General features: G+C 36.1%; 7 protein-coding genes across 7 annotated transcripts in view; 2 read left to right on the forward strand and 5 right to left on the reverse strand.

Moving 5' to 3' along the window:
- The window catches only part of LOC123782713 (olfactory receptor 52N2-like), a 962-nt gene extending 793 nt beyond the window's left edge, over nt 1–169 (reverse strand). The window contains 1 exon segment of the mRNA XM_045782985.2: nt 1–169. This exon segment is cut by the window's left edge and continues 756 nt beyond it. Coding sequence (XP_045638941.2) covers nt 1–169 — 169 coding nt within the window.
- An 8884-nt stretch (nt 170–9053) lies between these two features.
- On the forward strand, nt 9054–10019 carry OR52N1 (olfactory receptor family 52 subfamily N member 1). The gene has a single exon (XM_045782948.2). The coding sequence runs from the start codon at nt 9057–9059 to the stop codon at nt 10017–10019; it is 963 nt and encodes a 320-aa protein (XP_045638904.2). The 5' UTR covers nt 9054–9056.
- An 11195-nt stretch (nt 10020–21214) lies between these two features.
- On the forward strand, nt 21215–22201 carry OR52N5 (olfactory receptor family 52 subfamily N member 5). The gene has a single exon (XM_045782984.1). It carries the CDS (start codon nt 21236–21238, stop codon nt 22199–22201), a length of 966 nt encoding a protein of 321 aa, XP_045638940.1. The 5' UTR covers nt 21215–21235.
- A 7767-nt stretch (nt 22202–29968) lies between these two features.
- Nucleotides 29969–30928, reverse strand: LOC123782698 (olfactory receptor 56B2-like). Its single transcript, XM_045782971.2, has one exon. It carries the CDS (start codon nt 30926–30928, stop codon nt 29969–29971), a length of 960 nt encoding a protein of 319 aa, XP_045638927.2.
- Nucleotides 30929–38467: 7539 nt separating this feature from the next.
- Nucleotides 38468–39427, reverse strand: LOC123782696 (olfactory receptor 56B2-like). The gene has a single exon (XM_045782968.2). It carries the CDS (start codon nt 39425–39427, stop codon nt 38468–38470), a length of 960 nt encoding a protein of 319 aa, XP_045638924.2.
- An 11430-nt stretch (nt 39428–50857) lies between these two features.
- Nucleotides 50858–51817, reverse strand: LOC123782699 (olfactory receptor 56B2-like). Its single transcript, XM_045782972.2, has one exon. It carries the CDS (start codon nt 51815–51817, stop codon nt 50858–50860), a length of 960 nt encoding a protein of 319 aa, XP_045638928.2.
- Nucleotides 51818–64081: 12264 nt separating this feature from the next.
- On the reverse strand, nt 64082–65047 carry LOC123782710 (olfactory receptor 52N4-like). The gene has a single exon (XM_045782983.2). The coding sequence runs from the start codon at nt 65045–65047 to the stop codon at nt 64082–64084; it is 966 nt and encodes a 321-aa protein (XP_045638939.1).
- Between the last annotated feature and the right edge of the window lie 7042 nt (nt 65048–72089).

The following is a 72089-nucleotide window of genomic DNA, read 5'->3' on the forward strand; positions in this document are numbered from 1 at the left end:
GGGCCTCCTCGTGGCCGATGAGGTAGATGAGCCCACAGTTCCCCAGGACAGCGGTGACGTACATGAAGCAGAACGGCAGGGAGATCCAGATGTGTAAGGCTTCTAGCTCAGGAATCCCATTAAGGATGAAGTGTCTTGGTGTCAGGCCGGAGCTGTTGGCTCCGTGCATGATGGTCAATTGCAAAGCATGTTACTTCTGTACCAGTAAAGACGACCTACGCAAGAAGATAGTAGTGAGACTGATTTCGCTCAGAGACAAAAGATGAACAGGTATTTTGCATGCTATAAATAATAAATTTAGGAGAAAAATAATCTTTTTGTACCCACACTGTGTTATTTGATCCTACTGAGTAGTCCTGGGCCTCTTAATGAAGGAATAGAATGCTAACATAGTGCAAACATTATAACAGAGACCTGATCTCCTTTGGCTTTATACTGTAAACTCTGCCTGTGTGTATGTGTTGATATTCTCAGGCCATGGTTTGATGGGCCAAAAATTACATAATAAGTTATAACTTATAAATCATGGCCATCCACGTTCATTTTGCACTATATATCTAATTGTTTCTTGCTGGTAAACATGAAAGATTTTAGTATTTACATTTAACCAATGACATTGTTAAGCTCTATGCAGTGCTCACAGTTTCTCTTGGTTCTTTCAAATTTCTGTGTAGATAAGCATAGTATATCAATAATCACAATTATCTTAGTTTCTTTTGGTATATTTTTTGCCCCAAATAACCATGAAAATTATATTGGATAGGGTGAAAGCTTTCTTAATCAATTTGTTTGTTTTTTGAAAGAGTTGGCTTTCTAACTTTCTTCTGTGTTCTGGGACATGGATTTAACCTGAGAGGTTTTTGATTAAAATCATGACCCCAGGATATCTTTCTCTGTTTTATTTTTGAGAAATTAATCTTTATCTTCTATTTTTAAAAGTCCTTCCTTTGTTATTGTTTGCAACTTGAGTTATTCATTTTCCCACAGCATTATGTTGTATATTTTACTGCATTTTCAAAAATTATTTTATATATACTTTTGTTATATTTTAATCTCCCCCATATAAGTATTTTCCAATGTTCCAGTTTTGATTGCTTCTATTTTCTCTCTCCATTGTGTGTACATGTGTATTGTGTGTGTGAGAGAGAAAGAGAGAAAGAAAGAGCTTAGCCTAAAGTTTTTCTATATAAGTGGTTAGTTGGTTTATTTTTACCCATTACTTTTTAAAAATTTTTTTTATTATGTTATGTTAGTCACCATACAGTACATCCTTAGCTTTTGATGTAGAGTTCCATGATTCATTGTTTGCATATAACACCCGTTGTTTTTAACATGTGGAAGACTTTTCAACTGATGCCATATAAACAATTTTAACATATAAAAAAGATAAAAGCAAATTTTTTTCTAGGAAATAGGAAAAGATTAGAAGTGACAATTTGTTAAAGCAATTTGCTCAACTGTAATTTGAGCAAACTATGGAAATATTATGTAAACCATGGAAATTTTCACCACAACTTGGATCATAATAAGCAAAATATATAGCACTATCATAATTATCGTTAGTATTATTACATTATTTTTGCTTTATAAAATAAATGAAACGAAACAATGTCTAGCCATCCCTTAAACCTCTAGTAGCCTTACCTCGCACTCAGAGCAAAGTCAGCGTCTCTATATTTGTTCACAACATCCTGTACAATTAGAACTCTTTTGAATCTCTGGTTGGTCTCCCACTGCTCTAACTCTGATCCTCTCAGTCTATCCATACCTGCTGGAGGTTTCCCAACCTCAGCAAGCATGAACACAGTTCTCCACTTGCCACTTTTACTGCCTGCTTCGTTGTTCGGCAGATAATACCATGGTACATGCACTCAACACTTTCAGGTCTGCACTCAGTGTCAGACCCAAAGTAAGGCTTTTCCTTATCTTAACTCAAAATTGCAAGCCGCAGACCTTTGCCAATCTTGGCAAGGCTGTGCCCTTTGCATAGCATCCTGCTTTCCAGATTTTCTTTACTTCACGGCAATTAGCATTGTCCTTCGTCCCTCACTAGAATGTAAAATCTGTATGTGCAGGGATTGCTGTCTATTTTGTTCACTGCTGCGTCTCTCGCACTTAATGTATTAACTGGCAGGAGAAAAGAGTCTTAGAATGAATGAATGAACGAATGAATGAATGAATTTCAAAATTTCCTTTTTGATTGGTCTTCTTGCTTGTATATAAATACCTTAACAAATTGTGGGCATATTGAAAAATCAGAGTATCTGGAGGATAGGTAAAATGGTTTCAAGCTATCTAGAATCCTAAAAGGTTTTTTGTTTGTTTGTTTGTTGGTGAAATTCGTGATAATTAAAACTCGCATGTGTACATGGAGTACAGGCAAGTAATTGCCTTTTGTGTTATTTTGCACAATTTAATCACACATATGATGAATAAGAAAAGTTTAGGAAAGTAGGTTTGGGATCAAGTATTATTCATTTATGCAGACAGAGATCTCTAGTAAGGTAACGAGATTACTGTCATCAGATGTATTCAAGCAAAGGAGGAATAACGTGTATCATGAATGTTGTTATCAGGAAGTTGGGGTACATGGTCACTAGAATTCCTTTCAACTCTTGCCCTAATGCATTTTCATTCATAGAGGTCTTACCACTTCCTAACGAAGACTTTTCCATTTACAGAGAGAATTTTTCTGTTCTTGTGCAGACATTTGCTTGCCTGTAGCATTATCTCTTTGGTCCTTAGCATATCAGCAATATGGTGCTATTAACTACACTTAAATTTTTTCCCAACTTCTCCTCCCTCTTCCAGGCAGTTTGTGAGTCCCTTCAGAAGTCGAAAGAGTGAGATAATTTAGTCCTTCACATTCAGCCACCCTCTGACTCAAATCCCTGCTATTTAGTTGCAGATTTTCTGTGCATCTTATATATTTTTTCTTCTGAATTGCCCAAACTCACCCTGATGCTTGATGTTTTTAAATCTCCATTCATGACTGGTATTGCTTAGGAAATTGTACGGCATTGGTTGGGAACCCTCTATATCAACACTTAATGGCTTCTCTGGGGATTTTCCAAACCAAAGAAAACTTTTTTTTTTTTTTTATCCTTCACAAGTAGATGTCCCATAGGTCTCTGGTGGGACAGGAGGTAGATTTAGCTTTGTTGAAACGATATACAGATTTCCCCTGTTACCTGAAAACAGAGTGTTCCTATGAAATGGCATAAAGCAAAGAGGCAATTACCATTAATTTATATAGAAAATTTTGTGAACATTTCCAGACCCCAAAATAACCTCTCTTGGGCTTTTCTGATACTTTAACGTACATCTTGTTAATGGATGCACAACATATATGGAGATAAAGCACAGATGTTCACAGACACAGTTCAAAGCCATGAGGGCTTGATGCTGAGATGCTGAGATGCTGGGTGTGGTTCCTGGGGAAGGAGCCTGGCTGCGTGCTCTGGCTGCTCAGCTGTGCCCCGACTCTGTAATGCCCCATTATACAACAAACACTGACCACTGGTTTCACTTTTAGCTTTTTTTTTTTTTTTTTGTACAAGGGAAAATCTTTTTCAATTTCTTTCATTTAGCAAAAACAGTACTAATGTAAGTCTTTTGTAAAAGTGAAGGGACATAAGAATTCAAAAAGTGGGGGACACTTGGTATTTAGACTATATTTGAGCCAGGGGAAAAATCCTCAATAGTTACCCTCAAATTTTAACAACTTTTCTCTGATGGAACATATGAGCTCTCTGGTATCCATTGCACTATAAGTCTAGAGCTATTTTTAACTTCCAGAGTGCCTCAATTCTAGCTTCAAAGCTTAAACATGCACCTATTATAGGACTCAACAATTCCACTCCTGGATATTTCCATAAGAAATATCTGAAATATATATGTCTATAAATCTGAAAATATATGTCTATACAAAGACTTGCCCATGAATTTCTAGAGTGGGTTTACTCATAATTGCCCCAAACAGGAAACAAATAAATGTCCAATAATGCATGTGAGTGAATAAATGACTTGTAATAAATCCATACAGTGATAAACAAGAAACGAATTAAAAAGAATAAACCACCAATACTCACAAAGCTGGAAGCATCACACTCCCTGATTTCAAATTATGTCACAAAACATAGTACTCAAAACAGTATGATATTGACATAAAAACAGAATAGACCAATGGGACAGAATCAAGAGCCCTAGGTCCTATCTTACACCACTTGCAAAACTTAACTCAAAGTTAATTAAAGATTTAAATGGAAGATGTGAAACCATAAAACTTCTAGAAGAAAACCTGGGGAACAATCTCCTTGGCTTCAATCTTGACAGTGATGTTTTGGATATGACAACAAAGGCACTAGAACAAAAGCAAAAATCAAGTGCGATTGCATCAAACTAAAAAATTCTGCACAGTGGAAGAAACAATCAACAAATTGAAAAGGCAGCCTGAAGACTGGAAGAAGATATTTGCAAACCATATATCTGGTAAAGGATTAATATCCAAAATAAATAAGCAATTTATATAACTCAGTAGCAAAACAAAACAAAACATAGCAAAACCCTGAAGATTTTATTAAAAATGTGCAGAGGATTTAAATAGATATTTTTTTAAGAGAAGACATACAAATGGCCAACAAGAACACAAAAAGGTGCTTAACATCACCAATCATCAAGGAAATGTAAGTCAAAACCACAAGGAGATCACCTTAAATCTGTTAGCATGGCCATATATATATATATATATATATATATATATATATATATATATATAGCACAAACAGTAGATAACAAATGTTGGAGAGGATGTGGAGAAAAGGGAACTATGGTGCACTGTGGTGAGAATGCTATTTGGTGCAGCCAGTGATGGGTATTAAGGAGGGCACGTATTGCATGGTGCACTGGGTGTTATACGCAAGTAATGAATCATGGAACTTTACATCAAAAACTAGGGATGCACTGTATGGTGACTAATATAATAAACAATTATTATAAAAAAATAAATAATCTATCAAAAAAAAGAAAACAGCATGAAGTTTCTTCAAAAAATTACAAATAGAAATACCATATGATCCAGAAATCTCACTTCCAGGTATATATATCTGAAGAGATAAAATCATTATCTCAAAGAAATGCGATTACATGTTCATTGCAGCATTATCACAACAGGCCAGGACATGGAAACAACTAAAGTATCTATAGATGGATGACTGGATAAAGAAAATGTGGTATATATATTCGACAGAATATTATTCACCCACATGAAAGAGAGAAATCTTTCCATTTAGGACAAGATGGATGGACCTTGAAGGCATTATGCTGAATAAAGTAAATCAGGCAGAGAAACACATACCGTATGATCTCACTAATGTGTGGAATCTCAAAACATCAAACTCACTGAAACAGTAGAATGGCGGATGCCAGGGGTAGATGGGTAGGGAAGATTGGGAGATGTTGACCAAAGGGTACAAACTTGCAGTTATAAAATGAATAAGTTTCAGAGAGTCTAATGTACAATATGGTGACTACATTTAACAATATTGTATACGTGAAAGTTACTATGAGAGTAGAGCTCTGATGTTCTCACCATACTAATAGAATGGTAACTATGTAAGGTGAAGAACGTTACAGTATTGTGGCAAATATTCTGTTTCATCTCATCACATTGTACACTTTACACTTACCCAATGTTATATGTCATTTATATCTCAATAGAGCTGGAAAAAAGGTCCCTATAAAAATCTATAGCAAATATCATACATGTTGGTGAGTTATTTGATGTTAATCCAGAATTATTTTCTCAGCAATGGATTACACTTTCCTGAACCTCCGAAATGTTTGCTTCAAGGTATGGGTGTGTGTCAGGGCGGGGGGCACACTGAAAGTCCAAGTAAATGTTATCAACCAGCAAGCACAGGCATATTATTATAAATTACTATATGTGACTATAAGCAGTTAGCCGAATAAGATTTATTTCAAGCAAGTGACCACTTTTTATTTTATAACTTTTATCATTGCACTGCTGTGCTTTTAAAAAAAAATTCAATTAGCCAGCATATAAGTACATCATTAGTTTCAGAGGTAGAGTTTTCACGTGATTGTTTAGTCTCTGTCCCTAGTAGGCTTCACTATGGCCAATCATCAGTAATGAAACAAAGATGTCCCTGTTCACTCCTCCTGTTACACATTGCACAAGAAGGGTGTTGTAGCTAGTGAAGAAGGCACACACACACACACACACACACACACACACACACGCCAAAAAGTACAGGAAAGGGAGAACAAAACGTTCTTCATTCACAAAGGGTTGCTATATATCTAGATAATCCAAAGTAATCTATATGAAAATGTTAAAATTAATGAGTAGATTTATCAAGAATGCTAACTACAATATCGCATATAAAGCTCAACTTTTTAGACCAAGATTATTTAATTTTTCCTGCAAAATATTTTTTTTCAGTACCAATTTTGTGCATGACACTGTTCTAAGTTTTGAAAAAGGTAGTAGACAGGTCTGTCTCCCCAAAGGATTTAATTCCAAAAGTCTAAATCATTTCAGATCTACATAGTCTCTGTTGTACTTATAAAAAATATGCCTTCAAAAGTCCTAGACTATGATTTGGGACAAAGTAATTCCTAAGACAATTCCCAGTGGCTGAGCCAGTGTCTTTAGGACCCAGATAGATCTGATTCCTAAGTCTGTTTTTTCTTATAAACACACACAGGAAATCAATTCTCCTTTGAGACTATAGAAGAAAGAGATAGGCGCAATTAAGTTTTCCCAGCTCCCAACTTTAGGATATATCACCCCCCCACACACACAATACACACATACACACACATGCACGTGAGCGCACACACACACACACACACACACACAGAATAGAAAAGTGTCCTCCTCCACCTGTCCTCGTGGTCTCAAAATAGGTATCAGATCTCGCCTGCAGGACCAAAAACATCACGTAGAGATGAATAAGACTTAATCTGTGGATATGTCTTCAGTTACTCGAGGAACTACAGTAGCTTTCAGGGTGAGCAGATTTCTGAATTGGGGGTGCATTCTTCTTATTACCGGAGTGGGTGCAAATGATGATAGCTGAACTGGGAGGAGGCATAAGAGAGTTGTCAGATAGGGTTATTCTCCCCACCTTTGAAAAGACACAGTGTACTCTGCAAGGAGCTGCTTTTACATACTGGCTTATGTGCTCCATTTTCGCTTTGGATAGAAATGTTAATGTTTCAGCTACTGAAATATAATCCTTGTGGGGAGTATTCTAAAGAGAGGTAATCAGTCCCACTGGTTGTGGAAACTAAAAGGAGCATTTCCAATATGCAGTGGAAGAAAACAGAAGAGTGAGGACAGCCTTATTCCATAGTTTTCTGTTTCTCATCCACATTTCCTTTCAGGAAATTGCTTCCATTTCATTTCATAGTTATGATAGTTGAATTATTTCTCAATTCAAAGGAAGGGCTTCTGGATTTTATATACTCAGCCTTTATCTTTTAATAAATAAAGATATAAAATTTTGTAAAAGACGTATGAGGAGAGCAGAGCCAAGTTTATACAGTCTTAGATTTCCAACAGAAACGCCTCTGGGGGCGCCTGGGTGGCACAGCGGTTAAGCGTCTGCCTTCGGCTCAGGGCGTGATCCTGGCGTTCTGGGATCGAGCCCCACATCAGGCTCCTCCGCTGTGAGCCTGCTTCTTCCTCTCCCACTCCCCCTGCTTGTGTTCCCTCTCTCGCTGGCTGTCTCTGTCTCTGTCAAATAAATAAATAAAATCTTAAAAAAAAAAAAAAAAAGAAACACCTCTGAAGTGGCAGGGAGGTCACCTCTCACACGTCCAGGAGGTACTATTAATTTCGGCTTTGATATTTTTTATTCAAAGAGACCATTTTCCTTTCAACAGCCCTCTATAAGACTATCCCCCTTATTTCAGTACTCGTACATTTTTTTCTAAGTTAGCATACTCCAGCCCAGCATATGTCGCACACTCAGACTTTCGTGTCCCATTGGCATCCATCAGATGCTTATAACTTTGTTCCTATCTCCTCATATATATTATCACACCAAATAAATATTCTCCTCCTTACTATTCATAGATGTTTTGCCAGTCATTTTCTATGTGCTTTAAAAATATATTGAATATCTTCTTTATCCTAGAAAAACTTGGTTTTGGGGCTTATGTAGGCTTGGAAATATTTAATTCTATGGCTCCCTGAAATTGTGATATTGGGAGAAAATGAAGTGCACTGTTCTAAAGGAAATGTTAGTTGTTTCAGTTTTAGATAATGAGTATCTCCATTCACATTGGCTTAGACTCTGGGGTCTGTTGAAAGAGACTCTAACCTTAGAAACAACATTAATGTCTCCCAAGTTACTGCATTCCCAGTGATTCTTCACCCGCTATTTACAACGGTAGTGATCCAAGAGCAGTAATAGGTGACCATTTGATATTAATAAGGAGATTATTATGTTTTTACCTTTAAGATCATTCTATGATTCATAGTTTTCTGAATTTAAGTTTCTTCCAAACCAAAAGGGGGAAATTTGTGCTAAAATTAACCCCTTTAAATCATTGTCAGGGTAGTCCTCTAGTAAGACTGATTACCTTAGAAAGGTGAGCCCACAAGAACCGTTGAAAATTGTTAACATTTTAGAATGGAATAGGTATCCCGACTAAGATGATGAGCCCTTAGCACATGGTAAATATTTCATCGATCCTTGATCACCCGGTTGGTCAGTTTGTGACCACGTTCAGCCTGAAGGATGGACTGCAAATTATGATAATAAAACCATGACAATCAAAAACCCTAGACACATCCAGATCCAGCACATGCACTAAACTCAGCTTATCTTGTCAGTATCTAACGCTTAAGGCATGGACCCAAACAGTGTATATGTCACATAATCAACATTAAAGACCTTATCTAGTGATTGATCTACCACGAGGAAGAAAAATCCTGCTGGTCAGTTACTCTCTTAACCTTTTTTTTCCTTCCTGCTTACAGAGCAATTCTGTAACTGCTGTACCATGAACTTCCAGCAGGTGCTATGTCATTCCTAAATGGCACCAGCCTAACTCCAGCTTCATTCATCTTAAATGGCATCCCTGGGCTGGAAGAAGCACATTTGTGGATCTCCTCCCCCCTGTGTACCATGTACAGCATTGCCATCACAGGGAACTTTGGCCTTATGTACCTCATTTACTCTGAAGAAGCCTTACACAGACCTATGTACATCTTCCTAGCGCTCCTTTCCTTCACAGATGTGCTCATGTGCACCAGCACTCTTCCCAACACCCTCTGCATATTGTGGTTCAACCTCAAGGAGATTGACTTTAAGGCCTGCCTGGCCCAGATGTTCTTCGTCCACACCTTCACAGGCATGGAGTCTGGGGTGCTCATGCTCATGGCCCTGGACCGCTATGTGGCCATCTGCTACCCCCTGCGCTATGCCACTATCCTCACTAACGCAGTCATTGCCAGGGCTGGACTCCTCACTTTTCTTAGAGGTGTGATTCTTGTCATCCCTTTCCCTCTCCTCACCAAGCGCCTGCCATACTGCAGGGGCAATGTCATACCTCACACTTACTGTGACCACATGTCTGTGGCCAAGATATCCTGTGGCAATGTTAGGATCAATGCCATCTATGGTTTAATGGTTGCCCTCCTGATTGGGGGCTTTGATATCTTGTGCATCACAATCTCCTACACCATGATCCTTCGAGCAGTTGTGAGTCTCTCATCAGCAGATGCCCAGCAGAAGGCCTTCAGCACATGCACTGCCCACATCTGTGCCATTGTCATCACATATGTCCCAGCCTTCTTCACCTTCTTTACTCACCGGTTTGGGGGACACACTATTCCTCCACACATACACATTATTATGGCTAATCTGTATCTGCTCATGCCTCCCACAATGAACCCTATTGTGTATGGGGTGAAAATCAAACAGATACGAGAAAGTGTCATTAGATTCTTGCTTAAGGGAAAAGACAGTTCTCATAACATTTAAGTAGTCTTCTGAGAGGTTAGACTTCTCTTAGCCAGGTTGAGATCACCAAGTCTGTAGGGAACTCTCCAAACGAAAGCAGGTATCTGGCCACAGGAAATATTCCCATGGGACTTTAATTCTTCTACCTCTTTTTAAAGGGTACCACTATGCCCATTAGTAAAGACTTTCTCTCCTGAAATTCCATGGTCTTCAAAGACTCTTTTTTTTTTTTTTTTTTGAGCGAGCACACAAGCAGGGGGAGCAACAGACAGAAAGAGAGAAGCAGGGAGCCCAATGCCAGGCTTGATCCCAGAACCCTGAGATCATGACCTGAGCTGAAGGCAGATGTTTTATTGACTGAGCCACCCAGGTGCCCCCTCTTCAAAGACTCTTACTCATTGGTGACAGTTGTTGGATCAGTAGGACTAGAGTTGAACTTTTTAAAAATTTTAAATTCCTGACAAACATGAGCCATGTTCATCAATGTCTGTGCTAATTTATTTACCTCAGCATTCTCCTGCCAAACCATTTGGAGTTCATTCTTCTTTTCCAGGCTCTTCTCTCCAGCTTTATTCCCCAAGTTTATCAACTCTATATCCAGCAGTGCACACCTATTTTCATCAGAAAACTTCCAAAAGATGTTAAGTTGCAGCATATTCATAATACCCAGAACGTATATCCTTCAATATTCAAACTGAATAAATAAATAATTGTGGTCTATTTCAAATATAATGTTGAGTGAAAGAGACCAAATAATATGTATTGTGTGATTTCATTTAGATACAGTTCACAAGCAGGCAGAACTAATTTTTGGTGTTAGAAATGAGGATGATGTTTAACTTTGAGAATGAAAGCGTGGGTAGTGATCGAACAGGATATGACGAGTGCTTCTGAGGTGCAGCCGATGATTTAGTTCTTGACCTGAAAGGTAATTACAAGGTGTGTCCACTTAGTGATATTTCATGAAGCTGTACACTTATGATGTGTGCTCTTTTTGGCATGCATATTATAGTTCAATAAAATATTTATTTAAAATATGTCTTGGGCACATTCTCTGATCTCTCTAAACTCTGAAACGTTTTCTTTCTTGTCTCCTGTGCTGTCTGTCCATGGCTTACAAAGTATATATACTCAATTTCTTTCCATAGTTAGCTAAATTTAGTATCAATAATATGTATATTTGTACAAATTATGATCAAACAACACAGACAAGATAATCATTAAAAAAAAATTAAAACCTCCGTCTTGAAAATCTCTTCTATCTAGTTCCTTTCCAGAGATTTCCTCTTAGAAATATTGTGTGTGTATGTATCTGGCTCTTTTTCTTCTTTTTGGTGATTTCTTCTTTTATTGCAAGCTATGTTTGAACTTTGACTACAAACTACCCTGTTATACAGAATGAGGGTTGTAACTCAATTACAGTATCCGTCACCTGTGTGATTTATAGATATTTATGTGTGTGTGTCTGCATATAGTGTGTACATGTATGTACATTGTATGTGTGTGTGTATATATATATATATATACACACAAAATGTGTGAGTCTGTAGTTTCCTTCTTTCCCTGCTACTTCCAACCTCAATGTTAATCAGATATATTTTTAATTTCCTGTTCTTTTTATAAAAATTTATTTATTTATTTATTTGAGAGAGAGTGAGAGAGCACAAGCAGGGGTAGCAGCAGAGAGGGAAAAGTAGGCTCCTTGATGAGCAGGGAGCCCAAAGTGGGGCTCGATCCCAGGACCCTGGAATCATGACCTGAGCCGAAGGCAGACACTTAACCTACTGAGCCACCCAGGTGCCTCCTTAATTTCCTGTTCTTAAGATCATTACCACTAGTTACAATTCTAGAAATATTCATAGATTTATCATTTGGTTGCAATACTGAAAACTAATAAACAGTATTTAAATTATTGTAATTATACAAATATTGATATGATCCTTGAGTATGAATGTCAGGATTACATTCCCTTCTGTATCTGTCCAATGTCACCATCCTTATTTTTTTTTTTGCAGGAGAATATTTCCAGCATCAATACTTTTCAGAGATATCTGATAATGTATTTCACCCATAAAACAATGAAAGGATTTCTATAGAAAAGGGGCAAGCAGACAATTAGAAAATTACTTTTATAACAGAAAAGAATGACTGATGGCAAAAATATGTAAGGGAAGAAAATAAAGTTGCAAAAATCTCACAGAAGGAGAAAAAAGGCAAGGCAATATATAATGTGAAAGAAAAATAAAGAAATATGGAAGTTCTGTTCAGCAAGGCAGAAGTCTCACTTTTAGGATTTACACTGAGAGTGAAAACTGCTCAGGCAAAGGGAGAATTTTTCCAAACAACTATAAAATAATATTTCCTATAACAAAATTAAAAATTTGTATTTTAAGAAATAAAAAATACCAAAATACCTAGAAAATTGTTTGTAATAGACTCAAACCTGGACATACTACTGTGAAATTAAAAAAGATAAAGATAATGTAAAAACCTTTAAAATAGTCAAGTGGAAAATGAACATTAAAATTTTTAAAAATCAATTCATATTTCCAGAATTGAAAAGGATCCCTACCAATAAATATTGATGCTGGAAGATCAGAGCCATTTTCTTCCTTATGAAAATAAGTAATTATTAGATTACAATTCTGTTCTCAATTTAATAATCAATCAAATATGTGAATGGTAAAGTTATTTTAGATATGCAAAAAATGAAGAAAGGAGATCTGTATAGCAACTTTTCTTACAAAGTTATTTGAGGATGTACTCCAGCAAAATGACAGAATAAACCAAAATATGCTAATACATGGAATTCAGGCATTAGTGGTTTCAGTCTAAGAAAAGAAAAAAAGAATTCCCACTACTCTGAATGAAGAAGATTGAAGATGAGAATAATTTCTTGTAGACCAACTTTCAATGATTATTCTTGGGTTCAGTCAATTTCTTCTGATTATATTGCTAGAACTTTCCACATACATACATATTTCTCTCTCTAGCTCCCTCCATAACAAGATTAAGTATCATTTATTTAGACACAACTAGGAATTAATTTATCCTGGATGCCTTACATGCATTATCTCCAATTTTGAATCAATACTGCGGATAGTCATTATTCACTGCATTTTATTTTTAAGGAGACTGAAACTTGGATAGGTTCATTAATTTGTTATAGGCTACAGAGATTTTAGGTAGACATCTGGGATTTGAATGTAGAAAATTCATGTTGTTTCTTTTTTTAGTTGTCTTTTATTGAAGTAAAAATAATTCACATGAAGTTATCCTCTTAAAACATTTTAAGTGTACAATACATTTTTTGACTGTACGTACAATGTTGTACAGCAGACCTCTAGAGCTTATTCAATATCTTGCTTAACTGAAAATTTATGATGGCTATTTAGTGATTTTCTCTTCTCCCTTGTCTTGGGAAATAACCATTCCACTCTTCATGTTTATGAATTTGACTATTATCAGGTGCCTCATCTATATGAAACCATGCAGGATTTGTTCTGTGACTGACATTTTTCTCTCAGCATGTTGTCTTCATGGTCATCCATGTTGTTGCATATCGCAAAATGTGCTTCATTAAGGTCGCATTGTATTCCATTATATGTACATACCACACTTTATCTATTCATCTGTCAATGGACATTTAAGTTGTTTTCACATTTTGGTTATGATGAATAATGATGCAGTGAACATGGGAATGCCAGTATCTCTTTGAGATCCTTATTTCAGTTCTTTTGGATAAACATCAGAAGCAGGATTGCTGAATCTGATGGTGGTTCTATCTAAACATTTTTGAGGAACATCCATAGTTTTCCATAGTTGCTGAAATATTCTGCATTCCTAGCAACAGTGCACAAATGTCCCAATATCTCTACATTCCCGCCAACACTTTTTGTCTCTTGTTTCTTCAATAATAGCCATCCTGATAGATATCAGGTGACATCGCATTGTGGTTTGGATTTGCATGTCTCTGATCATCTGATGGTTAGTGATGCTGAGCATCTTTTCGTATACCTGTTAGCCATTGTATGTGTTCTTTGAAGAAACATCTGTTAAAGCCCTCAGCCCATTTCCTAACTTTTTGCTCAAATTGAGTTGTAGGAGATCCTCAATATTTGGGGTATTCACCTATGGTTTGCAAGTATCTTCTCCCACCCTACAGGTTGCCTTTTCACTCTGTTGTGTCAACCTTTTGTTCATTAACACTGTTCCATCTTGTCTCTTCCAGGGATGAAATCTTATTTCTTACAATGTTTGAAATCTCTCATCCATCGCTAATCACTTCCCTTTCCTACTTTTCTTTTTCCCCCCTACTTTCCTTAAATATATGTTGCTATTAGTATCTCCCTGCAATTTGATAGGAGGGATGTCAGAAGGAAGACAGCAGTCTCTTCTAGATGAACACGGAACTACATCTCTATTTCCATTTTCTTGAGAGGGATTATCTTGTATAAATTTCAAAAAGCGATTAGAAGAAACTCATTTAAGTTAATGTGTAAGTCACAGAGAATTGATTTGTCCTTTTTTAAAAAACTATTTTTATGAGATATAATTGACACATAAAATTGTATAATTTTAAGGTGTACAACATGTGTTGATTTGGTACCTTTATATGTTACAATATGATTATTACCATAGCGTTAGCTAACACCTCTGTCGCCTCACATAATTATCATTTCTTTTTGTGGTGAGAACACTTAAGATCTAGTCTCCCAGTAATTTGAAGTTTAGAATACAATACAGTTATCTGTAATTACTATGCTGTACCACATCTCCAGGATGTATTAATTAGTCACACAACATATACGTATTTCCCACTCCCCAAACTCTGGTAAGCATCACTCTACTCTGCTTTTATGAGTTTAGATTTTTTAGATTCCACTTATAAAAAAGATCATACAGTATTTGTATTTCTTTTTTAATAATAATTTTTTATTATGTTTTGTTAGTCCGCATACAGTACATCCCTAGTTTTGGATGCAATGTTCCATGATTCATTACTTGCGTATAACACCCAGTGCACCATGCAATATGTGCCCTCCTTAATACCCATCACCTGCCTATCCCAATCCCCCATCCTCCTCCCCTCTGAAGCCCTCAGTTTGTTTCCTAGAGTCCATAGTCTCTCATGGTTCATTCCCCCTTCTGTTTACCCACCCTTCATTCTTCCCTTTCTTCTCCTACTGATCTTCCTATTTCATATGTTCCATGAATGAGTGAAACCATATGATAATTGTCTTTCTCTGCTTGACTTATTTCACTTAGCACTATCTCCTCAGTCCTGTCCATATTGCTGCAAATGTTGTGAAATCATTCTTTTTGATGGCTGAGTAATATTCCATTGTATATATGGACCACATCTTCTTAAACCAGTCATCTGTTGAAGGGCATCTCGGCTCCTTCCACAATTTAGCTATTGTGGACAATGCTGCTATGAACATTGGGGTGCATATGGCCCTTCTCTTCACTACGTCTGTATCTTTGGGGTAAATACTCAGAAGTGCAATTGCTGGATCATAGGGTGGCTCAATATTTAACTTTTTAAGGGACCTCCACACTGTTTTTCACAGTGGCTGTACCAACTTGCATTCTCACCAACAGTGTAAGAGGGATCCCCTTTCTCGATATCCTCTCCAACATTTGTTGTTTCCTGCCTTGTCATTTTTTGCCATTCTAACTGGTGTGAGGTGGTATCTCAATGTGGTTTTGATTTGAATTTCCCTGATGGCTAATGTTTGACCATTTTTTTCATGTGTCTGTTAGCCATTTGTATGTCTTCATTGGAAAAGAGTCTTTGATTTGTCTCACTTAGCATGATGTCCTCAAGGCCCATCCATGTCACAAATGGTGGGATTTCCTTTTTTTTCTCATGGCTGAATGATATTCCATTGTGCGTGTGTCTATAAATACACTATTCAATGATGTAATAGCCTGTGAATTATGATCCTGATTTTTTTAAAATTACATATATATGGAAATAAAGACACACTTAATCTTAATAGTAGGTATTTCTTAGTGTTAGAAGTATATGTTATTTAGGGGTGTCTGGGCAGCTCAGTTGGTTAAGCAGCTCCCTTAGGCTCAGGTCTTATCCTGGATTGACCCTCTTATCAGACTCCCTGCTCAGCTAAGGATTCTGCTTCTCCCTCTCCCTCTGAAGCACCCCTCCCTTGAGCTCTCTCTCTCTTTCTCTCTCTCACTCTCTCTCAAATGAATAAATAAAATCTGTCTAAAAATGGAAGTATATGTTACTTAAAAAGGTTTTAATTGTTACATTTTCCCTTTTTTAAATTAAGGAGTATAGTATTTTAGAAATTTGAAAAACAACTAAACACTTATTGATTGTAAAGTCATACACACACATACATTTTGTTCATTTTAAATTACTTTAGACAAGAATTTCCAACTTGTAATCTTAATGGTGGGATATCTGTACCATGGGAATTCCTTTCTGCACTGCCCTCATTTGAGGACCAGCTATGGTTTGGTGTTTTATTTTTGCTTGAAATTTATGGAGCCTTGTATCATGCTTTCCCTTAGGGCTCCATTGTCTCTCGGGTCTCTTAAGCACTGTTTCACACTGAGACTTGGAAGTCATGAGTATGTGAAATTATGCCCCTTCCCCTGGGAAGTCAGCCTGACTAAGCACTTCTGACCTAAGATCTATAAGGTGAAACCAGGGTGCTAACCTCGTGTACATTCCTGGGCCCCCACACTGGCATGAGCACCTCTCATACTCCTTGTCTGGAGCTACATTGTAGGTAAGGTAATGCCTTCCAGATATTTTGATCCTAGGCTCCTCCATGGTAAAGCCTAGGCTTGTTCCAGCCTGCCTGTGAGCCCAGGAATCAAGGGCATTGCCCTGTAGAGGATGCTGTTGGTGATTTCTTACGCTAGGGAAAATTAGGAAGATCATGGTCTTTCCACACTCAGAGATGGAACTATCAAGGGATGTTTGCTCTTATGTGGGAAGGGAGAACCTAGATGCTCTCAAAATCTCCTTTATAGTATAGGGAATTCTTCTCTTTATGTTTATTCATTTCTCCAAATATATCGTATAATGACAGACACAGAGGGTTACGATAATAAGCCTAAGATGCCTTAGTGCAGGGAAGGATAAATAGGTACACCCTTTTCCCGCCAAGTCACTAGCCCACTTTTCCCCACCCTGTTTCATTTCTTCAATTCATCACACAACTTGCAGTCAGCCAATCTAACTCCAGTTTATGTTTTTTAATCAAGGTATTGCCTTAATTCATGGGGTGACATAGGTGGGAGGTTTGACCCATATAATAAAGAGCTCACAGATCAGTAAAGGGAGAATAAAAATATACAAATAGTTCTAGCACAGGTCCTCGGGTTATCATCATTATAAAATATGGGGAAAATATGGGGTTAGCAGAGAGAAGAAAGGTGACTGTCAAGTAGAGTATCTGGTTGGCTTAAGAGAAGGGGCTGTGTCACCAGTATTTAGTGTAGGGAGCACAAAATCTATATCGTTCAGCATGCTATGAAACCTAGAATCTTGGTTACATAAAATGGCTATGATAATACTGAATTGGCAGACTCATTACAGGAATGTAATTAAATTCATAAACGAGTTTAAATAAGTAGGTAAATTTAAATAGGCAAATATAGACAACCTAAAGGTATTGCCGCCGTTTTTTCTGACGGCAAGTGATATTTGAGTTAGTATGCAATTGGCTGTTTATGCACAGGGTAAACTTAAAAGAACCAGAGCAGAGGCAAAGAAAAGTCTTGTGCTAATTACCAAAGCATTCATTGCCTGATACCTGGTTGATGCTTAATAGAAAATTTTTAAAAAATAACATATGGGATTGCTTAAATTAGTTTAGGGTCCATAGCTTGAAATATTCAGACTTGAAATATTCAGTGATAACATCATATATCAATAAAATATTGAATTTGACATTTCAGGAAAAACATTTCAAAAAATAACAAAAAAAGTTGAAACAGTCTCAAAGAATCTAGAACTCCCTTTTCTGGATTTAGCTTTCTCCTGACATTCTTCTCTAGGAGATCATGGAGAGAAATGGAGAGAATTCTTCAGGTGCCTAACAGGATTTTACTCTATATTCCAGACCCCAAATTCCTTAAAAAAAAAAGAAAAAGAAGAAAGAAAGAAAAAAAGAAAGAAAAAGAAAAGAAATGTTGTCATAGGCCATCTGTAGAGAAGCATAGCATAGCATGGAAGGGAGATGAAAGTGAGAAAGCAAGGCTTCTTGGATTTCCTACGTCCTAAGCAGTAGCTGATTCATCCAGATTTTTCTGGGGTTGGGATCAAGTGATAATATAAAGGAGGCCATTTTCTGTTTTAAACAGCCAGAGGCAGCAGTGGGTGCTGCACACACTCTGTGTCAAATGGCTGCCCAGCGTGGGATGAGGGAACACAGAAGCAGCAGTCACAGTGTCAATCACGGTGCTGTCCATCAGATCCTGGAGGCTTAGACACCCGGAGCAGGTAATGGAGCCTATCGTCATCAAGGAGGGAAGAGATATTGTGCTCGGTGTGTGGTGGTTTGGCGCAGCGTTCATGATGTAGAATGCTTTCGGTAGTACGGGGGTTGCTTTGTCTCTTCCACTGGAAAAGGCTCAACGCAGGACTGAACGAAGACCTTGTGGTGAATTTCTCTTCCTGTACTTTGTGATTATTCTACTTCCAGTCCTTTCCTGCATTCTGTCCCCTTATTAATTCTTAGAACCACAGACAAAATAAGGGAGTCCAGGGTAAGTCTGAATGTACTTGCAACCAAATTACCTCCCCCTTTGGAAGACAAAGTCTGAATCATCCCACACAACCCTGTTCTTTACCTGGAAGGTGGCTGGAGTACTGGGCAGGGAGAAATCATAAGAAGCAGGAGCTGTGGGGGTCCCAAGTTAGAAACACGAACCCTCATATTCCTCCAGAGAAACAAACAAACAAATAAACACAAAAACAAATAAATGAGAAAACAACTAACTGAAGTACTCTTTGTTAGCCTTAATAAGGATTCGTCTTTAGTGGAACAGATGTGAAATCTGAGCTAGAAAAACTTGGATTTCACTCTGAGACCATCACTAATAGCTTTGGGAAGCAAATTAAACATTCTATACCTGGACTCCAGAATGCATGGGCTTCTTTAAAGAAAGAAACAAAACAGCTGAACATAGGGAAAAGAAGAGAAGCAAACCAGAAAACAGACTCTTAATGATAGAGAACAAACTGAGGGTGTCTGGAGAGGAGGTGGACAAGGGGATGGTTTAAATGGGTGTTGAGTATTAAGGAGGGCAATTGTGATTAACACTGGGTATTGTGTGTAAGTGGTGAATGACTAAATTCTACACCTGAAACTAATATTACACTATGTTAACTACCTGGAATTTTAATAAAAACTTTAAAAAGAGAAGTTAAATAAATCCATAAATAAATAATGAATAAACAAACAAATAAATAAATAAATAATGGGAATAACATTCTCCCTCAGTGTTCAAAGAAGACTTGTCAAGGTAAGTACATGTCAGAAAAATTTCAAATAAGGGAGAAAATGGAGCAAAGTCCACATGAACTTGAAGTATATGTAGGATTTGGGTATTGTCATGTAGTCTATCAAAACTTAAGCAGGAAATGTTAGGATACATGACCATATAATTTATTTATTGTTCAAAGCAGGAGCACTTACATTCTACTTTATTAAATGCCATGGAAAGAAATTTGAGCCGTGCCCTCAAATTGATGGAAAAACATAGGCGATTATTAAGCCTTGGATTAAAATATCCTCAAATTATGCTATAGAACAAATGTGATTTGAAAAATACAAGAGGCCAAGCCAACAAATAGGTGGACGTAGGTAGGTGGTGTTTCAAATACAGGAAGAGTGATGATAGGAAGGGAAATAATAGAAATATTTCTAGATTAAAAAATAGAAGTTGTCTGAGAATAGAGGACAGGTAGGTAATAGACCTGCTGAAGTAATCTGGACAGAGTAAGAAGTGAATCACTTTGAGCTATGAAGGAATTTTACCCAAGGTGAAGTAGAAGAATACCTGAGAAGATCACAAAGATGCTGGTAGCTCATTCGGTAGAAAACGACACCAGTATCCAAAAGACAGATCTCAAGAAAAACAACCTATTCTGGCATGAAAGTAGAGGCTGAAGTGATGAGTTTAGTCTCCAACATGGTGAATTTAAACTCTCCATGGAAATATCCAGCAGGCATTTAGAAGGAGGACTCAACAGTTGTTACATAGTTTTCTTATAAAATTATCTGAAAATTGTCTTCATGTCAGATATATTTGAAGTACGGAGAGTGGACATATTCTAAGAGAGAGAATATACTTCTCAAGAATTATTTAAAGACAGAAGACATGGAAAGGAGATAGATGACTTCATTTGCTTGGGGAATTACAGGGTATTTGAGAAAGGGAGGTTCCTGTTTTTCTCTTTCATGGGACAATCCAGGTACCTTGACCTTCATGACCACTATCCTTGTATTTCATAGCCATAAAGCACCTACGCTTGTATTTCGATTTACTATACCCAATTCACCAGGATACTAAGCTAGGAGTAAAATAAACTTCTGATTATTTTTCAGAGCTCTTTGAGGACGGTAACAATAGCCATACATTTTAGATGAGTCACTGAGCTTCAAGAGTGAAGCAAAGCTCACCAAGTCATAGAATTGGTATGGAAAGACCTAAATTTTAAGCAATAGCTTATTTGATATAAATAACCATAATCTCCCCATTACATATTGCCACACAACATTAATATGTTGAGCAAAGTTCAGGCCCTCCTTCATGCAATGATAACTTGCTATCATAAGCTAGGTACTCTTTCAAACCAGGATGCAGAGTAAACTGATTGTGTGAATGTTAGAGTCATACATAAAAGTCATTTCTCTCCTGGACTGTAGTTTTATGACACTTACATCATTCGATATCTCTGTCCTTCAGTTTCTTCTTGCATTTGATGTCAAAAAACAGTCACAACTTTGTGGCTTTACAAGTACATTTAGACTGCTTATAAAACATTAGAAATCTTATCGTAATGTAGTATTGTTCAATAAATGGTATATTTTCATATTTTATTTAGAATTGTTGGTGCTATTATGAATGTAACTATATTCCAAATTTAAGTTTGCATTCTCAAGGACATTCTGAATTAAACTTCTATTTCTTAATTCCTTCTCCTCAGGATAGAGACTTCTGGATAGAGTTCCTCTACAGAATTAGTTATGCTGGTTTCCAATAATTCATATGTTGCCCCCAAATCTTTTATTCTTAATGGAATTCCTGGTCTCGAAAGAGTACATGTATGGATCTCCCTCCCATTCTGCACAATGTATATCATCTCCCTTGTGGGAAACCTTGGCCTTGTGTACCTCATTCATCACGAGGAGTCCTTACATCACCCAATGTATTTCTTTCTGGCCATGCTGTCCCTCATTGACCTCGTTACCTGCACCACTACGCTACCCAATGCACTCTGCATCTTCTGGTTCAATCTCAAGGAAATTAACTTCAATGCTTGCTTAGCTCAGATGTTCTTTGTTCACGGGTTCACTGGTGTGGAGTCTGGTGTACTCATGCTCATGGCTCTGGACCGCTACGTGGCCATTCGCTACCCACTGCATTATGCTACCATACTCACTAACCCTATCATTGCCAAAGCTGCACTTGCCACCTTCCTGAGGGGTGTGTTGCTGATGATTCCCTTCCCATTCTTGGTCAAGCGTTTGCCCTTCTGCCAAAGTAATATTATCTCCCATACATATTGTGACCACATGTCAGTGGTGAAGTTGTCCTGTGCCAGCATCAAGATCAATGTCATCTATGGTCTGATGGTTGCCCTCCTGATTGGAGTGTTTGACATCTGCTGTATATCTGTGTCTTACACCATGATCCTCCGGGCTGTGGTCAGCCTTTCATCAGCAGATGCTCGGCAGAAGGCCTTCAGCACCTGCACTGCCCATATATCTGCCATCATCATCACCTATGTTCCAGCATTCTTCACTTTTTTTACCCACCGTTTTGGGGGACACACCATTCCCCCCTCTCTCCACATCATTGTGGCCAATCTTTATCTTCTACTTCCCCCAACTCTCAACCCCATTGTGTATGGGGTAAAGACAAAACAGATCAGAGACAGTGTCATAAAGCTCTTCCAGGGTGAGAAACGTACACATATCCAGGACAAGTGAAATTAGTAGAAGATGAATGAAAAGACAACAAAGAAGACTCATGTGTGACATCATACATTCACTCATGTGAGGTATCATATATTGTCCAGGTCTATCCCAGAGTATGTTTTCTGCAATGATAGTAGGGAATTTTTTTGCTAATTCTGGATTTATATCCCAGTGCCTTCCCCTTACTTTTCTCCATCTCTAATTTTAGTCAAGTAATTGATATGGGCTCATTACAAATTTTCTCTAATGTATTCATGCAAGATATTTTCTTAACCTTCTGAGAGAGTTCTTATGTGTCTTTCCTATGTTTGTAATCTCGCCATTGGAGAAGAAACAAAATGGCTTTTCCAGCCTGGGCAGTTTTTGAAACTAGAATGCAGTTTATGAATTAGGCTGATAACACGTAGATAAAACTGGCAGTCATGGTGTTTAAAAGAATGGCATTAGGGAAACATCATATTGTCAAAACTTTGCAGACCAATTTACTCAAGAATTAAGGATGCTTACAATGTAAAGCTTAGCCCTTCATAATAAATGCAATATATGACTCAAAACACCTAGGCTGTTTCTCAATATTGATTTATTTTTCTTCACTTAGTGATATCAGGTTTTTGTTTCCTCTTTTGAATAAAATTTCTTACGAAGAATACCATGGGCACTCTTACTAATGCTCAAGTGTACCCGGGGGTGTGAAAACTTCTTGGATATAGTCTCTCCACTATCATCTCTCAGTTCAATAATATCTCTTTCCTGGCACACCGATCATCAGTGATCTATCTCCAGTTTCCTCCCCTTTTTCTCTGGAACATCTAATACAACACTTGTTGAGTGTTGTCCATGGACCCCTGCGGGCTTCAAGACCATCTTGGGGAACTTAGGCATCACAATTTTCATAGTATTAAACTATAATTTGCCCTTTTCAGTTTCATCCTTTTACCAATATAGAATGAGTTTTCCAGAGTCCATATGATGTGTGATATTATTGTAAAATAAACTATGCCGACATTTGGAAGACCTGCATAACTCAGTGAGTCAGTATTTCTAAACAACAAGTGTTTGCTGCTACAAAATGATGAATGTGTAAAGATTAATTCACTGCAGCTCAAGATAGCACATTTTTTTACATGTATTTCACATTTTTTATAATAGTTGACACATGAAGTTTATACATTTTGCTATGCTCACCACAATCATAGCCACCATCTGTCACCATACAACATTATTACAATATCATGACTGTATTCCTTATGCTGTTTGTTTGTCTGTCCTCTATATCTATAGGTCTGATTCTGCTTTTGTTCATTTGTTCACTCATTTATGTTTTTATTAGGTTTTTAATTTTAATTCCAGTGTAGTTAACATACAGTGTTATATTAATTTCAGGTGTACAATATAGCGATTCAACAATTCTATACATTAGTCAGTGCTCACCATGATAAGTGTGCACTTTAATCCTCATCACCTATTTCACCCATCCACTTACTCACTTCCCCTCTGTTTATTCATTTGTATTTTGTTAGATTCCACATATGAATGCAATCTTACGGTAATTGTCTTTTTCAGTCTGACTTAATTCATTTAGCACAATAACCTTTAGGTCCACCCATGTTATTGCAAATGGCATAATCGCATCCTTTTATGGCTGTGTAATATGCTATTACACACACACACACACACACACACACACACACACACACACACTCCCCTTCCTTATCCACTTTTCTATCAATGGACACTGAGGTTGTTTCCATACCTTGGCTATTGTGACTAATGCTGCAATAAACCTACGGGTGCGTGTATGTTTTCAAAGTAGTTTTTTCATTTTCGTTGGGTAAATACCCAGTGATGAAATTAATGGATCATATGGTAATTCTATTTTTAAAATTTGAGGAACCCTCATACTGTTTTTGCACAGAGACTGCATCAATTTACATTCCCACCCACAGTGTACAAGGGTGGTTTTTTCTCTGTATCTTCAATGACACTTGTTATTTCTTGTCCTTTTGATTTCAGTCATCTGACAGGTGTGAGGTGGTATCTCATGGTTTGACTTGCATTTCCCTGATGATTACTGATCTTGAGCATCTTTTCGTGTGTCTGTTGGCCATCTGTATCTTCTTTGGAAACAATGTCTGTGCGTGTCTCCTGCCCGTATGATATTGGATTTTTGTTTGTTTGTTTGATACTTAATCACTGTGGTTTAATTTGCATTTCCCCTTTGACTGGTGCCATACAACGTTTCATACGACTATTTCCCATTGAGATGTTCTTTTTTTGAAGTATCTAGATCTTCTGTCCATTTTTCTTTTGAATTTTCTCATTTGTTAGAATTTGTGTTTGTTAAATGTAGTCGCTGCAAATTCCTCTCTCTCTCTCTTTCTTTCTCTCTCTTCTCCCTGTCTCTATCTCTTTGTTTAGTGCAATCGGCAAATTAACGGAATCTAACATCGGTGTAACATTTTTAGCTGATGTGTAGTTCATACACAAATTCTTTCAGTTTTCTCCATCATGTTCTAAATCACAACTTCTTGCCCCCTAGTCCAAGCTATAATTTGTACTTGGCTATCATATTCAGTGTTTTTTAAATGGAAATACTTTTACTGACTTTCTTTGAATTCTATAAAATCGATATTTTAGAAGTTTTTAAAATAGATTTTCCCTCATCTTTGATTTGTTTGAGTATTCCTCATGATTAGATACAGATTATGCAGTTTGGAATATATTTACATATTTTGCCCTTCTCAGTTAATCACAACACTAGGACAGATGATGTCATTTTATTCCACTTTGGTGATGTTAACATTGATATTTGCTTAAGGTTGTCAGTATCGTCCAACCAAACGCACTTAAACTCACAGTCCAACTCAACTGGATTTAATACTTCCTGCAAAAGTCTGGAAGCCTTGTGAAATTGTGAGACATCTCAGTAAAAGGGTTTTAAAAAGGGACTTTTTTTTAGCATGACTTAGAAAATGTAGCTAAGGTACTAATTCCAGCATTACCTTCTGTGGGGTCGCGGGGCATGTGGAAGAAGTCTGTGTACATAATTACACGGTCTTCTGTCTTTGGCAACTAATCCAGAGCATTCAGAAGCCAATGGGTAGAGAAAGAAGTATTTTTTAAATTGTTTTCATTCCTAGTAACCCATGCTTTGCTTTTTCTTTTTTTCCTCTCAATTTAGTCTCTGTTGGTAAGAAGTTCTAATTTCCAAGTGTAGGGGACCCCTTCTACCTGGGACACAGTGCCCGAAACTATGGCTGCTACTTGATTATTTGTGGATGGCCTTGCCTATAGGCCAGGAAGTAGAGAAAAGAGTAGCTCTAGTGGCAGAAATACTTGACCCAGATGGTCATGAGGAGATATGTTGCTGCTGCATTTTGGTTGGTGGGGAAGGGTAGCAAATGCTTGGAACCAGGAGTTTAATGCAGACCTCTTGGTGTTTCTAATTTCTGGTGATTCTCAATAGGCAAATATAGCTTTAAAATACTGGAAAGGGCATAGAAACCCAAGGTTTTAGTCCCTTCAGGGATGAAGATGTAGAAATTTGCCTTGGCATAAAACCTAAACTAGCACACATCCCAGCTATGGGAGAGGAGAATCTACAATAGGAAGTAGAATAGGGAGATGGTGGTCATCATTTTTGGCTTCAGGATCGACTACAGCAATGGGTTTGTATATTGTCCCATTAACCTTCCTGTTGCAAGTTGTCTTTTTTTAATCACAGAATTTGTGACTGGCTGCTAACTTAAAAAGGCCATGAAAAACGAGAGTCAATATAATGTGGAACAGCACTGGGTTTGGATCTTGTGGTTGGTAAAATACACCAGATGGTGACATAAATTTATAGTGAAAACTTATTCCATTACTCAAAAATATATATTGAGAAGGTGCTTGGCATTGTACCATGCACTTAACATCTATCAAAATTTTTAGTCTCTTTCAAGGCAAAGTTCAAATCTAGATGCAAAGAGAGTCATGTAAAGATACTTATACAATTTTTAGAAGTCATTTTAGAGACATATCTCAGTTTCTATGTCAATGCAATGAGAGTTTTTATCTCTATCTCATGCGAGTAAGACCTATCATTCAATTTACCATTGCTAGAAACATGGATCAACTCTCAATAAAAGGAAGACCTGCTTTTCCCCAGCTTGTTGCTAATGAATGAACCCAAATCTTTAACATGAACTCAAACAAAATGAGTAATATTAATTTTAAAAAAAATTGCTCGACAAGAATGAGGTACGTTTTATTTTACACTTGAATTAGAAAGGTGAGCTATATCATATCAGACATACATTATTGTTAAGCTTCAGAAATTGATTTTACTAAGTGACATTTTAAATTATTCTCTTATCCTGTATCAAAGGTTCCAGTGTAACACACATTTTTGTTTTGGTATTTCCTACCCTGAGGTTTCTAGCAAGCTAAAACATACTATATTGTTAATAACAGCTCATGGTCTGGAAGCACATGGTGCTAAGCCTTACTCTCTGTAGTCTATCTCTCTTGCTGAAGTTGAACACAATTCCACAGCTCCGTGAGTGTTAGGATCTGGAGATAGACCTGAAACTTCTCTGGGTAGCTCCATAAGGCTCAGTGGATCCCTTAGTTCTAGTCCTGCAACTCCCGAAGTTCTTCCATCCTACTACCATCTTTTAGAGAAGTTGCAAATCTAACACATAACAACAAGCAAGGTATCATGGTAATTGTGATATAAATTATAAGTCAATGACTGTTAAATTTAAAGTGAAGAAAAAGTACTTGCTCAGTAAAAAGTATTCATTTATAACTTACACTGTACTTCTGACACTATGTTAAATGCTATTGATAGCGAGGGGAATAAGTCATTAATCTTTTCATGGCATATTTGGCCCAGAGGTCCCGACAGTATAACTGGTACATATGCTGTATTGATATGAACTGCTGTATTGTGTAAATTACGAAGGTTCTTTGATAATGCAAATGAAAGATCTTTTGACTTGGTCTAGGGCAAATTTAACTAGTTGATTATTAAAAAATACGAACTAATTAACAACAGATTACACTAACAGATTATCCCTTATTCCTACTAGTATTGATGACTTTCAATACATTTTAAAGTCCAGATTTATGATATTAACAAAGGACTGACTGAAGGAAATTCAATCTTTGCGTTCATTTGTATATCCACAATTAAACACTTAAATGAGAAAGAAAAATAGAGAACTTTATACCAGGATCACAATGATGTCAACATGGTAACCTTATAAAATTGTATTTCCTGGAACTTCTTTTCTTGTTATCTCCTTGATCCTATGAGGCACACTATATGAAACAACTAGAAACATTCATCATTTTTATTATAGAGATGCTACTGGGAATGTCATAAATTATAAAAGTGCTTATATTGGTTACAACTCATGCAAAATGACACCTCTCCCATCTCAATATTAGGAGTCTTGGGCCTATCCAGAACTTGTTTTGATTTTTTTGTGAAACTTATAATTTAGAGTTCTTTCTTTTTGTAGCCAAAATGGTTGAAGGAAAATTTAAATCCCACTTGTAGCAGTTTTTAAGCAGCATAGCATAAATTATTTTTGAAGTTTCGAGTTTTTATTTAAAAACCTGTTAGTGGGGATGCCTGGGTGGCTCAGTCGGCTAAACATCTGCCTTCGGCTCAGGTCATGATCCCAGGGTCCTGGGATCGAGCCCCGCATCGGGCTCCCTGCTCAGTAGGAAGTCTGCCTCTCCCTTTCCCTCTGCCCCTCTTCCCCCACCCCCAATTGTGCTCTCGTGCTCTCCCTCTCTCTCAAATAAATAAATGAATAAAATTTATAAATAAATAAATAAAAAATAAATGCCAGTTACTTAGCATATAGTGTAGTATTTATTTCAGGAGTAGAATTTAGTAATTCAGCACTTACATATAACACACAGGGCCCATCACAACAATTGCCCTACTTAATACCCATCTCCCGTTTAACCCATCCCCCTGACCACTTCCCTTCCAGCAACCCTCGCTTTGTTCTCTATAGTTAAGAATCTGTTTTATGGTTTGCCTCTCTCTCTTTTTTTCCCTTCTTAAATTCCACATATGAGTGAAATCATGTGGTATAACTTTGTGAATTTTATAATTAGATTATATTTTCTTGTTCATATTTTGCCTAGGGTCTATTTCTACCAGTTTGTATCTTTTTCTATTTTACCACCGGAATTCTTGCAAACTATGTCAATTCAACAGTTAAATGGGTGGCAGGGTAATATAGATAAATGATAAGCAGTAAGTAAAAAACAGATTTGAGTTGCCTACAAGATGACTTAGAGAGGCTTCTAAATAAGATGGGAATGAATAGCAGGATGGCTTTAAGTGGATGAAGCCCCCTTGAAGAAATGAGCAGTCTAGGGTGGAAGAATAAAAGGATTAAAAATGACTTAAAAAGTATCTCGAGGGGCGCCTGGGTGGCGCAGTCGTTAAGCGTCTGCCTTCGGCTCAGGGCGTGATCCCGGCGTTCTGGGATCAAGCCCCACATCAGGCTCCTCTGCTAGGAGCCTGCTTCTTCCTCTCCGACTCCCCCTGCTTCTGTTCCCTCTCTCGCTGGCTGTCTCTGTCAAATAAATAAATAAAATCTTAAAAAAAAAAGGTATCTCGAACATAATCATGGTCTTTTGTTTATGATCATAGAAATTTTTTTTCAAGGATAGTATAACCATGCATCAGCAATATGAAAAACAGTCCTGATACTGTTTCATTCATAATATTTGCTATACATTTTATAAGAAGTGAAATCATGAAAGTGCATCTGCACCCCAATATAGATTACAGGAAATGTTTTGTTTGTTTTGCTTCTTCAGTGTCTACTGTCCCCAGTAACATTCCTCCTCATTCTGGAAACTGCCTCTTCATTCCTTCCCAATTTATCACCACGGAACCTATGGGAGTCACGTTACAAATACACAAACTCCAAAGTAGTTTAATAATTCTAGATGCCCTCATTCAAAATATGAAAATATGAATGTGCTCTTATCATATACAATTGTTAAAAGTTTTACCAAGTTGTAAAGACCTCTATTTATGATGATATTTACATAAAGTTTTTTTTTCTAGACCTTCAGATTATTCAGGTTATTTATTTTAATAGTCCGTTAACAGTGTACTATTCTCATGATGTTTAATTGTTGTTATTTTGGCATCCAAGGGCATTATTTAGTTTCTAACTGAGTGATGTATGAAGGATATGGATCTTGGATAATGGTTAGTTATTTTGGAAAGGATTTCCCAAAATAAACATGGTCAGTAAGAATGCTTCCCTGGGCATTTATAATGGGAAAAAAGATTTAATGGGTACAGAAATGTCTTGAACTAATGAATACAATTAATTTGGGCAATCAGTATTTTCTTCCTCTTGAACTGAGAAATGAAGAAAGACATTCTTAAAAAAGAAAAAAAAAGAGTGTGAAGTATGTGTAGAAAAAAAAGATAATGTGAAACAAAAAGGTCTGAGGAAATTCAGGTAGTATATCTCACTTGCCTTTGCCTTGGATCCCTTGAGACAATAAGCATTATAATGGCTCTCTTTTGCATTAAAATTTTTGCATGAAACCCAAAGATTTAAAATTTAAGTGTCACCTGTTTGTGGGTTTTTTTTTTTAAAGTTTCCTTTGTTGCTACCAATGTGTTCTATTATCTGAAAATCTGCTACAGTGCTCTTTTTTGATAGTATTTCTGCCATGCATAATGACTGGAGAATAGAAGGATAAATATGTGGGTAAATTACCTAAGTGAACCCTTTCTCCATGTTAGTTGCCCTTGCTGTCCAGCTTCAGAACCTTATACAAGCCCTGCCTGAGCTCCTTGTTCTTGAGTGCATACACCATGGGGTTGAGGGCAGGAGGAATGACATTGTGTAGTACATTGAGTAGAACTGGGATGAGGGAAACCGTCATTGCTGCACTATGGGTGATGGAAATGACAACAATGATAGTGTAAAAGAACAAAATTAGGATGAGGTGAGAAGTACAGGTACTTAGGGCTTTGGATGCAGCTTCTGCTGAGTTCAGCTTCAGCACCAAGTGAAGTATCAAAGAATATGACAAGAAAATCAAACCCAGGTCACTCCCCATCAGCGTCCAGGCCAGAAATAGCTGGTAGATGCTGTTGATTGTCCTGTCATCACAGGATAAGCGAGTGACTCCAAGATTAGTACACAGGCAGTGCTCAATTTGGTTCTGTGAGCAGTAGTGTCTCTGAGCAGCCATCACAGGCACTGGGATGGTAGTTAGGGTACTTCTGAGTGCCATGACCACAGTTGCCTTGACAACAAAAGAATCAGTAACTATTGAGGGATACTGTAGTGGTCTGCAAATGGCTACATATCTGTCTATAGCCATGCAGACAAAGATACCTGACTCCATGACCACAAAGCAATGTATGACATACATCTGAGCAAAGCACTCAGGGAGACTGATGGCCTTGGCACTGAACCATAAGATGGCCAAAATCTTGGGCATGATGGTGGTGGCCAGTCCCATGTCTACCACAGCCAGGATCCCCAGGAAATAGTACATAGGCTGGTGCAGTGTGGCCTCTTGTTTGATGATGACCAGGATAAGGATGTTGGCAGTGAGAGCTAAGAGGTAGAGCAGAGCCAGGGGCAGGGAGAGCCAGTGCTGCCAGGCGTGAATGCCTGGGAATCCCATCAGAATGAACTCAGAGACTTGGAACTTAGAGATGTTGGAATGTGTGAGATCCTGCAACATCCTTCACTAGGAGAAAAAAATATATTCAAAGTTACTCTCAGACAGTATTTGCTTAATGATTTTGAAGTGGAAGATTCTTCATCTTCATTATTCTGATCTTGCCACTGACATTTATTGGACATTTCTAATGACAGGAACCATGATAGCACATTCTATGGTTAACTCGGTTAATCACAGCAAAAACTCCATAAGACAGGTCACAATCCACCTTCACATAATTGAGGAATAGAACATTGGAGTTATTAGAACCTTGGTTATTAGCTTCTGTCTTGTAAGTCATGGCAGGAACAAGATGAAAGGAAACTGGTACCATAGCCTGGCCTCTTAAGCTTGGTTTTGATAAAGAGTTGGGTTTCTTTTAGAAACCAAAGGTATATGCCCCTTCTCTTCACTACATCTGTATCTTTGGGGTAAATACCCAGTAGTGCAATTGCAGGGTCATAGGATAGCTCTATTTTTAACTTTTTGCAGAACCTCCATACTGTTTTCCAAAGTGCCTGTACCAGCTTGCATTCCCACCAGCAGTGTAAGTGTTGTAAAGGGTTCCCCTTTCTCCACATTCTCTCCAACATTTGTTGTTTCCTGTCTTGTTAAGTTTTGCCATTCTAACTGGTGTAAGGTGGTATCTCATTGTGCTTTTGATTTGAATTTCCCTGATGGCTAATGATTTTGAACATTTTTTCATGTGTCTGTTAGCCATTTGTATGTCTTCTTTGGAGAATTGTCTGTTCATGTCTTCTGCCAATTTTTTGACTTGATTATTTGTTTCTTGGATGTTGAGTTTGAGGAGTTCTTTATAGATCTTAGATACCAGCCCTTTATCTGTAATGTCATTTGCAAATATCTTCTCAATGTTTATAGCAGCAATGTCCACGAACTGTGGAAGGAGCCGAGATGCCCTTCATCACATCATATATATGCAGTTATACTATAGTATTTGCCTAAGTTTCATCCTAAAATAAACTTCTAGTCATCATTTCCAAATAGTTAATATTGTTAAGGATAGTGATGGATCAGAGATAACAAGTGGTTCCTTTTTTTTTCTTTTTGCTTTGCCACTGGCAAGTTTATTACATGATTATAGTTCAAATAAAAAGATAATAATGTCTTGGCAGGGAAGCTAGAGCCAGAGTCTGGGAGGGCTGTTTCCCTGTCCCCTGCCTCCCTGGCCAAGTCCAGCTCTATTAACTTGGTTGGTTCAATCAGATTCTTCATCAAGACTTGCATCTGTGCCCTGGACATTAGTTTTTCTACCAGCATCCCTCTTTTATCCTTATTCTCACAAAGAATGAAAGATTAGATACTTCAAAAAGCAAAACTTTTTGGAAACAGCAAAACAACACAAGCCAAACATTAATAAGAATGCTCCTTGAAGATCATTCTGGTGTCATTACAGACTCAGGCAGGAATAGAGAGAAACAGCAACTGAATCATCTTTTGGGGATCAAGAAATCTTTCAAAGAGGAAAACAAATGCTCTTGAATATGAAGCATGATTAGGATTCTGACAGATCAGCGATCTGTTCCGTTGTTTGCTCTTTCCTACCCACATCATGCTGGTAATTTTAGCCTTGTGCTTTGGCAACCCTCTGACCTATTTTGTGTCCTCCTACCACCAAACCCAGCTTCAGTTATTATGTTCTTCAGGAGGACTCAACTCTCTGAAAGGAGAGAGAACCACGCCTTAAATCTTCTTAGTATGACATAACTGGAAAAGTGGCAGGCTTTGTAGGTAAGAAATACATTTGCTGATGGATCAATCTCTTTTTTGTATTGTAACATCACGGTATTGTAAAAACCTACTGATGTTCTTGAATCAGCCACAATTTAACCATACTGCTAATATTTGGACATATTGTATTGCTATTTGTATTTGCAGTGACTAGCAAGTCATCAGACACATACTAGATATCAAAAGATATTTTTGAGTGATAACAGATTAATGTAAAAATTAATTAAATTTCCTAATAGACTTTAAGAACTATTATGCTGCAATCTAAATATTATTTTTTGAAATAGAATAGATTAGAATAGAAATAGAACTGTGAAGTACTACTTCAACAGAAACTTAAAATCATAAAAAAATCTTCTTTCATAAAATAGATAAAGAAAATCCCAAAAAAGCAAAGGTAAAATAAAACAGAGAAAAAAACATATATTTTGGATTGGGCAATAAAGGTCAATTAAATAAACAATACCATTAATTGGTCATATTACATAGTGATTTTTATATACATATATGTAATTAAAGTATACATATATAATTTACATATTTAAAAATAGACATATGAAACAATACACAAATTGTGCACAGATGTTTTCAGGAAACAAAATACATGCTAACACATCAAACACATAAACCAAAATTTGGAAGGAAATATCAATGTCAGACAAAATAGAAAACAAACGCATAAATTTTGGATCAAGATAACTTTTGAGAAACAACAGATGACATACTTGTAGAGTACAATTAAAGTTGGTTGTACCAAGTTATTTCATCACCAGTTTTAATACATTTTCCCACAAGCAAAATAACAGAAAATACTGAAATTATCTTTTTCACTTTATTAGCACATGTAAAAAATTTTAAAAAGAGGAACTTGCTTAGGGGCGCCTGGGTGGCACAGCGGTTAAGCGTCTGCCTTCGGCTCAGGGCGTGATCCCAGCATTCTGGGATCAAGCCCCACATCAGGCTCTTCCGCTATGAGCCTGCTTCTTCCTCTCCCACTCCCCCTGCTTGTGTTCCCTCTCTCGCTGGCTGTCTCTATCTCTGTCGAATAAATAAATAAAATCTTAAAAAAAAAAAAAAAAAGAGGAACTTGCTTAAATATTTCCCAACTTAGTAGCTGATTTTCTTTCTTTCTTTTTTTTTTTTTTTTTGAGATTTTATTTATTTATTTGAGAGAGAAAAAGTGAGAGCCTGAGCAGGGGGAGGGGCAGAGGGAGAGGGAAAAGCAGACTTCCCACTGAGCAGGGAGCCAAGGAGGGGCTCCATCCCAGGACCCTGAGATCCAGACCTGAGCTAAAGGCAGAAACATAGGGGACTGAGCCACCCAGGTGCCCCATTAGCTGATTTTCAATTTCCTGTTTGGCAACACTGGTGTGGACTAAAAACTAATCATTGAAAGGCTAACAAAGGCTTTGTAATCTGTGCTATTGACAAAATAAAAATACAATATAAGACTCTGTTTCCTTACATACCAATATTGTCATCAAGTTTCTTTTTATCAAGTTTATAAATTTCTACTTAAAGTTTGTATACACGATTTTATTTTTCACTTTTTTTGGTTATTATCATTAAGGAATAGAACTGTTACAATTCATATATATGTATATATACATATATATTTACACACACATATAAAAGATAACTGAAAAATAAGATAAACTTTGAAATATATTATTGATAAAATATTTCACTAGTGTATACAAATTGTTAAAGTTTTTGAAAAAATAGAATCATTCATTTCTCCCTCTCAATATTTTTGATCAGTTGACTCTTGACTGTATGTGTTCATTCAACTGAAGAAAATAGAAAAATTAGGGAAAGCTAGATTGAAAATAGGAATTATGTCTGAAATTGCTTGTGCTCCATTCTTAAGAATATATCTCCTATATGTGAGAAAAATAACCTGGTCATGTCCCCCATGTTTCTTTTTGGTAGTTCTAGTGTTGATTACTAAAACTGATTTTATTGATACGAGATGTTATGTTCATCTTCAATACATTTGCAAAACTCTCAAGATCCAGGTTAACACCAAGTAATAGAATATTAATGACAATTTGTTTCAGGCTTTTTCCAAAACAAACATAAATGATTTAAATATATTATAATTTAATTTTTCTGCAAAGAAAAGGGACTCATGCTATGGGTGGGCAGGTGTATTGAAGTAGTAACATTAACAAAGGAATATCACCACTTATATAATTTTGTATGGTCTCTTCTCTATTCTCTTCTCCAAACCCCATAAAGAGTAAGTTTGTTTTCTCACTAGATTGTCCTCAATGTAAACTCATGTTCTTTCAACATGACAGTGGATTCCTCCACGTAGGTTTTATTATCTAGAATGGAGGAAACACAGTCACAAATAAATCCGTCTAGAAATGAAGCAAGTAAATTAGGTTCTCATTGTGAGACAATTGGAGGGCAAGTAAAAAGCAAGAGTGTTCTGACCAGGACTGAGAACTATTCTCTAGCTATTCTATTTTTTCTTGTCATGAAGGTGATTAATATGGGACTTCCAGAAACAATAATTCCTATTTGTTTAGGAAAATAACATAGATTTCATTGTCACAATGGAAAGTTACACTAAATTGCCATCTGAGGATTGGGGAAACAAACATTTTCAAGAAAACCCAATCTTTTACAATATTTATGCCATCAAATGCGTGGATGGACGTAAACCTGAGTTTCTGAGAATATAATAATCAGTCAATTCATGTGCACTCAAGTCCTCTTTCCTTTTTATCAGAGCTTCTCTCCAATTCAACTTAGAATTAACAACAATAACAAAAATCCTATTATTGCTCCCACTTTTTAATATTCTTTTAATACCTTGGTTTCTGGACAGCAAAATGGTGAACTGAATGCCATCTGGTCCAGGTGTTCAGGGTATTGGTAAAAAAATCACAGTTCTATAATATATGTACATGTACAGCCCTAAATCCCTTGATATCTATATTATTTAACTGAATCTTTAAGGAAAAATGTCTGTTGTATATCCCAAGTGGCTATTGTACCACATTAGGGACACAGGTGCTGTTATGACACTGTAGTCAAACCTCATCTGAGTAGGAAGCTTTAACTTCTTGTCACCTGTAAGATGATACGTAAATAATAATTTTATATGCATGTATCTATATCTGTTTGGTGTGTATGAGAATTATATATGGGGAGGATCAGAATAAATACAGCAACATTTAATGAATGCTACCAGTTTTAATACTGACTGAAGAGTTGTGTTTCTTTCTCTATCAGGCAGGTGAGACACAAGTAGAAAGTACTTACAATGTATCAGAATGTTGCAATCACTCACATACACATTCATTTATATGTTTTTTATTTGACTTTTTAAAAATAAGCTCGATGATGAATTCTATGGCATTGTAGAAATTAAACAAAAGGTTGGGTTAATTAAGCTGATATATTAAGTTAGGAATATTTAGGCACCCAAGTGTTTTTGTTTTTGTTTTTGGAAGATTATTTATTTGAGAGAGAGAAAGAGAGGAAGTGAGCTGGGCGAGAGGCAGAGGGAGAGGGAAAGGGAGAATCCACAAGCAGTCTCCCCGCTGAGCACAGAGCCTGAAGTGGGGCTAGGTCCCAGGACCATGAGATCATGACCTGAGCCGAAATCAAAAGTCAGATGCTCAACTGACTGAACCATCCAAGAGCTCCAAGGAACCCAAATTTTGAGATAATAATGCTGAAAGTGCTTATAGGGGAAATAACAAAACATGTTATTTTAGTTTTATATTCTTTTAATATATTAATAAAAATAACTGCCTGTGTATTTTTATTAATTGGAAAAATAAAAATGCATTTTGAAGGAGATAATTTGAACTCAAATTAAAAAGAGTACAGGTAACTTCTTTTTTTAAAATATTTTTTTATTATAATATGTTAGTCACCATACAGTACATCCCTGGTTTTTGATGTAAAGTTTGATGATTCATTAGTTGCGTATAACACCCAGTGCACCATGCAATACGTGCCCTCCTTACTACCCATCACCGGCCTATCCCATTCCCCCCCTCCCCTCTGAAGCCCTCAGTTTGTTTCTCAGAGTCCATAATCTCTCATGCTTCATTCCCCCCTCTGATTACCCCCCCTTTCTTTATCCCTTTCTTCTCCTACTGATCTTCCTAGTTCTTATGTTCCATAGATGAGAGAAACCTGTAAAAAGAGTACAGGTAACTTCTGATACATTTCTTCACAAACACTTGCTATACACGTTTTTGAAAAAAAGACTTAGACAATATAATATTAAAATATAAAGTCTGCAGTTTTCAATTGGTGTTGTATAAAAAGCATATCAAAACAAGTTATTCAAAAAATAAGATTATTCAGTAATACACAATTAAAGAAAGTGTATCATATGTATTACACGGTTTCTTTATCCATTTTCCTATTCTTGGATATATATGTTCTTTATATGCAGGAAATGATACAATAAGTACCCATGTAGAGGACACTTTGACAGTGTTTTTAATTTTACTTTATATTTTATTGAGGTGACAATTCACATACCCTAAAATTAAACATTTTACCATTTGTAACATAAATTAAGTGGCTGTGAAACCATCAGCACTATATAATTCTGGAACATTTTCATTACCTCAAAAGGAAACTTCATAAACATTAATCAGTCACTCCCTATTGCCCTGTCTCTACTGCCCTGGGCAATAAGTAATTTGCTTTCTAATTCAGTAGACTTAGCCGGTTCTGAACACTTCACATAAACAAAATCATACAAGATGTAGATATGAGATGTAGCCTTTTGTGTCTGACTTCTTCACTTTGCAGAATGCTTTTTAAAGTTCATATCTATAACACCAGGTATAAGTACTTTCTATTTAATGGATGATTAATTTTCTTATATGAATATATCTAATTTTCTTTTTCCTTTAAAAGCTGATGGACATTTGAGTTATTTCCAGGTTTTGGCTAATAATGATACCATGAACATTCATGTACAAATTGTTATTGTTATTCCTATTTTACTTATTTTGGGTATATACTCAGGAGTTGAATTGTTAAGTTATGTGGTAATTGTGCTTAACTTTTTGTCTGTTTGCCAGAGCTGTTTTCCGCATCTCTTGTATGATTTTACATTCGCACTGCAAAATACAAGGCCACCACTGTATCCACAAAATCCAATACTTGCTCACTTGATTAAAAACAACTTACAGCTATTTTAGGGGCTATGGGATGTTTTATAACACCAGCCATCATCAGGTAAATACAAATCATGATTTTGATTTGAATTTGTCTAATGACTAATGATGTTGAGCATCTTTCGTGTGGTTCGATGGCCACTACACATCTTCTTTAGAGAAATGTCTATTCAAATCCTTTGCCCATTTAAAAAGATATGAGACACATTAAAAATCAACAAGACAAATGGCAGGAGTAGGTCCTATGTTATCAGTAAGCAAATTAATGTGCATGGACTAAATGCTCCAGTTAAAAAGAAGACATTGGCAGATATGCGTTCTAACCATCGCTAGTCAACATTGTCTAGAAGTTCCAGCCAGGACAACTAGGTAAGGAAATGAGATGCATATTCCACTTGTCCTTCCCTTGGATTCCTTAAGATAACGCATCGTCAGGTTATGATGAAGATCTGTCCTGAGTACTAAGATTTCAAATATTAGTTTCACCCCTTTTCTTTTTTGAAGTTTCATTTTCATCACAGATTCTTTATAATAACTAAAAAGTTGCCAGTGTATATGTTCCCTATTTTTTCAGCTACGTGTAATGATTGGTGAATACAATGGAAAGATACGTGGGAGAATTATCTGAGTGAGCACATTCTCAGTGTTAGTTGCCCTTGATGTCCAGCTTCAGAACCGTATACAAGCCCTGCCTGAGCTCCTTGTTCTTGAGTGCATACACCATGGGGTTGAGGGCAGGAGGAATGACATTGTGTAGTACATTGAGTAGAACTGGGATGAGGGAAACCGTCATTGCTGCACTATGGGTGATGGAAATGACAACAATGATAGTGTAAAAGAACAGGATTAGGATGAGGTGAGAAGTACAGGTACTGAGGGCTTTGGATGCAGCTTCTGCTGAGTTCAGCTTTAGCACCGAGTGAAGTATCAAAACATATGATAAGAAAATCAAACCCAGGTCACTCCCCATCAGCGTCCAGGCCAGAAATAGCTGGTAGATGCTGTTGATTGTCCTGTCATCACAGGATAAGCGAGTGACTCCAAGATTAGAACACAGGCAGTGCTCAATTTGGTTCTGTGAGCAGTAGTGTCTCTGTGCAGCCAACACAGGCACTGGGATGGTAGTTAGGGTATTTCTGAGTGCCATGACCACAGTTGCCTTGACAACAAAAGAATCAGTAACTATTGAGGGATAGTGTAGAGGTCTGCAAATGGCTACATATCTATCGATAGCCATGCAGACAAAGATACCTGACTCCATGCCCACAAAACAATGTATGACATACATCTGAGCAAAGCACTCAGGGAGACTGATGGCCTTGGCACTGAACCATAAGATGGCCAAGATCTTGGGCATGATGGTGGTGGCCAGTCCCATGTCTACCACAGCCAGGATCCCCAGGAAATAGTACATAGGCTGGTGCAGTGTGGCCTCTTGTTTGATGATGACCAGGATAAGGATGTTGGCAGTGAGAGCTAAGAGGTAGAGCAGAGCCAGGGGCAGGGAGAGCCAGTGCTGCCAGGCGTGAATGCCTGGGAATCCCATCAGAATGAACTCAGAGACTCGGAACTTAGAGATGTTGGAAAGTGTGAGATCCTGCAACATCCTTCACTAGGAGAAAAAAAAAATATTCAAAGTCATTATTCTTAGCAGACTCTCAAACAGTATTTGAACAGAAGTTACCATGTTCATGGTTTTGAAATGGAGGATTCTTCATCTTTATTCTTCTGATTCTGCCACTAACATTTACTGAACATTTCTAGAGAAACAGGAACCATGGTAGCGCATTCTACACGTTGCCTCAGACATCATCCTAAAACTCCATAAGGCAGGACACATTATTTACACCCTCTCATAATTGAAGAATTACACATTAGAGGTGTCAGGAACTTGATCATTGTCTTCTGTCTGATAAATCATGAAACCTGGAGAAAAGGATAATGATCTGATACCACAGCCTGGCCTCTTCAGTTTGGTTTTCCTAAGGGGTTACTTTTGGTAGAAACTGAAGCTATAGTAGGAGAGTAGAGATGTTTATGCATTGAGACACTAATTCTCAGATCAGAATGTAGGGCATTGGAGATAGCTTTGTTTTTATTCAAGTACATGAGAATGTTTGAACTACTCATGAATATTATTTAATTTTAATTAAAATGTCTGAGGTAAGTTGTTATACCCCCCTTTTTTGTGTGAGTAAATGGATGTCCAGAATTGCTAATGACCTGCCCAAATCCAAATAACTATAATAAAGAGAAATATGCTTCACGAATCTCAGTATTCTTAAATCTAGTTGATTATGGTTTCCCCTTCTTTTTTTTTTTTTTAAGATTTTATTTATTTATTTGACAGAGTTAGAGACAGCCAGCAAGAGAGGGAACACAAGCAGGGGGAGTGGGAGAGGAAGAAGCAGGCTCATAGCGGAGGAGCCCGATGTGGGGCTCGATCCCATAATGACAGGATCACGCCCTGAGCCGAAGGCAGACACTTAACCGCTGTGCCACTCAGGCGCCCCTATGGTTTCCCCTTCTTAACATACTTTTTCTTCTTGGAGCTGTGCAGATACTCAAATTATAATGAATAAAGTGAGTGTTTAAGGAAAATTAGTTTGAGGTAAATGTTTTTAAACCAAATTAGTAAGTCATTACAATATATCTAAGCCAATTCCTTGATTTAAGCATTTCTTCAGTTTTAATGTGAAAAGTGGAACAGATTTTCATGATGTACTTCTGCTAAATATGTGCAATTTATTATTTGTTTCCTTACAATACTGGAAACATTAAGGACTTACTATAAATAAATAGGATACTTGAAAAACAATTTGGTCAAAATTCTAGTAGAGGATCAGTGACTATAGACTTGATGGATATATTCATTCTAACGCAAGTAAAAATTTTCTGTTATAATGAAGAAAGGTAAATTAAAGGTGATGTGTGTGTGTGTGTGTGTGTGTATTCTGCTTAATATATATTCTTTTCATATGATATTAATTTCATTTTTTTATTTTTATAGCTTGCTTTTTAATCTTTCATTTTGGATCTATTTGTCAAATATCTTGCAAGCTTTCACTATTAATTCAATAAGCAATCTTTGAAGCTTATTTGAATCTGCAGGTGATGATCTAGTCTCAGCAACTGGGAGGATTTACTTTGAGTCCCTGTAAGGACCTCTTGCTTCATTGGTGACATCCTTAGTTATCAGTATTTACAGGTCTTTACTCAGAGAATTTTTTCAGAAAAGAATCCACAAATGTACTTCCTGGAGGAATATGTGATGGGCTTCCAGTGTTCTTGGAGTTGAGTATTAGGGCACTGTGGGTCTCACACTTGAATATGAATATTGGGGTCAACCCTGTCAGTTTCTATGATGTCTCATCCTTGGCCCACATCACAGCTGATGTATTTGCCTTTATAGCACATGTTAATATTTCTTCCCATAATAAACAGTCATCATAAGATGATAATTAACGTTGTTTAGAGTAGTGGATGAGTCAGAGATATCAAGTTGTTCTTTACGCAGTTTTTCTACCTACATTTCTCTTTTATCTGTATTCTCACTGAAGAATGAAAGATTTGATACTTCTTCGCAGATGACATGATACTCTATATGGAAAACCCAAAAGAATCCACCCCGAAACTACTAGAAGTTATAGAGCAATTCAGTAATGTGGCAGGATACAAAATCAATGCTCAGAAATCAGTTGCATTTCTATACACAAACAATGAGACTGAAGAAAGAGTAATTAGGGAATCCATTCCATTTACAATAGCACCAAAAATCATACGTTATCACAGAATTAACTTAACCAGAGACGTAAAGGATCTATATTCTAGAAACTACAAATCACTTTTGAAAGACATTGAAGAAGACACAAAAAGATGGAAAAATATTCCATGCTCATGGATCGGAAGAATTAACATAGTTAAAATGTCCATGCTACCCAGAGCAATCTACACTTTCAATGCCATCCCAATCAAAATACCAATGATATTTTTTAAAGAACTGGAACAAACATCCCTTAAATTTGTGTGGAACCAGAAAAGACCCTGAATCACCAAGGAATTGTTGAAAAGGAAAAACAAAGCTGGGGGCATCACGTTGCCGGATTTCAAGCTATACTACAAAGCTGTGATCACCAAGACATCATGGTGTTGGCACAAAAACTGACACATAGACCAATGGAACGGAATAGAGAACCCAGAAATGGACCCTCGGCTCTTTGGGCAACTAATCTTTGACAAAGCAGGAAAAAACATCCAGTGGAAAAAAGTCTCTTCAAGAAATGGTGCTGGGAAAATTGGACAGCTATATGCAAAAGAATGAAACTTGACCACTCTCTCACACCATACACAAAGATAAACTCCAAATGGATGAAAGATCTCAATATGAGACAGGAATCCATCAAAATCCTAGAGGAGAACATAGGCTGCAACCTCTTTGACATCGGCCACAGCAACTTTTTTCATGACACATCTCCAAAGGCAAGAGATACAAAAGTAAAAATAAATTTGTGGGACTTCATCAAGATACAAAACTCTGCACAGCCAAGGAAACAGTCAAAAAAACTAAGAGGCAGCCCACGGAATGGGAGAAGATATTTGCAAATGACATTACAGATAAAAGACTAGTATCCAAGATCTACAAAGAACTTTTCAAACTCAATACATGGGGAACAAATAATCAAATCAAAAAATGGGCAGAAGATATGAACAGACACTTTTCCAATGAAGACATACAAATGGCTAACAGATACATGAAAAAATGTTCAAAATCATTAGCCATCAGGGAAATTCAAATCAAAACCACCTTGAGATACCACCTTACGCCAGTTAGAATGGCAAAAATGGACAAGGCAAGAAACAACAAATGTTGGAGAGGATGTGGAGAAAGGGGATTCCTCTTACACTGTTGGTGGGAATGCAAGTTGGTACAGCCACTTTGGAAAACAGTGTGGAGGTCCCTTAAAAAGGTAAAAATAGAGCCAACCTATGATCTAGCAATTGCAGTACTGGGTATTTATCCGAAAGATACAGACGTAGTGAAGAGAAGGGCCATATGCACCCCAATGTTCATAGCAGCATTGTCCACAATAGCTAAATTGTGGAAGGAGCCAAGATGCCCTTCAACAGATGACTGGATTAAGAAGACGTGGTCCATATATACAATGGAATATTACCCAGCCATCAAAAAGAATGATTTCTGAACATTTGCAGCAACATGGACAGGACTGGAGGAGATAATGCTAACCGAAATAAGTCAAGCAGAGAAAGACAATTATCATATGGTTTCACTCATCTATGGAACATAAGATGTAGGAAGATCAGTAGGAGAATAAGGGAAGACGAAAGGGGGTAATCAGAAGGGGGAATGAACCATGAGAGACCATGGACTCTGGGAAACAAACTGAGGGCTTTGGGGGGCGGGGGATGGGATAGGCTGGTGATGGGTATTAAGGAGGGCACGTATTGCATGGTGCACTGGGTGTTATACGCAAGTAATAATCATGGAACAGTACCTCAAAAACTAGGGATGTACTCTATGGTGACTAACAATAAAAAATTATTATTAAAAAAAAGAAATCTAACTTAAAAAAATAAAAAAAAATATTATAGATGTAAAAAAGAAAGAAAGATTTGATACTTCAAAAAGCAACACTTTGTGGAAATAGCAAAGCAACACAAAGCAAACTAATTCCGAATGCTCCTTGAAGTTTGTTCTGGTGTCATCACAGCCTCATGCAGGAGGATAGAAAAGCAACTAAGCTAAATTTTGGAGGAGCTCAGGAAATTTTTCAATGAGGAAAGACAAATGCTCCTGGACATGAAGGATGATTAGGATTCTGCCAGATCAGCGATCTGTTCCATTACTGTTTGCTCTTTCCTACCCAGACCATGCCGGTAATTCCAGCTTTGTGATTCGGGAACCCTCTGATCTATTTTGTGTCCCCCCACCACCAAATCCAGCTTCAATCATCATCTTCTTCAGGAGGACTCAACTCCCTCTCAGAGAGGATAGGGAACCACCCCTTAAATGTTCTCGATATGACATGATGGGAAAAGTGGCAGACTCTGTACGTAAGGAATACATTTGCCAATGGATCCATCTCTGTTTTATTTTAACATCACGGTATCGTCAAAATGTACTGATGTTCTTCAACCAGCCCCAAGTTCATCAAACTGTTAATATTTGAACATACTGTATTGATATTTGTATTTGCAGTGTCTAGCAAGACGCTGTGCACGTATTAGATGTCAGCAGATATTTTTGAGTGAACAGATTATTAATGTAAAAATGAGTCAAATTTCATAATAGACTTTTAGCATTCTTATATGTGGTCACACTATTGTTTTTTGGAGAGCATAGAGGAATGACTAAAGGAAACAGAACTATAATGTCTACTTCATAAGTCAATAGAAAACCTAAATTTCAAAAAAAAAATCCCCCTCATAAAATAGAAAAAAGAAATATCAAAAAAAGCAGAGAAAAAATACAGCATCAGGCAGAACAAACATTTTGGATTGGGCAAAAAAGGGCAGTTAATTAACATATACTACATATGGGTCAGAACTCACAGTGATTTTATACACCAGTTTATGCTATAGAAATATACGCATATATATAAATAAAATATGTTTTTGAACAGTATATAGGAGGTGCAAACAAACCATACACAAAGTATGCACAGACTCTTGGCTAACAAAAATCACACTAGCACACTAAACACATACCCCAAAACTGTTAGGAAATATTAATGTCAGATAAAATAGAAATCAAACAAGCAAATTTTGGATCAAGATCACTTTCGAGAATCAATAAATGACATGTTTCACACAGTGCAAGTAACTCTGATTGTATAAAATGTTTCATCTCCAGGTGTGATATGGTTTTCCATTCACAAAAGGATAGGAAACTCTGAAATAATATTTTTCACTTTATCAGTCCATGGAAAATTCAAAAGTGGGGAATTCACTAAAATATATTGCAACTCATTAGCTAACCCTCAATTTTTTGTATAGTAATAGTGATGGGGATTTAAGTTAATAATTGCAATACTCTCAAAAGCCTTAAAATTTGTATTATAGACAAAGAATAGTAGGAGTTTGCAATATTAGAATTTGATTCCTGACGTACCAAAATTGTCATTAAGTGTTTTTCTGTGAGGCTTGTAAATTTCTACTTAATATTTTTATATGTTCCTATATTTTCATTTTCTTTTAAAAATCATTGAGAAACAAAACTGCAACAACTTATATACATGTATATATACATATATATTTGCATACCCATATAAATAATTGATTGCTGTATAAATATGATAGATTTGAAACAGATTATTTTAAATATTTGACTAGTGTTACTGTCAAAATCTTGGACATAGGATCATTTAATTCAATTATTGATTCTGTGCAACAAGAGAAAATAGAAAATTAGCTAAAGCATACATGCCCATCAATTGAATTAAGAAATATGTCTCAGATTAATTGTGCTCCTTTCTTAAGAATGTGTATGTGTGTGTGTGTGTGTGTGTGTGTGTGTGTGTGTGTAAAGATTTTATTTATTTATTTAACAGAGAGAGCACAAGCAGATGGAATGGGGGACAGAGAAAAAGGGAGAGGGAAAAGCAGGCTCCCCCCTGAGCAAGGAGCCCGATGTGGGGCTCGATCCCAGGACCCTGGGATCATGACTAGAGCTGAAGGCAGATGCTTAACTGACTGAGCCACCCAGGCGCCCCAAGAATATATTTCTTCCATGAGATAAATATCTTATTTATGCTTCTTGTGTTTCCTTTTGATAGTTCTAGTGTTGATTACTATCATGGTTTTAATATTACATGAGACATTTAGGTCCACCTTCAATACATTTACTGAATTCTCAATTAAAAACTCAAGTTAATATCAAATAATATGGTAATAACCATAAATCGTGGATCTTTTCCATAACAAGCTTAAATGATTTCAAAACTTATAACTTAATTTTTGTGCAGGGAAAATGTAGTCATTATGCTGTAAGTGTACAGGTATATTGAAGTAGTAACATTAACACACAAATATAGCCACTTATAAGGCTAAAAGTTTTATCATCTATTGTCTATTTTCATTCCCAAACCCCATAGACAATAAACTTCTTTCCTCACAGGATGGTCCTCATTAAACAACTGAGAGTGTTCTCTCAATATGACAGAGGTTTCCTCCAAGTAGGTTTTGCTATCTAACATGCAAGAAGCATAGTCACAAATAAACCTCTCTAGAAACGGAGTGAGTAGATTAGATTTCTTATTCCAAGACAATGGTAGGGCAGGGAGAGAGCAAGACTGCTCCGACCATGACTGAGAACTCTTCTCTACTCTTCTCCATTTTTCTTGTCATGGGGTGATTCATACCTAACTTCTGCTACTACAGGACCAGTGATTTCTATTTGGTTAGGAGATAACATAGATATTCATAATCACGATGGAAAGTTACAGGGAATGGTACTCTGAGAATTAAGGAGATAAACATTTTCAAGAAAACCCAATCTTTTACACATTAATGTCTTCAAATTTATGTCCTTTAATACCTTAGTTTCTGGATAGCAGACGGCAAGCTGAATGGAATCTGTTCCAGGTGTTCAGGTCAAAAACGTCCTGATTCTATATGTATATGCACAACCCTCAACCTCTTAATCTCTTAATGTCTGTACTACTGAACTGAATCTTTAAATAAAAATGTGTGTTATATATCCCAAGGGGATATTACACCACTTTAGAAACACAGACACTGTTATAGGAGCAAGCTAACCTCTACTGGGGGCGAAAAAGAGGAGAAGCTTTATATTCTTGCTACTTATGAAATGATGCACAAATAAGAGACTAATTTAATATGCATGTACTTTTATTGGTACTTGTGTGTGAAGATTTATGTATGGGGGAGCGAGAATGACCCAGACAATAATTTTCATGAAAATTATTGAATTTAGTATTTATTGAGAGTTTAATTTCTTTTAGTATGAGGACTTTTAGGACAAAAGCAGAAAGCACTTAAAATTCTTCACAGAATTTCAGTCACTGTCACACACATTTATTTGTTCTTTAGTTGTTTATTTTCACTTTCTTTTTTATTTTTTTTTAATTTTTTAAAGTTTTATTTATTTACTTATTTATTTATTTATTTATTTACTTGACAGAGAGAGAGATTGAGAACAAGCAGGGGGAGCAGCAGACAGAGGGAGAGGGAGAAGCAGGGTCTCTGCTGAGCAGGGAGCCTGATGTGGGGTCAGTCCCAGGATCCTGGGATCATGACCTGAGCTGAAGGCAGATGCTTAAATGATTGAGCCACTCAGATGCCCCTTATTTTCACTTTCAAGTGGTGTCGATGATGAATATTATGGCATTGTAGAAATTCAGGTTCAGGCTTACTATGCCTACCTATTAGGACAAGAATATTTTGATGCTCTAATAAGTAATAATAATTTGAGACACTAATGATGATGGTGATAATAGCAATAATAATGAAACATAATTGACTTTGAATCATGGCTGAATATTATTATTGTTTGGAAAAATAAAAATGAGTTTGGAATACACAAATAGAACTCGAATTCTATAATGTAGAGGTAACTTCTAATACATTTAATATACTTTTGCTATATATGTTTCTGAAAAAAGTTTGGATAATATCATATTAAAACACAATTTCTGCCATTTTTTATTTACATTATGTAAGAAGCACACATAAAATGTTATGATTATATAACATTACATACTATGTATTTACACAAATTTTAAACTATTTCCTCTTCTTAGACATATATGTTTCTTTATTTTGCTGGAAATGATAGAACAAATACATATGTAGAGAACATTTTCAGCACTTTCTCCACTTAATCTTTTTTTTAAGGGGTGAAATTCATATACCATAAAATTAACCAATTAAGCCATTTGAAATTGTGCAATTAGGTGGCTTTTTTGTGCATTCTCAGTGCTGTGCAGACATCAGCACTTAATCACTCCAAAACATTTCCATTATTTCAAAAGGAAACTCTATAACCATCAATCGGTCATTCCCCATTCCCCTGTTTCTCCTGCCCCTGGGAACAACTAATATGCTCTCCGGTTCAATGGACTTACCTACTTTGGACATTGAATAACTGTAATAATAAAATATGTCACTTTTGGGGCACCCGGCTGTCTCAGTCAGTTAAAACATACAACTCTTGATCTCAGGGTTGTGAGTTCAAGCCCCATGTTGGTCCTGGAGACAACTTAATTAAAAACAAACAAATAAAACCTAAAAACAATGTATTGATAACATGTAACTTTTGCGTTTGACTTTTTTCATGCAGCATAATGTTTTCAAAGTTCATCTCTGTAATAGCACATATCAGTATTTCATCCTATTTTATGGATGAATAATAATGCCTTGACGAATATGCCTCAGCCTGTTCATTCATTAGACAGCTGATGAACATTTGTGTTCTTTCCATTTTTGGCTAATAATGCTATTATGAACATTCATATACAAGTTGTCAGAAGATGTGTTTTCAGTTATTTGGGGTATATACTAAGAAGTTGAACTGCTGAGTCATTTGGTAGTCGTGTTCAATTTGTTGAGTGATTTTCAAACTGTTTTCACATCTCCTGTATGATTTTATGTTCGCACCAGCAATGTGTGAGTATTCCAATATTTCCACAAAATCTCCAACACTGGCTAGTTAAAAAGAATTAAAGCCATTTTTTTTTAATCAGATTATTCGTTGTTTTGGCGTTGAGTTGTGTAAGTTCTTTACGTATTTTGCATATTCATCCCTTATTGGATATATCATTTGGAAATATCTTTTCCCATTCAGTAGGTTGCCTTTTGATTTTGTTGATGGTTTCCTTTACTCTGCAAAAGACTTTTATTTTGGTGTAGTTGCAATAGTTTGCTTACTTTTGGTTCATTTGCTTGGGGTGACACATCTAGAAAAAAGTTGCTAAGGCCAATATCAAAGAAATTACTGCCTAAGGTTTCTTCTAGAAGTTTTATGGTTTCAGGTCTCATAGCTAGGTCTTTAATCCATTTTGAGTTTATTGTGTGGAGGGTGTAAGAAAGTGACCCAGTTTTATTCTTTTACATGCAGCTGGTCAGTTTTCCTAGCACCATTTGTTGAAGAGATGGTCTTTTCCCCTTTGAATATTCTTGCCTCCTCTGTCATAAATTAGTTGACCATATAAGTGAGGGTTACATTCTGGGTTCTCTATTCTGTTTCATTGATCTATGTATCTATTTTTGTGCCAGTGCCATATTGTTTTGATTACTACAGCTTTGTCATATATCCTAAAATCTGGAATTATGATACCCCTAGCTTTGTTCTTCTTCCTCAAGACTGCTTTGTTATTTAAAGTCTTTTGTGGTTTTTACAAATTTTAGGATTATTTGTTCTAGTTCTGCAAAAAATGTTTGTATTTTGATGGCATTGGATTGAATCCATAGATTGCTTTGGGTAGTAAGGACATTTTAACAATATTGGTCCTTTCAATCTATAAGTGTAGAATAACTTTTCATTTATTTGTGTCATCTTCAATTTATTTCATCAATGTTTTATAGTTTTTTTAATTTAAATTCAATTAGCCAATGTATAGTACAGCTCTAGCTCTGTTTTTAACTTCTTGAGGATTCTCCATACTGTTTTCCAGAGTGGCTGTACCAGCTTGCATTCCCACCAACAGTGTAAGAAGGTTCCCCTTTCTCCACATCCTCGCCAACATTTGTTGTTTCCTGTCTTGTTAACTTTTGCCATTCTAACTGGTCTAAGGTGTGTCTTATAGTTTTTGAAGTACAAGAGAAAAAGAAAACTTTTCCAGTGGGAATGCAAATTGATGTAGTCTCTGCGGAAAACAGTATGGAGATTCCTCAAAAAATTAAAAATATAGTTTTCATATAATTTTTAATTCCACTAATGGGCATTTATTCAACGAAAATGAAAACATAAATTCAAAAACATATATGCACCCCTATATTTTTTTGCAGTATTATTTACAATAGTCATTGTATGGAAGCAACCCAAGTGTCCATCTATAGATGGATGAATAAGGAACATGTGGTGTATATATATAATGAAATATTACTTGCCATAAAAGAGAATAAGATTTTTCCATTTGCAACAATATGGATGAACCTAGAGGATGTAATGCTAAGAGAGAGGCAGAGAATGACATTCTCAGAGAATGACAGATACCATATTATTTCACTTATATGTGGAATTAAAAAAAAAAATGAACAAAGAAAATGGAGACCAAAAAAAATTAGACTCTAAAGTACAGAGGACAAATCGGTTGCTGCCAGAGGGGAGGTAAATGGGGAGGGGGTAAGTCTATAATAATGTATAGAATTGCTGAATTATTATATTGTACACCTGAGTCTAATATAACACTGTAAGTTAATTATACCTCCATAACAACAACAACAACAACAACAACAAATTAAAGTAATTTAAGGGTTAGAGTGCTATCTCGTGGTTTTGAATTGAATTTGTCTCATGATTAATGTTGTTGAGCATCTTTTCATGTGGTTGATGCTCATTGCACATCTTCTTTAGAAAACGTCTATTCAAAACCTTTGCCCATTAAAAAAAATATAAGAGACATTAAAGAGCAAAAAGACAAATGGCAGCAGTAAGTCCTATGTTATCAATAAGCAAATTAATATGTGTGGACTAAATGCTTCAATTAAATAGAAGAGATTGGGAGATATCCAGATATCTAGAAGTTCGAGCCAGGGCAACTAAGTAAGAAAATTAGATGCATATTCCCCTCCCACCCCCATAGATTGCCTGAGACAATCAACATCACTATGCTATGATGAAGATCTTTCCTGAGTTCCAAGGTTTCAAATATTAATTTCACCCCTATTTTTGAAGTTTCATTTTCACCACAGATTCCTTATACTAACTGAAAAGTTGCCGGTGAAGTTCCTTACTTCTTCAGCCAAGTGTGATGATTGGCGAATATGATGGGAAAAAAAATACGTGGGAGAAAATACGACAAAGCTGTAGTAATCAAAAGTGAACCCATTCTCAGTGTTAGTTACCCTTGTTGTCCAGCTTCAGAACCTTATACAAGCCCTGCCTGAGCTCCCTGTTCTTGAGTGCATACACCATGGGGTTGAGGGCAGGAGGAATGACATTGTGTAGTACCTTGAGTAGAACTGGGATGAGGGGAACTGTCATTGCTGCACTATGGGTGATGGAAATGACTATGATGACTGAGTAGAAGAACAGGATTAGGATGAGGTGAGAAGTACAGGTACTTAGGGCTTTGGATGCAGCTTCTGCTGAGTTCAGCTTTAGCACCGAGTGAAGTATCAAAGAATATGACAAGAAAATCAAACCCAGGTCACTCCCCATCAGTGTCCAGGCCAGGAGAACCTGGTAGATGCTATTGATTGTCCTGTCATCACAGGATAAGCGAGTGACTCCAAGATTAGAACACAGGCAGTGCTCAATTTGGTTCTGTGAGCAGTAGTGTCTCTGAGCAGCCATCACAGGCACTGGGATGGTAGCCAGGCTGTTTCTGAGTGCCATGAGCATAGTTGCTTTGACCACAAAAGATTCAGTAACTACTGATGGGTAGTGTAGAGGTCTGCAAATGGCTACGTATCTGTCTATAGCCATGCAGACAAAGATACCTGACTCCATGGCCACAAAGCAATGTATGACATACATCTGAGCAAAGCACTCAGGGAGACTGATGTCCTTGGCACTGAACCATAAGATGGCCAAGATCTTGGGCATGATGGTGGTGGCCAGTCCCATGTCTACCACAGCCAGGATCCCCAGGAAATAGTACATAGGCTGGTGCAGTGTGGCCTCTTGTTTGATGATGACCAGGATAAGGATGTTGGCAATGAGAGCTAAGAGGTAGAGCAGAGCCAGGGGCAGGGAGAGCCAGTGCTGCCAGGCGTGAATGCCTGGGAATCCCATCAGAATGAACTCAGAGACTTGGAACTTAGAGATGTTGGAATGTGTGAGATCCTGCAACATCCTTCACTAGGAGAAAAAAAAATATTCAAAGTCACTATTCTTAGCAGACTCTCAAACAGTATTTGAAAAGAAGTTACCATGTTCCTGGTTTTGAAATGGAGGATTCTTCATCTTTATTCTTCTGATTCTGCCACTAACATTTATTGGACATTTCTAGTGAAATAGGAGCCATGGCAGAACATGCAAAAGAATGAAACTTGACCACTCTCTCACACCATACACAAAGATAAACTCCAAATGGATGAAAGACCTTGATGTGAGACAGGAATCCATCAAAATCCTAGAGGAGAACAGAGGCTGCAACCTCTTTGACATCGGCCACAGCAACTTTTTTCATGACACATCTCCAAAGGCAAGAGAAACAAAAGTAAAAATGAACTTGTGGGACTTCATCAAGATAAAAAGCTTCTGCACAGCCAAAGAAACAGTCAAAAAAACTAAGAAGTAGCCCATGGAATGGGAGAAGATATTTGCAAATGACACTACAGATAAAAGACTAGTATCCAAGATCTACAAAGAACTTCTCAAACTCAATACACGGGAAACAAATAATCAAATCAAAAATAGGGAAGAAGATATGAACACTTTTCAAAGAAGACATACAAATGGCTAACAGACACATGAAAAAAATGTTCAAAATCATTAGCCATCAGGGAAATTCAAATCAAAACCACATTGAGATATCACCTTACGCCACTTAGAATGGCAAAAATTGACAGGACAGGAAACAACAAATGTTGGCGAGGATGTGGAGAAAGGGGATCCTTCTTACACTGTTGGTGGGAACGCAAGTTGGTACAGCCACTGTGAAAAACAGTGTGGAGGTCCCTTAAAAATGTAAAAATTGAGCTACCCCATGACCCAGCCATTGCACTACTGGGTATTTACCCCAAAGATGCAGATGTAGTGAAGAGAAGGGCCATATGCACCCCAATGTTCATAGCAGCATTGTCCACAATAGCTAAATTGTGGAAGGAGCCAAGATGCCCTTCAACAGATGACTGGATTAAGAAGATGTGGTCCATATATACAATGGAATATTACTCAGCCATCAGAAAGAACGATTTCTCAACATTTGCAGCAACATGGACAGGACTGGAGGAGATAATGCTAAGTGAAATATGTCAAGCAGAGAAAGACAATTATCACATGGTTTTACTCATTTATGGAACATAAGAAGTAGGAAGATCAGTAGGAGAAGAAAGGGAAGAAGAAGGGGGGGTAAACAGAAAGGGGAATGAACCATTATAGACTATGGACTCTGGGAAACTAACAGAGGGCTTTAGAGGGGAGGGGGCTAGGGGATTGGGATAGTCCAGTGATGGGTAGTAAGGAGGGCACGTATTGCATGGTGCACTGGGTGTTATATGCAAGTAATGAATCATGGAACTTTACATCAAAAACTTGGGATGTGGTGTATGGTGACTAACATAATATAATAAAAAATTATTATTAAAAAGAAAAAAAAGAACATTCTACATGTTGCCTCAGACAATTGTATGACTCACCTGAACATAAACACTTGACCTTAACTTGAAAGAAATTTGTAGAAAATTACAAATTTAAAGTTAGGGTTGGAAATTTTAAAATATATTTCTTAAAACAAATATGTAAATGAAAATTGGTAATGATATAAATCTGATAGCAGTATTAACAATTGTGTATCAAAGGGCTTAAGTATAAACCTACATACAAAAAAATAGGAGATTATAGATAATTTTGAACACACAATATCAGTCTTGTTCTAGATCATAAATGAGAATTAACAAAACAATTAATAGCATACAGACCAGAAAAGAGACAAAAGAAGTGCATATATTTGGAAAGATTCAGTAATAGTATGTAGCAATAAATGTTTCAAATATAATATAATAATGGAAATTGCAAAAAGGAAAGAATAGAAAAATAATGAGAAACTTAAAACTTTGGGAGTATGGTTAATAAATTTGTAAATTTAATAAACATTTAACAAATCTGTAATTTTAAATGAGCATATTACAAAAAAGTGGTAGGCTAATCAATAATACAAGGCATTATGGTAACTAACTTCAGGTTAAACAAAGAAGACAGTAAAAAGAGCATAGTAGTGGAATCAAAAAAATAATTTTTTAAAAATGAAAGATATTATTTAAAGAATCATAAAATAGGTCCAATATTGGGGATAAGGGAATGGGAAAATGGGTAAAGGGGACTGGGAGATACAAGCTTCCAGTTATAGAATATTCGAATAAATCAGAGGGATGAGAAGCACAACACAGGGAATATATTCAGTGGTACTGTAGCATTATATGGTGACAGATGGTAGCGACACTTGTCGTGAGCAAGCAAAACATACATACTTTTCAAATGACTATTGTACATCTGAAACTAATGTAACACTGGATGTTAACTATGCTTCATTAAAAAAATAGACACACTCTAAGAACTTATTCAAAGGAAAACAAAAAGTTGAGACATAGCATTTGGAAAATTTATTTTAAAATATTAAAGGATATAGTGAGTTACTTCATGAGTCGAAATTGAACATTAGGAACTGTACAATATATTTTTTAAGGTTTTATTTATTTGAGAGACAGGGAGAGCAGGAGCCAGGGGAGGGGCAGAGGGACAAGCCGGTTCCCCACTGAGCAAGGATCACCACGTGGGGCTCGATCCCAGGACCCTGAAATCATGACCTGAGCCAAAGGCAGATGCTTAACCAACTGAGTCACCCAGGCACTGCTGAAAATGTACAATATTTTAAGGAGTGTAAAACTACAGTTGACTAAACAGATAAATTGAGGCAGAAGTTGGAAATGTATAATACCAGAAGAATTTTGCAGAGGATTTAATATTAACTCTTAAACAAAATTTACTCCTTAGAAGATATAATTATTGTTATGTAGTTATTCAAGGAATTATAAAAAGAGAAAAACTTTCCAACAGCTAAACTAAGACAATTTCAAACTGGAAAATGCATTTCAAAAAGAAATGTTTTAGGACGATTTTGATTATAAATTTCAAATATTTGCAAATATAATTATGCAGTATATAAAAATAGATACACACAACCAAGTATAATTTAGCATTAGAAATATACTAGGAATAATTCACAACATTAAAAATATTTTAAAAATACATGTATGGGGGCAGGAAGTATATAGGCTATCTCTGTACCTTCTGCTCTTTTTTTTTACTGTGATGAAACCCAAATAAAATAAAATTTATTATCTTAACCATTTTTAAGTGCATGTTTCGGTGACATTAAATACATTCCTGTTGTTGCTTAGCCATCACCACTATCCATCCCCATAAATCTTTTGATCTTGTAATACTGAAATTCTATAACTATTAAATAATAACTCTCTATTCTCTCCTGCCCTCATCCCCTGGCCACCACCCTTTCTGTCTTTACAATTTTTGACTACTAAATATCTCATATAAGTGGAATCCTATATTTTTGTCTTTTTGTGACTGGTTTATTTAATTCAGCATAATGTCCTCAAGCTCCATCCATATTGCAGCAAATTGCAGAATCTCCTGCCTTTTTAAGGTTGAGTAATATTCCATTCTGCCCGCACACGCACACACACACATAAACTCACACACCACATTTTGCTGTATATTCGCTGGTCAATGTTCCTTTGGGTTGCTTCTATATTTAAGCTATTGTGAACAATGCTGCTATATACATGGGTGTATAAATATGTCCGTGAGACCCAATTTTCTATTTGTTTAGCTGTATACCCAGAAGTGGACTTGCTGGATCATATGATAATTTTTAAAAATTTTTTTGACCTACTGCCTTCTGCCCAATTTTCTTTTGAATCTAGTTGCTCTAAAACATAAATACTATTAATGTTTTTAAAAATTAAAGTAAAATCAGTATAGGTCAGATAGGTCAGAGTATTTGATTTTATCTATCTATTTAAAAAATAAACTTAACAGATATTTTAAAAGGAACTTGTAATATGGCAAGTATCAGGTAACAAAATACAAAGATTACTTATTTAATCAAGACAGAGGTGCTCACTATCTCAGTTTGCATTCATCAATATATGGGAGATTCAATGGCTAATCATGTGTTAGTAAGGGGAAAAAAATAGAGTTCAAAATATAATCATCTAGATCGAAATACCAGAAATTTTAAGACAAACCTTTTAAAATATGAAAAAGTATTTGGAAGACAACTGTATGATGTATTTTTTTTCCATTTGTGTTGACTTTGGGTTTTGTTTTTTTTTTAGTTTTTATTTTAATTCCAGTTAGTTAACATACAGTGTAATGTATTCTTACAGTGGATTAGGTTTATTTATTCACTGATTTGTGCTAAAAATTAATATATTTTGCCAGACATGTAAGAGAAATTGCATGTCCTTTCAATTACAGGGTTTCTCATTGAAACCTACACCCGAATGTCTTGTTTTTATTGTTCAGCAAACATTCAACTATTTTGAGTGAAAATGCAGCTCCATGTGGCCCATGAACTTGAAAAATTATGTTAACCTGTAGGATCCTCTGTTCTAATCCAAAAAATAAGATAATTCATTTCTAGCTCCTGAGTTTGGGTTAAGAATTAAATTCTATTAAAATCCTTGCAAAATACAAGGAGAATTAATATTTATGGGGTCAATTTAAATGTGGTCCTGGATGGTTCTTTCCTCAGTCAGGACAGTAGCCATCAAAGCCTGATACCATGAGACTGATGATTAGGAGTCAGAAAGCTAAGAAAAGCTTCAGTGTGAGTATGTATAGAAACCCAGAGGAGGGGCGCCTGGGTGGCACAGCGGTTAAGCGTCTGCCTTCGGCTCAGGGCGTGATCCCGGCGTTATGGGATCGAGCCCCGCATCAGGCTCCTCCGCTATGAGCCTGCTTCTTCCTCTCCCACTCCCCCTGCTTGTGTTCCCTCTCTCGCTGGCTGTCTCTATCTCTGTCAAATAAATAAATAAAATCTTAAAAAGAAAAAAAAAAAAAAAAGAAACCCAGAGGAGAGGGATGACTTTGATACAGCCAACTAAATATTGGCCTTTGAAAATCTTCTAGAAGAATTGTAAAGATATGAAGCATCTAATAAAAGAAAATCGACAAAACAGTGGATATGATTCTAAAGAGTATCAGAACTAACATATTTTACTGTGTGTGTGTATATATGTATATATTTAAATTTCTTTTCTACATATTAGGGCATTTTGTCCCACCAAGTTTGGTCATATTTTCCAGGATCTAAGTTAATTTGGCCCAGAGTGCACCTCATGATTTCTGTAGAGTCACTGGAGATTAGTATTCAGTTACACTTACCACAGACGGGTCCTTTTCTTCTATAGAAAGCATCCCCAAATCTCTGCAGAAGATGAAAACACAGGCTCTGTCCCCAACTATGTCCTCACTGTGGGGGGGCCATACTTGGCATGTCTTACGTAGTGGACTTCAGGGGAACCAGAGATGGTGTACGTGTATTGCAGATGGAGGTGAGGATTTTATGATCGGTGCAGAGAAACTCAAGGGCCTGCTTTGTGGAAAGAAAGCCAGTTCCCTAGAGCCATAAATCCCGTCAGTCTGAAGTCAGTCAAATCCAACACTGTAATTATGGAAAAGTATTGAAATCACATCATTTAACTAACATCCTAATTTGGCCTTCATGGAGCTAAGCTTTTATTAAATACAGCATAAATGTATTTAAACATCTACATTTTACGATAGCTTTCTCTTTAAAGAAAGTCTTTTGGAAGTATTTTGTTTTTAAGGAAAAACAGAATATAAAATCTCCCTATTTTTTTCTGTGTTTGAATAATTTTATTTTTTGAATCAAGTATAATGAACGTACGGTGTTATATTAGTTGCAGATGTACAATATAATGATTCAACAATTCTATACATTTCTCGGGGCTCATCAAGATAAGTGTCCTCTCGTGCACCACCCACCCCCACCCCGGCTACCTCCCCTCTGGCAACTGCCAGTTTATTCTCTGTATTTAAGAGTCTGGTTTTGTTTGTTTGTCCCTTGTTTTTTCTGTTCATTTGTTTTGTTTCTTAAATTATGCATATGAATGAAATAATATGGTGTTTGTCTTACTCTAACTGACTCATTGCGCTTAATGTTATACCCTCTAGATCCATCCACGTTATTGCACAGGGCAAGATTTCAGGCTTTTATGTGGCTGGGGAAGATTCTATAATATTCCATATATATAAGGAATACCACATCTTCTTTATCCATTCATCTATCAATGGACACTTGGGCTGCTTCCATAATTTGGCTATTGCAAATAATACTGCAATAAATATAGGCGTGCATATATCTTTTTGAATTAGTGTTTTTGTTTTCTTTGGGTACATCCAAGTGGTGGAATTACTGAATCATATGGTCATTCTATTTTTAATTTAAGGAAACTCCATTCTGTTTTCCACAGCGGCTGAACCAATTTGCATTCTCAGCAACAAGACAGGAGGGCTTCTTTTTCTTTACATCCTCACCAACACTTGCTACTTCTTGTTCTTATTTTAGCCAATATGATAGGTATAAAGTGATACCTTATTGTGATTTTAATTTGCATTTTCCTGATGATAAGTGTTGTTGAGCATCTTTCATGTGTCTGTTATCAACCCATATGTCTTCTTTGGGAAAAATGTCTGTTTAGGTCCTCTGCCTAATTTTTTTTTTTAAAGATTTTATTTATTTATTCGACAGAGAGAGACAGCCAGCGAGAGAGGGAACACAAGCAGGAGGAGTGGGAGAGGAAGTAGCAGGCTCATAGCAGAGGAGCCTGATGTGGGGCTCGATCCCATAACGCCGGGATCACGCCCCGAGCCAAAGGCAGACGCTTAACCACTGTGCCACCCAGGAGCCCCTCTGCCTAATTTTTAATAGAATTATTTGTGGTTTTGGTGTTGAGTCATGTAGGTTCTTTACGTATTTTGGATATTAATCTATCATCAGACACATCATTTGCAAATACCTTCCCCTATTCAGTAAGTTGCCTCTTTGTTTTGTTGATGGTTTCCTTTGATGTGCAAAAGCTTTTTATTTTGGTGCAGGATCCAACAGTCTCTCCCTATGTTTTTAAAGTTTCGTATAGACAGAAAACGCAGACAGATTTTTCTCTCAATTTGTGTCTCTAGGACTTGTCCAATTTTGAGTAAGAGAAAGCACTCTGAAAATAACTGGGTTGGTGAGCCCTAGATATCAAATGATACTAAGGGACTGATGGACCACCAGAGAAGAGAGACTGGGAGCTCTTGCATTGTGTTGTACTTGGCTTACATAGTCTGAATACCACTACATCAAGGGAGAGAAGACTATACGCTTAGTTCTCTGCCAGGCTGTACCCTAGAAGTAGTCTTCAGGAAGAGTTAAATCAACTCAGTCTTATCCTCCAACACACCTCACACAAACATATACACATCAGAAAAACACAATTTTATAATATTCCATATCAACACATACGCATGTTTTAATGGCATAGGGTGTCCACAACATGCCTTCTCAAGCTAAGAGTTCAATTTTTAAAAAAACTAATAAATACATAAGTTCTTGAGAAGAATGCCCCATTTTAGAGGAGGGTCTACACATATACCAAAGGGTGGGAAGAGAGAAAGAAGAAGGAAGATAATATTTTCTGTAAATTTTGCCTGCTTCTTACAATCAAAGTCATAAGCACAGTTCCATTTCTACCCCTTTTCACCAGACTGCCTGCTAGGGTGGAAGAGATATCTTCTCCTCCCACTATTGCCCCAGTTGTGCTCCTGGTCTCAGATACTTATTTTATTATTATTATTTTTTGGCCTTTATGGTCTGTATTTCAATTTCTAGTGCTTCCTCCCTCAGACATTTAAACATGTTTAATTCTCAATCATTTTAAGAAGAAACTACTCTAATACTCTATTTGCTTCATAGATGAGATTTTCATAGGTATTGTGGTTTACTTTTCTTCTCTTCCTACTTATTGTTAATTCTATTGTAATATGGCTTCTTCTCATTAAACCCCCTTACTAATGAAATCTTTGTAGAGACCCCAGTGAATGTTCTGTCTATATCCATACTCTTAGATCTATAAATTTGTACAGACCTCTGTCTAATATCCTGGCCTTGGCTCTATGACTTGCTTTGGTCAATGGAGCAGAACCAGACTTGATACAATTATAGGCTTGCAAAAATACATGTACTTCCCACCTCCTGACCAGTAACACCCTGTGAACAAGCTTGGGCTTTCCAGCTTGAAAGGATGCGTGGCCTATGTAGTAGAAATGAGTATTCTCAAATGAGTCTGTCCTCCAGTCAGCCGCAAGTCAACCAGCCAGCTGACTGCTGGATACGTGAACAAGCCCAGCTAGGATCAGCAAGACAATTCTGACCTAAATTAACACAACTTCCAGGTGATTCCTAGGCCCATGAACAAAAATAATTATTTATTGTGTGCCTCTGAAGTTTTGTGGTTGCTTGTTATACAATTTTACTGTGGCAAACTATAACGGATTCAGTCCTTCATCAGAAAACACTAACTTCCTTTGTATTCAGAGACATTATACACCAATAATTCTTTTCACATCTCTATTCATTCCTTTCAAGAACCTTGGATGGTCTTTTATTCTAATGTCCACTCTTTAAATACTATTGTTCTTCAAAATTTTCACTGAAACTCCTTTTCCTAAAGTCCCTTTGATAATTTCACCAACGCATTTATTTATTCATTCAACAAATATGTTTTGAATGTTGTGTGTGTATGCACATGCACGTGAACCATGCCTGTAGTTATTACACTGAGCAAGAAGAACAATGTTCTTGCTCTCAGGAACACTGTGGGTAGAGAGAAAAATCAATAAAGAAGCATATAAATAAGAATTTTTTTAACCTTGATGATATAGTAACGTGAGAAACCCCTTTACTGACACTGGACCTTAAATCGGACACACGTGAATAAAAAAGCCATAAATAATGTGATTAACAAGTACGAACAAAGAAGAGATACAGAACCCTACAACAAGCAAAGAAAAAACACACTTCTATTAATGAGACCACAAGATGTGTGCACACAAATCTATATTGGGTTCCAAAAAAATGTCTCAATCCCCTCAAAATTTACATCAATAAAATATGTTATCTGACTACAACAGAAGAAAACTAGAACTGAACAACAAGAAGGCAGTTTGGCCAGAATCTAAAATACATGTTACTGAATATCTGGTAGGGAAAAAAGGAAATTTCATAAAAACAAATTATACTTAAAGAACTTCATGATAAAATGTGGATGACATATGAAAACCTATAACCAAGTAAGTTTTCTTTTTTAGATTTCTAACCTCTATCAAAAAGTAAAGGACATATTAACAATAACAAAGTAGACATTTGATACAGAAGTACAGAGAAAGAGCAAGTGAATTAAGCCACAAAAAAAAAAAATAATAATTAGGACAAGGACAGAAATTAATGCAATCAGAACAGGAAAAAAACTACGAAAAATAAAGATTAATGAAAAAAACTGACTCTAAAAATAGTATTAAGATAGATACATTTCTTAGAAATCTGATTAAGGGAAAGTAAATTATAAATGAGATGCAAATAAACCAAATTTGGACCCCCTAAAAGCACAAAAACTAAGTAGCATGCTCTCAATTTCAAATACTTTTTACATTTTAAGCATGTGCTAACATATTTGAAAACAAAGAGAACTAAAAAATTAAACAGGGCAAATTTAAAGAAATTAATATCATATTCAAACCCCTCCAATCCACTACATTCCCCCAAACAAGCAAATATGCTGTCAAAAACAACAGGCCCATATTGTTTCTGTTTATAGCAGAAGAGCAAATTTCTAGTGACAGATTTTTTTTTTTTTTAAGAGAGAATCGTGAGGGGCTTGATCTCATGACCTCTCATGACCCTGAGATCAGGGATCATGTCCTGGTCTTAAATCAAGAGTTGGACACTTTAACAGACTGAGCCACCCAAATGCCCCAGATTAGTTTTTAATTATGCAAAGTATACCATAAAATGGTAAAATAGGTGAAGTTACACAACTCATTTTACAAAGCACTTATAATGTTAATTTCAAGAGCATGTGGTATAGAGGTAATTTAAAGAAACAAAATTATAGACGTAGTTTCTTCATGAATTTATTTACAAAAATTGTAAATAAGAGATTAGTTAACCAATAGCAGTGTATTAAAACTAAATAATAAACAAGAACTGTTTAGCTCAGTGATACATAAGAAAAAAGAAACAAAGATCATATTATTACATTAATATTTGTAGAAATTATAGAAAATGATTTTATATGGTCCTATATGAATTTATAATAAAAACAGTAAAAAAGAAAACTTTCTGGCTTAATAAAAGGTACATACAAATACCCTAGCTTGTATCATACTCAACAGAGCCTCCATCCTACTAACATCAAGTGCTACTGATGAGTCATTTTCATATTGGCAAATAAGAATAGGGTATTTATCAAATTCAGTTAACTCAGTCATCTGGAAGACATTTCTTGTAGTGGAACATTTCATTTGTTCCCTGTGGTAATAAAATAAAAACTCTCTTCATATGAAAAAAAAAAAGGAGCAAGAAAGATATCCAATGTCACCCCATAATACTAGCGGTTGTAAAGAGTGTTCAGCAAAAGTGGAGAAAAACATGAAATTTTTTGTGCTTCTGGAATAAAAAATATATATATATATTTCAAGATAGCAGGAATAAATTAATTAAATTCAATATATATGTATTTTTGAGAGGCAAACTAATATTTATTTGGGATCAAAGAATTGCAATTCATGGAGCACAGATTCAGGTAGAAACTCAAACAGTGTCCCTGCTTATAGAGTGAAGGCAAGGGTCTTTTATATGGGGAAAAAGAGAGGGACAATTGCATGAATTGAAGAACAGAAACAAAAAGTTTTCCCATGGATGTGAACAAATTAAGCTATTCTCGTTTATACAGGTACAATACTTCTGAGAGGTAAAGTTAGATGAGATTGGAGAACGATCTATCCAATTTAACCTGGAAGGCAATGGTGGAATTACCAAAACTAATTTCAGGTGATGCATGGGAAAGACAAACTACAGGGGGAGTGGTTTTGTCTGGAGAAGAGAAAGTGAATGTTGACAATTTTTTTATAGAAGTCTTGCTATGAGAAGTGAAAAGATGATGCATGGAGAGTAATTATATTTTAAGGGCTGGGGTGGATGTTTTGCAGGATTTTGTAATGGGAGCAGTAGAGGAAACTTGACATAAAAGTTAATGAGTACACATAAATTGAATCAGGGAAAGAAATGTGTATTCCTGTTATTTGGATAGGGAGGAATTAGAGTAAATAATTGATTTTACTCCATATTTATTTGGCATTATTTCCATGAAATTAATGTAAAATTACTACTTTTTGGACTATCTTCTAATGATTAATTTGTCAGAGCCTCAAAAATTAAAAACAAAGTAGATTTTATTTCATGAATTTCATTCTCAAATAGAAAGAAGACAAAATAAGTAATTTTTATTCTTCCCTATTCCTGTGTTTATAAAATAATGCATACTATTATCTTTCTTAATTTAGTTAACAGACTTTTCTACCTTTCCAGACTATGTGCTTTGAAGTCCATCTTGAAAAGGACTGCGTATCCCACCAGTCTGTAGGGAAGCAGTTTTGTTTGGGACAAGCTAGGAGAGATGTGGTGTGATGCCTGACTTATTTCCAAATTAGAAATTTAGAGGCTAAAACCTCATCAAGCCAATCACCTCATGGACATTTCATAGCTTCTCCATCAGGAAGACAACACTGAGAAAGTAGAGGAATTTTGGTAATGATGACAAAAATATAACAATTAATTTAAAATATAACAGATATAAGTAACATTATTGTTCAAACGGGAAATTCCAATCATTATTTGGAAATAAGACAAACCAACATCTGGTTGTAGATGATTGCCTTCCATCAGGCATCCATCAAATCTGATTTCACGTCCCTTGATTGTCCCATTATGCTTTTGTTTGTGAAAACCTGGTTAATGATGAGACCAGTCTTTCAGAGAGGAGATGAAATACTCACAGAAAAGGTTGTGGGGATGCCAGTGATACTGGGATTCTGAAGATACTTAGCGAGAGTGCACCACTCAACACCCTCCCTTTTTGGACAAAGGGTACTCTCAGGAAGGCACTATTAGACTCTGACTAAACAGCCAACAGAAGTACCTCTTTCCTTCTATTTCCTCCTGTAGATTCTCGTCCCTTCTCTTCCCTTCCCTTTTTTTCCCCTTTGCTTCTTTTCTCCTTCACTTCTCTTCCCTTACAAATATCCCTTTCATGTGCTATGGGATTTGAGGTCCTTAGAACACAAAAGGATCTTTATGACACAGTCACGTATCTGCTTGGTTTTCACCCCATAGACAATAGGGTTCATAGTGGGAGGCAAGAGCAGATAAATATTGGCCACAATGATGTGGCAAGATGGAGGGATATTGTGACCCCCAAAGCGGTGGGAAAAGAAGCAGAAGAAGGCTGGACTGTAGGAGAAAACAATGGCACAGATGTGGGCAGTGCAGGTGCTGAAGGCCTTCTGTCGAGCATCTGCTGAAGAGAGGCTGACCACTGCCCGGAGGATCATGGTGTAGGAGATTGTGATGCACAGGATGTCAAAGCCCCCAATCAGGAGGGCAACCATCAGACCGTAGATAACATTGACCTTGATATTTCCGCAGGATAACTTGGCTACAGACATGTGGTCACAGTAGGTGTGGTATAGTATATTCCCTCTACAGTAGGGTAGTCTCTTGATGATGAAAGTCAAGGGAGTGACGAGCAACACCACTCTCAGAAAAGTAGCAAGCCCAACCTTTGCAATGACAGGATTGGTGAGGATAGTAGAGTAGCGCAGCGGGTAGCAAATGGCCACATAGCGGTCTAGGGCCATAAGCATGAGCACCCCAGATTCCATCCCTGTTGAGGTATAGATGAAGAACATCTGGACCAGGCATTCATTAAAGCTAATTTCCTTAAGATGGAGCCAGAAGATGCAGAGAGCTTTAGGGATTGTAGTAGTGCACATGACAAGGTCAGTTAGGGAAAGCATGGCCAAGAAGTAGTACATGGACCTGTGCAAGGAGTCTTCACGATAGATGAGATAGAGGAGCCCACAATTCCCTATCACAGCCACAGCATACATGGAGCAGAACGGGAAGGAAATCCACACGTGCATGTCCTCCAGTCCTGGGATCCCATTAAGGATAAATGAGACTGGGGTCAGGTCTGTTTGGTTCAGCATTAGCATGATCAGGTTATTATAATCATTAAACAGCTTATAGATATTTGTGTGTTTCTCGTTTTTTGTTTTCTGATCCTCCAGTATTAGGGAAAAAATCTTTGAAAAAAGAAGAGAAATTTTAGCCATATTTTCTCTCCCATTCTCCCTTTTTCTCTGTCAAGTATGCATTTTAATATCAAACAACAAGTATTTCAAACATGAGAAAATCTTTAAACAGTCCAAACCCAATATGTGTTGTTTGTTAATTCATTAATTTATTGATTCATTCAACAATGCATATTTAGCACTCACTAGTTACCGGGTTCTAAGACATATTGTGTCTACACTATAGAAACAGAAAGAAATAGATTAAATTACTCCTAAATTTATAATGAAGGATAATTATATCTGCTATTTTTTTCTAATCATTTTTGATATTTCTAATAATATTTTTGTTAGAATATCGTGTTTAAATGTTAATTACTATGTACATCTCCCTTTAAATGTTCTCTTAAGGAAAATTTCACTGATCACTTCTCCAATGAAATAACAGATAAGGTGAGAAAGTTTTCATTGTTGCTATTACCCTTATTGGGTCATACTTATCCTATACTAAATACTGTTTTAAGAACCTTACAAATATTGACTTATTTAACCCTCACTACAAGCCCAGGAAGTATTAATCGGCACCTTTCTAACTGAGTAAATTGAGGCACTATTTAGATGAGGCTTCTTCATATCTGGTTGCTGGCATATAATACCAAAACTGAGCCTTTCTCTGACCATTTTTTAAAAAACTATTTCTTCTAAATTTTGACATAAAAATGTGTGTTAGAAATAGTACTATAGGATAATAATGAAAATAAAAAATATCCAGCTCCATCTTTCCAACTGTTGAAGTCCACCTTCCCAGAGTTGGTCACAATTACTTATTAGGTCTCTACTAGCGTTGACCTTTGTATTTCTAAATAATTTGTCTAGCCTGCTTTTTCTTCCTATTTCCCTTGAAATTGTTTTTGTTAAAATTATTATTTCATGTTTAATTTATATTATAATATAGGTGTTATCTCTTGCTAAGTCACATGATCTGATGACTATTATTTTCTTTTCTATTCACCTACTCTTTGTATATCTATTTGCAGATCTGATTTTTTTCATTCTGTGTTTCCAGGACAGCATGGAAAACACTTTTTTGAGAATAGCAGTGTCTGAATATGGTTTAGTCTATTAATCATTTGGCTGGATTTAAAATTCTAGATTACCAAAAGCGTTTTTGTATTGATCTCCTAGCTTCTAGTGAGATATTAAGAGGACCATTCCATTCCAGTTTCTGATCCTTTGTACATGAATTATTTAGCACTGGCATTTTTTCATTTGTGTTGTTTTTGACCCTGAACTATTTAAGAACATTTAAAATTTTTGTGTTTTGAAATTTAATGGCAATGATAGAAGGGTATGTGTGCTTGTGCATGTATAATTGTAAAGGCATTTATGGGATTTCTGACACTGGAAATCTAACACCTTTGACTTTGAAAATTACTTAACTTCTAATTATTTATTCCCAACATTTTTCTTGTTATTTTTCTACATATTTTTTTAGTCAGATATTGGTTCTTCTGAAATTACTCTTTTTTTTTGCAATTGAAGTTTTTTTAGGCTAAATCTATTTAATCCACTTTCTGAAAGTGTTCTGAAAGTGTTATATATCCCAAATATCTTGGCATTTTGTTGTTGTTGTTGTGTAATATTACAAATTTCCAGCATCTTATTTTTCTCTGAATAGTATGAATGTATGAAAATTATATATACAGATATTTATTCTACTTTTTGTATATTATTTCTATAACTTTGAAATTTTAATAATTTATTTTTATAGTTTATTTTTATCATTAATTTTGGAAGTGTATCTCAACTGTCTGATAATCTTTGACTTAATTTATACTTAATAGTCTTTAGAAAGCTGATTTGAAACTCCAAGTGATGATTGAGTCTCAGCAATGGATAATATTTACTTTGAATCCTCTGTAGGACCTCTTTGCTTCACTGTTGACATCCTTAGTTGTCATTGTTTATAGGTCTTTTCTCAGGGACTTGCAATTTTTCCAAAAGAATCCACCAATCTACTTCCGGGAGTGAAAATTTACTTGGCTGCCAGGGTTCTTGGAGTTGAGTAGAAGGACACTGCAGGTCTCACACTTAAATATGAATATTGGATTAAACCTTCACATATTTTATGATACCTCATCCTTGGCCTTTGTCACACTTGACATATAAGCTTTCATAGGACTTGTTAGTTTCTTCTGAGAATAAACTTCCAGTCATCATAAGAAGATAGTTAACATTGTTTAGGAAAGTGGATGAATCAGAGATATCGAGTTGTTCCTTATTCCATTTTTCTTCTTATTCCATTTTTCTTCTACCTGCATCCCTGTTTATCTTTATGTATTCACACTGAAGGATGAGATATTAGATACTACAAAAAGCAACTTCTTTTAGAAATAGCAAAACAACCTTGGATGAGTATGTTATTAAGAGTGCTCTTCAAAGACCTGTTTTCACATAATTATGAAATCTTGGTGTCACATAAGCGTAGATAGAAACCACAATTTAACAAAATTTTGGAGATCAGGAAAATTTTCAAAGAGGAAAAGGCAAATTGTCTAAGACCAGAAGCATGATCCATTCTGTTGCTGTTTATTGCCATTACACTCGTATTTTTAGCTTTGTGATTTTCTATTTCTTTATCCTATTTCTGTCCCCCTTGTCCCACCAAATCTAGCTTCAATCATCAATTTCTTTAGGTTGATTCAACTCTCTTTTGGAGAGGATAGAGTGCCATCCTCTAAATCCTCTTAATATGATGTAATTAGAGAGGTGGCAGGCTTACAGGTAAGGAATAGAACTATTGATGGAATCAATTTCTTGTGCTGTTTTAATAGCATGTATTCTGAAAATTTATTTATATACTTGAATTATCTTCAATGTAATAACACTCTTATTATTTGTTCAGACTGTATTTATTTTCATATCTGAAATGTCTATCAAGACACCAGGAACATTTTAAATGTTAATAAATGTTTTTGAATGAAGCAAGAGAGAAATGAGTGAATGAATCAAATTCATACTTTAAGAGTTATTTCTCTGTACTCTAAATATTATTTCTTGGAAAGCATAAGAGGAAACACAAGACGAAACAAAACTATGATGCCTGCTTTATCAGTCACCAAAAAATATAAATTTCTAAAATTCTCCATTGGGGCACCTGGGTGATTCAGTTGGTTAGGCATCTGGCTTTTGGTTTTGGCTCAGGTAATGATCTCAGAGTCATGAGATCGAGCCCAGTGTCCAGCTCCATGCTCAGTGGGGTGTCTGCTTGAGATTCTTTCTTCCTCTCTCTCTACCCCCCCAACACTCTATGCTCTCTCAGTCTCTCAAATAAACAAATCTTTTAAAAAATTAAAAAATAAAATTCTCGATCAAAAAATAAAGAATATATATATTTTATTGTGTAATATATATTTACATATATTTTTATTGCATCTTGAGTCAAAGAGACTTTTCAAGAAACATTAGATTAAAAAATATGAAGTAGAACTATTTAATTTGAACCAATTTATACCAAATTATGGCAACTCTAGGCTTGACAAGAATGCTTCACAACCAAAATAACAGAAAACTCTGAAATTATTTTCCTCCATTTGTTACACAGCTGAAGGTTTAAAATTTGGGAATTCACTTAAATCATGTATCAGCTTATTAGCTAATCCTTGATTTCCTAGTTTCTATCATTGATGTGAACTTAAGCTAATATTTGCTAGGCTAACAGAAGCCCTGTAATTTGCATTACGGATGAAAGAAAAAATATGTTTTTATAATATAAGAATGCATTTCCTTGATTATCAAAACTGCCATCAAGTTTTTATCTAACAGGTGTATAAATTCTACTTTTTGTACAGCATTATGTTTTTCAGATTACTTTTACAGGTATTATTAAAAGTAACAAAAGCTGTACCGATTTTTATATATGTACATTTACATATATGTATATATAAACATGTATACACACACTATATATATAAAATATATAAACATGTTTTTATGTTTAAAACATAAACAAATAATATATATAAAATGTATATATATGTTTTACCTCGATTATTGTAGAAATAAGATAACCTTGGAAAAAAAAGATATATATATATATATATATATATATATATATATATATATATATATATATATATTAGTTTCAAGTTTCAAGGTTTTTAAAATCCCATTAGTTAACATAAAGAATAATATTAGTTTCAGGAGTACAATTTAGTGATTCTTTATTTACATATAACACCCAGTGCTCATCACAAGTATCCTCCTTAAAACCCATCACCCATCCAGCCCATCCACTGCCCACGTCCCCTCCAACAACTCTCAGTTTGTTCTCTACAGTTTAGTCTGTTTTATGGTTTGCCTCTCTCTCTGTTGTTTCCCCGTGTTCATCAGTTTTGTTTCTTCAATTCTACATATGAATGAAACCATATGGTATTTGTCTTTCCCTGACTAACTTATTTCACTTATTTGACCAGTATATGCCAAATTCTCACACAAGTTCTTGAAAAATAGTATCACTACTTACTTATTCACCTCAATACATTTGAAGAGTTAACTCTTAATTTTATGTATCCATGCAGTAGAAGCAAGTAGAGAAATTAGGGAAAGCATAGAGACCCATAAACTGAAAATAAGAAATATGTCTCGGAGATCGTTTGTGCTCTGTATTTAAGAACGTGTTTCCTAAATATGAGATAAATATCATATTTATGCCCCTTGTGTTTCCTTTTTATAATTCTAGTGTCAATTGATAAAACTAGCTTTGTTGTTACACGTTACACTTACACATTTGCAAAACTCTTAAAGATTCACCAAGTCTATATCAAGTAAAATAGTATTAACCACAATTTAAGTTACTTCTCTGAAACAAATTTAAAATTATTTTCATACCTTACGATTTAATTTTTCTACAGGGAAAATGGACTCACATTATGCTATGCGCGAGCAGGTTATACTGAAGTAGTAACATCAACACCAGAATATCACCACTTATAAAGTACATTTTTATGTCATCTGTTGTCTATTTTCATTCCCAAAACCTATAGATAATAAATTCATTTCCTCACTAGACTGTCCTTCACTTAAAACAAAAACCAAGTTTTTCTCTCAATATGATGGTGGATTCCTCCAAATAGGTTTTTCTATCTAGAATGGAAGAAATACAGTCACAAATAAATCTCGCTAGGAATGAAGCAAGGACATTAGGTTCTTATTCTGAGAACAAGGGGAGGGCAGGTGAAAAGCAAGAGTATTCTGACCAGGACTGAGAAGTCTTCTTTAGCTCTCTGCCATTTCATCTTGTGATGGGGCTGACTCATACCTGAACAGGACTAGTGATTCCTATTTAGTTAGGAAGATAACATAGATATTCATAATCATGATGGTAAGTTACACTGAGTTGTGGTCTGAAAAATGGGAAAATAAACATTTTTCCAGGAAAACCCAATCCTTCACAACAGTTCTGCCTTCAAATGTGTGAATGGAATCAAACCTTTGTTTCTGGGAATATAATAATCAATTGTTATATATCTAAAGACTCTCTCCTCTTTATTTACTGCCTATAAAATTTTTTTAAAAAATCCTGTCTCTAGTCCCACTTTTTAAAAAGATTTTATTTATTTTTTTAGAGAGAGTGTGTGAGCAGGGGGAAGGACAGAAGGGGAGGGAAAGAGAGAATCTCAAGCAGACTCCATGCTGAGTGTAGAGGCCAAGGTGGGGGGGTGGGGGCTCAATCTCATGACCCAAGATCATGCCCTGAGCTGAAATCAAGAGTCATACCTCAACCGGTCCAGGTCACCCAGGCACCCCTCTACACCCATTTTTGTATGTCCTTTAATACCTTGGTTTCTGACAGCAAAACAATAAGCTGAACGCAATCTGTTCCAGGTGTTCAGAATGTTGGTCACAAAACATCACTATTCTACGATATATGTACATGTACAGCCCTTAACCTCTAAATCCTTTGATATCTGTACTATTGAATTAAACATTTAAAGAAACATTGTGTTTTTCTCAAGGGGGAAAATTGTATATATCTCAAGAGAATATTTCAGAACATTAGAGACACAGGTGCCGGTGTGAGAGTCAAGCCTAACCCTAGGAGAGGCTCTCAACTAGAGGAAACTTTCCACGCTCAGTAACCATAAAACATTACATAAATAAGTGAATAATTTCATATGTTGTGTGTTTGTGTAAACATGTATATATGGGGGAGATGAAAATAAACATAAACTTTTAAAAATATTAGTGATTTTAATATTTGTTGCAGAGTAGTCTCTATGCACAGCCTTATAGGACACAAGTTGAAAGCACTTAAGTACAGAATGTTTCAGCCATTCACACATCTATCCACTTCTTTTTGTTTGTTTTTTTGTTTATATTTTTGTGTGTCTAATTAAATAACATCATTGGATATTGAGTACTTCCCAAGTCAGGCTAAGAACTATGAAAAAAGAATCAGATAATAGGTGTTCTAGTTTTAAAGAAGTTTACTTTCCAGTAGCATAGATAATTAATATTATGGCATTCTAGAAAGTCATCAAAAGTTCAGGCTTGTTATGCATACATGTTTGGAATAATTAGCTGCCTACATTTTGACATAATAATGATGATGGTGAGAGTGGCAACAATTAAATAATAATAACTGATTCTAGTTTTATATTCCTTTAATTAAATAGCTAAATTGGAAGCCACCTAAATGCTCATTATCAGGTGAATTGATAAACAAAATATGGCACATTCATATAGTGGAATACTATTCATCAATAAAAAGGAACGGACTACTAATATATATAACACGAATGAATCTCAAAACTGTTCCATTAGAAAATTCAACCTAATCTGCAGTGACAGAGAGCAAATCAATGTTTGTATGGGCCCAGGGTGAAAGGAGGCATGAACTGCAAGTTCATTTTTAGTACAAAATCTCGGTATAAAAAAGTTCATTTTTATACAAAAATCTTTG

Source organism: Ursus americanus, chromosome 16 (genome assembly GCF_024610735.1).
Source record: "Ursus americanus isolate L20-20 chromosome 16, mUrsAme1.1.p, whole genome shotgun sequence".
Taxonomy (NCBI): domain Eukaryota; kingdom Metazoa; phylum Chordata; class Mammalia; order Carnivora; family Ursidae; genus Ursus; species Ursus americanus.

What these genes read in the sequence shown, in the direction of transcription:
- LOC123782698 (XM_045782971.2), bottom strand. Translation starts at nt 30,928, where the DNA reads ATGTTGCAGGATCTCACACATTCCAACATCTCTAAGTTCCAAGTCTCT.
- OR52N1 (XM_045782948.2), top strand. Translation starts at nt 9,057, where the DNA reads ATGTCATTCCTAAATGGCACCAGCCTAACTCCAGCTTCATTCATCTTA.
- OR52N5 (XM_045782984.1), top strand. Translation starts at nt 21,236, where the DNA reads ATGCTGGTTTCCAATAATTCATATGTTGCCCCCAAATCTTTTATTCTT.
- LOC123782699 (XM_045782972.2), bottom strand. Translation starts at nt 51,817, where the DNA reads ATGTTGCAGGATCTCACACATTCCAACATCTCTAAGTTCCAAGTCTCT.
- LOC123782710 (XM_045782983.2), bottom strand. Translation starts at nt 65,047, where the DNA reads ATGCTAATGCTGAACCAAACAGACCTGACCCCAGTCTCATTTATCCTT.
- LOC123782696 (XM_045782968.2), bottom strand. Translation starts at nt 39,427, where the DNA reads ATGTTGCAGGATCTCACACTTTCCAACATCTCTAAGTTCCGAGTCTCT.